We start from the raw sequence: 50,993 nt of genomic DNA, 5'->3' as shown, positions 1-50,993 counted from the left end.
TTGATCAATCTGGAAAATTGATAAACTTTCGTGGGGAAAAAATTTCAATTAGATTACACTTGAAACCATCTAAAGAATGATAATATTTAACAAAAAGGAGGTATTTGCGGATATAACAATCACTCAACCATCAACTTTGAAGGGATACACAACTAAAATATCACATCACCACAACAGGAAACATAAAGGATTAAAAAGGAAAAAGAGAAATATTTTAAGTAAAACTAACCAAGAGTTCCTGGAAAGTTTGGGTTTCACACTAAAATAATAAAGGGTTGAGTTTAAAAATGAGTAACATTATTAATGTTTTACAAAAACCACAATTTGATAATGCTATAATAAGAAAGGAGTATCACAGCTATATATCATATTTACAATCATTTCAAAATAATGATGAAATTAGGATTTCCATTCAAAACCAAGACCTGTATGTCGTTCCTGGTGAGAGTTTTTTATACATTGAAGGTTTTGCAACAAAAGCGGACTCTACAGTATCAGCATCGATAAAGTTATTAAACAATTGCATAGCACACTTATTTGATGAGATAAGATATGAACTTAATGGTATAGAAATTGATCGTACACGTCATTTGGGTATAGCAACAGAAATAAAAAATTATGTATCATTAAATGAAAGCGAAAGTCGAAATCTAGTCAACGCAGGATGGGCTCCATTTAATACAGATGATCTTACTCTTGTGAGTGGATATTTTAATTTTTGTGTTCCACTGAAAATGCTTCTTGGATTTGCTGAAGATTTTGATAAAATTATAGTTAATGCTAAACATGAATTAATTTTATTGCGATCAAAAGATGATACGAATGTATTGAAATCTATCATTTCCAGTGAAACCTGTAAACTATCAATTTTAAATATTACATGGAAAGTTCCACATATTCAACTTGCTGATGTATACAAGCTGCAAATGCTTAAAGTAATTAATAACCGTCAACCACTAAATATATCATTTAGAACATGGGATATGTATTATTATCCTGCAGTTCCATCGAATACAAAAGTTTTATGGAATGTTAAGCTTGCAAATGAAAATGAGCGACCACGTTTTCTTCTTTTAGGATTCAAAAGTAGTGAAAAAAAATTTATTCACTGTGATATAACAAACATTAAGGTTCATTTGAATTCTGATACATATCCATATGATGATCTTAACCTCAAGTTTGATAGGAACCGTTTCGCCCTACTTTATGATATGTATATAAAATTTCAACAAAGCTATTATACACGTGAACCGCAACCTCTATTAACGCGCGAAAAATTCAAGGGTGAAGCACCGATTATTGTTCTTGATGTAACACATCAAAATGAAACAGTAAAAACTGGCCCCATCGATATACGAATTGAATTGGAAACATCTAAAAATATATCACCGAACACATCTCTATACTGTTTAATTATTCATGATAAAATGTTTGAATATATACCTCTAACAAATGAAGTAAGAAAATTATTGTAAATGTAACTATATTTTTTATCTATAGAAATCATAAAATAAATAAAAAGCAAAAACAAACACAAACAAAATGATTTTTTTTATTAATAATGTAAAATTAATATATAGGTGAGTTGTTTAAATGTAAAGAGGGAGAGGTAGAATTATTGTTTAAATATAAAGAGGGAGAGGGAGAGGTAGAATTATTATAAATATAAAGAGGGAGAGGGAGAATTAATGTCGAGAAGAGAAAGAGAATTTTTATTTCGTGTTTGCTTTACATTTATAGAATATATAAGGTTGGGTATTTATACTACATTAATTAGTATCTCTCCAACACACCTCCAATAGTGTAGATATAAGAAAATAATAAATTAACATAATGAAATTATATTGGGTATTACTTTGTTTTGTTATACTTCATGTAACAATTCATAATTCATTATCATTGCCAGTTGTATTTGATTCCACAACTGATTCAGCGTTATCCATTACATCTGATCCTACAATCGACTTAAATTCAAAAACCGTTGAATTTAATTTAACACTACCAAACAAAGATATTCTTAAAGTAAATATTTCATTTGTTATGATGAAAGAAAGTGAAATATTAGAAAACAGAGATGATTTTTATATAAAAAATGAAACAGATGATGCAGACTTATCAACTAGCACCACTACAATAATTCCTATAGAAAGTGAAGAAAAATATTTTACTGTCGATGAAGCTATAGAAGCATTTCGCAAAAGGTTAATTACAAAAGAAGCAGATATTGGTGGTATACTGGATGCTGCAGAACCTTTTTATCGTCATTTTAATTTACAATATGAAGATTTAAATATACCAATCCGTTGTACTTATGATAGTAACTACATGTTACGTCAACTAAAAATAAGTTGTTTTGAATATCGTGAAATTGAACAAGAACGAATTTTAAGTAATGGTGAAATTGAGAAAGTTCGAGTTCAAGATCTCAAAAAACATTTAGAAAATATTGTAATAACTGATATTGAGAACTATACTCAAACATATAAAATGGAAATAAGTTAGAAAACAGCAATTAGTTCTCTTATATACATTGAATTGAATAGTAGTATGTATTTAAATAAATTAATATACGTTGTTGTTTTAATTATCATATATAGAATATATCCTAGTATTCAACAACAACAACAACAATACTATCCAATACCTTACAATAGATGTAATCAAAATCATCAATATGATAGATATAATACCAATCAAAATGCTATTTTTGATGGTGACACTAGTAAACGTATAGAATTTCGAATAAAACTATCAAATAATACAGGAGCAAGAGTATATTTATCAATTCAATTATTAAATAATGCAACAATCGATGAGTCACTAACAACAACAACAACACCGAGAAATAGTCAAACGGATAGACCTAAAATTTTTACTATTGATGAAGCCATTGAAGTATTTAGAAAAGACTTAATAGAAAAGGAAACTAATATTGGTGGGATCATTCAAAGTTCTACAGTATTCTACCGTCATTTCAACTTAAAATATGAAAATGTAGAAATTAGACTCATATGTAGCTATTACAGTAACTACACATACCGCAAACTCAACATTTATTGTTTTGAGTATAATGCTAATAAATTTGAGTATAATTACAAATATAATCAAAGTACGAATGAATTTAACCCATTATTTGAAAGGGAAGAAAATGGTATAAATATCAGGACGCTTGATGTTAATGATTATTTGCAAACGTTACACATGAGTATACAGTAGTTCTCACCGGAATAAGAAAAAAAGCAATATGATTAAAGAAATATATAATTTTTTAAAAACATTTACCAATATCGTTTCCGAAGAAGATAAAAATAAATTAATTAATATAAAATCTCATCTGGAATTTGTGGATAGTTTAAAATGTAAAGAAAGTAAATTTGGTAACCACTATGACTGCTGTGTTTGGTCAAATGATAACGCACAATGTGGTCCAGATACATGTAATTGTATATTCTATGATATGGATAAAAGAAAGGGAGAGGCAGCTGCTGCGAAAATAATTAAAAATTATAAAAATATTTACAATACAGTTAAAAACAATCATTGTAATTTTAACAACCGATGAGTAAAAATGTCTAAAAACAATTTCATAATTATAGATGTTCAAGGTTTTTTCTTAAATAATAAATTTATTGCGAAGGAAATTTGTATTTTTGAACATAATCAGACAATTAAAAAGTTTATTATATACCCCCCTTGCAAATTTTCTTCCTTATCATTAAAGGAAAAGATTACAAATAACTGGCTTACGAAACATTTTCATGGTTTGAGATGGAATGATGGTAACATAATTTTTAAAGAATTTAACGATTATTTAAATAAATTTATAAAAAAACAAGAAAATCTAACAATATTTGTGAAAGGATGTGAAAAACAAAAATGGATAAAGCAATTAATAGAAGAAGATATAAATATAATAAATTTAGATGATGCTAACTGTTCAAACATATGTAATCTTTATAAAAATAATTTGCATATGAAAATTTGTAGTTATCATAAACAACACCCTAATTATAGATGTGCTGAAAAAAATGTTATTTTATTAAGTCAATTTATTAATGTTTTTTTAAAATAAAGCAAATAAAATAAAAACATATCGTTTTTTCTTTATTTAGGATATATAAGGCTATGTAATGTAAGTATACATTAGTTCCTTTTTTCATTTTGTTGGGGTAACTTCTCAAAGAAAATGATATTATCAACGAATATAAAATATCTATTAAAAGAATACAACTCCTACATTGATAAGGAACATAAACAATTTTTTGAAGAGATGATTGAAGAATTAAGGATATATAAAAATGTATATACTTCATTTATACAAACAACACATGGAATTCATACATGGGACTGCAAGCTGAACTCGATAGAAAATATAAATATTTGTAGTTGTATAATTAAATATAATCGTTACATCCTATTACAAAAACTCTACAATTTATACTATCGCATTCTTTGCAATAAAAGTGTAATCAATTCTTAACTTCAACTTGAATTTTTTTAATTTCCTTTACCGCAATTGGGTTTAGTAATATGTGTGGTATAGCAAATATTAATAAATATAAGTTAACCACCCTGTTCGCCCCTCTTCCTTAATGGAATGTTCATGGGCACATTTACATTGTTGCATTGCATTTGCATACGTTAACCACTATACCACCCTAGTACAGAAAACTTTTCAATTTATGTTATAGCAGCACTTTTGAGTTTGAGCTTTGTTATTTTCTTCACCACCATGATTTAAATTTAAAATTATGAGAAAGCATACCAGGCATTTGTGGAATTATATAAACGTGAAACCAATTATTAACTTCAACTTGAATTTTTTTAATTTCCTTTACCGCAATTGCGTTTAGTAATATGTGTGGTATAGCAAATATTTATAAATATAAATGATTGAAATTTTAAATTATGAGTAAGCATAGCAGGTATTATATGTTATCCACTGAAAACATGTTTACATAACACCCTAGTACAAAAACTGTTGCAGGCATATGTGGTACAGTATATTTTATAAATATATATTAACCACCATAACACCCTACCATAAAAACTTGAAACCAATTATTAATTTCAACTTGAATTTTTTTAATTTCCTTTACCGCAATTGCGTTTAGTAATATGTGTGGTATAGCAAATATTTACATATAAATATAAGTCAATCACTAAATCATCCTAGAACAGAAAACTTTTCAATTTTTATTATCGCAACACTTTTGAGTTTGAGCTTTGTTATTTTCTTCACCACAATGATTGAAATTTTAAATTATGAGTAAGCATAGCAGGTATTATATGTTATCCACTGAAAACATGTTTACATAACACCCTAGTACAAAAACTGTTGCAGGCATATGTGGTACAGTATATTTTTATAAATATATATTAACCACTATAACACCCTACCATAAAAACTTTTGAGTTTTGTGGAAATATATATTTTTTATAAATATATGTTAACCACTGAAACATTTTTATGAATTAAATTTAGCTCATGAAAAATAAATATTAACCACTATAAAAATTCTGAGTTTTGTGGAAATATATATTTTTTATAAATATATGTTAACCACTGAAACATTTTTATGAATTAAATTTAGCTCATGAAAAATAAATATTAACCACTATAAAAATTCTATATGAAAATGAATTTGTGTGTTTTAGATTTTTTTAATATAAATACAAAGAATTTTTCCAAGTCTTCATCAGAAAAGTTGTGAAAATCAAAATTAAATCATGTTGTTTGTTAATTTTTGCGAAAAAACCATGACATTCGAACTATTTGAAAATGGTTTGTCACTAAGCGTCGAGGACGCTTGGTCACACCCCAAATTTTTTTCAAAAATTTGGGATGATTTAATCCTTGCGAAGATTAATAAATATTTAATTAATTCAGCGGATTTAACCAGAGAAGGTAAACTTCTCCAAGAGGCGGAGCTATGGTTATCATTTAACGTAAAATTTCATGATCCTACTGCTCGATCCATGTTCATTGTGGGATACTTGTATCATGTTGATAACTTAGACGAAAGAAATCCTGCAGTATATGTTGAAATTCAACTGGATGACTACGACGTGGTGTTATTTAGATGAATTATGCCAGAAAATTAATAAATAAAAAATAAACTAAAATTTCCTGGGGCTTGTCCCTTACAGCTTTTATTTTTAAATAAACTAATATATATGTCCTTTATTTACAATTGGAAATATTAAATATGTTACAATAAAATATAACCATTACAATAAAATATGACAAATAATAAAATAAACTAAATTATATATTAAAAAAATTTTTGGTTGGTGTTAAATTTCCTTGGGCTTTTCTTTTTAAATAAACTAAATTAAAAAATAAATAATAAGAGTTTATAAACAACTAAATAAAAAAATATACATAAATTAAAAAGATTTTTTTTCGGTTTTCAATTAAACTAAATTATATATTAAAAAAAAATTTTTGGTTGGGGTTAAATTTCCTTGGGCTTTTCTTTTTAAATAAACTAAATTAAAAAATAAATAATAAGAGTTTATAAACAACTAAATAAAAAAATATACATAAATTAAAAAGATTTTTTTTCGGTTTTCAATTAAACTAAATTATATATTAAAAAAATTTTTGGTTGGGGTTAAATTTCCTTGGGCTTTTCTTTTTAAATAAACTAAATTAAAAAATAAATAATAAGAGTTTATAAACTACTAAATATACATAAATTAAAAAGATTTTTTTTTCGGTTTTCAATGAACTTTTTTTCTCTTTATTATATATAAAAAATATTAAATTATTGATTCAAATACTAATTTATAATTAGTTTCGCTAATTTTTTCCTTTTTAATTGATAAGACTCCACTATTAAGATCAGCCATGGCCTCATCATTAATATTATTAAACTTCTCCGGCAGGAACATAATATGATCACTTAATTCAATCATCAAGCGCATGCCAAATTTAGTCATCTTCCTTTCAGCTTGATGTATGATGAAGTACTCATCGAAAGGCATGTTGTTAATGGACAAAATAGTCTTCTTGAAAGAAGCCTGCTCCGATATTTCCTTTAAGTTTGATCCCATAATAAATATTTTCTTAAATTTTGAGTTGAAAATCAAATTGCTACTACATGTTTACTAACAATTTGTTCAGCTTTTTATACAAAAATTGCGTTAAAGGTTACCTCTCGGTACCAACCACAATTCTTTTTTTGCAGGATAACTATCGATACCAATCACATTTCTTATCACACTCCACTCTAATTATAAACAACTCAAACCACAATTCTTAACAATCATACACAATCATGCATAATCATTCTAATTTTAAACTACCCTCACCACAACTCTGGGCGATGAGTCATCATCGAAATCTGCCACTGCGCCCTGCGATCTGCGCCCTGCGATCTGCGCCCTGCGCCCTGCGATCTGCACCCTAATGTCCGTCCACACATTTCAACCGGCGGCCCGTATGTGGTCATACCCCCCTGCGGTCGCCACCTGCGCTACGATCGGCTGCGGTTGCGGTCGGGTGGGGTTATGACGTCATCAATGGGGTGGGGTGGGGTGCGGTTATGACGTCATCAATGGGGTGGGGTGGGGTTTGCGGTTTGGGGTGGGGTGGGGTTTGGGGTGGGGTGGGGTTATGACGTCATCGATGACTCATACTCTCGATACTCAAAGTTTCAGAACCCCCTTATATATACTACTGGTATGTTATGGATAAGTTCGTGTATTAGTGCAATTTAAATGTCTGGGATCTATGGCTGAATCATATCAGTAGACTCCCTGTACACTACAACTATGGTGCCTACACTACTGCTTGAGTCGAGTTAGACTGCGTTAGTGTGGCTGACACCAAGGCTGTCGCAAACTTGCAGTGGCTGATCACTCAAAGAGTAGAACGTGCATGAGAATCCGTGATGCGGAGTATGAGTATCTGTGACGTAAGAGTGTACAGCCAACCATTCTTGTTGTGATGCTATGAGCAAGTTTACTAAGCCAAATGCGCGGCCGGCTGGATGACAGGCGGCATCGAGACCAGTGTTGCCGTTTTTGATAGGTTGCTAGCAAAATTGGTAGGTTTTTATCCTGCTGGTAGGTTGGTAGGCTGATCTCAATTTTTGGTAGGTTTTTCCAACATACATATACGTAAGTACCAAGTTAATTGTTGAAAAAAATCACCCGGGTATAACTTAAAAAAACTAATTTACTTCATATCGTTTCTGTGTATTCGTTAGGAGTGCAGAATAAAACCATCGGTGTTACTGTTACAAGGGGTCTCACTGCGTCAAATTTCAGGAAAATTGCGTAAGTTTTGATATCGACTATAACAGGTACGAATGTTAAGGAATCTCTTCTAAATTTCGTAATTCTCGGTAGGGAGGTCACCGTAGCGCAGAGGTTAGTATGTTAGTATGACGCTGAACGCCTGGGTTCGAATCCTGACGAGACCATCAGAAAAAATATTCAGCAGTCGTTTTCCCCTCTTAATGCTGGCAACCTTTGTGAGGTACTATGCCATGTAAAACTTCTCTCCAAAGAGGTGTCGCACTGCGGCACGCCGTGTCTGCTATTAAAAGGAGTCCTCCTATCATTGAACTTTTACTTGAATCGGACTGCACTCATTGATATGTGAGAAGTTTGCCTCTGTTCCTTAGTATAATGTTCATGGGCAAAACTTACAATTTTTGGGTAGGAAATGCGGGTTTTGTGCGTTCAATGCCTTCAGTTGGAATGCAGGCATATGTGGCAGCTGCATAGAAATATGACCAAATCTGGTCCATGCTCATGGTCCATTCAACTCAGTGTAACGACGAAAATGGGTAGTAAAAACATATTTCTGGGTTCAAACACTTAAATTGGGAGGTCGCTTTATCCAAACTCGGCACGGTTGTTCATTGAAGATTTCTCATCGGGAGATCAGTATAAAGAGTTTTACATCAAGATACAGGCCAATTTTAAACTTATGTCTGTAGGGCGATTTCAACAAACAGACGGACGGGTTTGTCTGGATTCTCTATGAATAATGACGATTTAGTACTTTGTAGAGTTGAAAATGTATATAATGTTATTTGATGTGTTCAAAATGGAATGTCACGATGGCTAAAAATACACACTATACCACATTTTTGGCTTGTAGAACATTTGGTAGGTTTTAGTCGTCTGGTTTGGTAGGATTTTTCTTAAATTTTGGTAGGAAATAATTTTCTTGAATGGCAACACTGATCGAGACTACTGGGTCCTTCAAGTCAGAGGGTTATTATTGTAGATAGTGCAGAAGCTTAGGAGGAGCAGTCCTACTTTGTTCCACGTAAGGGGATAATTGAGCTGCGGGTACCCCGATATCCCCGAAACCTTATGTATGTACGGTTGGGACTAAATTAAATAGGGACACCAGGACAGGAGTCTTCATTGAGTTGCTTGGAATCAGGAGATTATATAGTCTTCTGGACTGGTATAACGTCTTTCATGAGGAGGTCTTTGCTGCCACGAAGGCACTTGAGACGATTTCAATACGGGAGCGGCTGCCCAATCGGACCATCCCGTTATATGTGATAATTGTAGACATTGCGGAAATTGATGTTGGAATCAGCCCAACCCAGGGGAGCCCTACCTGGTTCCACGTAAGGGAATAATTGAGCTGCGGATACCCCAATATCACCGACACTTTTTGTATGTACGTTTGGGTCTAAATTGAATAGGGACAGGAGTCTTCATTGAATTGCTTAGAATCAGAAGATTATATAGTCTTCTGGACAGGCACTGGAGACGATTTAAATGCGGGAGCGGCTGCCCAATCGAACCAACGCCTTTATATGTGGACAGTCAGGCGATGCTGAAGGCTCTATCGTCGTGTGGATATCGGGACTGGTTGGAAGATGCAAGGAGCTTCTAAGAACCACAGGGAAGACCGCCCGGCACGGGTTAGCTGTGAGCAGCACACAGGCTGGAACATTGAGGTCCGATCGGTCTGGTGTTCACTGCTATCACGAGAAGCTTAGCTGCGAGCTACCGGGCGCGTCCACAGGTTGCGGATAGTGGATTGCTCCATATGGAGTAGCTGCAACGGCAGTCGCGGACAATCAGCGGTATCGAGCGGAGAGTCTCAGTGAGAGGCCAGGCAGCACTGGCTCTTGCACAAATACTGAGTGCCTATGATGCTCGATATGAGAAGGCGAGTTATTATCGCCTTTAAATAACCAATGGCCACCTTGTTCCCGCGGTGATCGGTCTTTTAGACCGGAACGAGATTGCTCAAATACAGGAGCTTCTTGTATTCACATGAAATTGTGGATACAACAACAGGGAAGGCTGTGTCTCCTCGATTCTCACATCAACAACCTCCATCAGGGGACAAAGATCCCATCTGTGCTATGTCTTCGGACGGATGGGACTACATACTGCTTAGCAACACATTCTGGGCTGTTATCGCAGGGGCCATCCAAATCATCATCTTGTGGATAGGTATCCACCGCTCATAGAGCCTCTAGATTAAGCGGGCCGAAACAACATTCATGTGCTTAAGCATAAATATTTGTATTTCGTCAGGGGCAACAGCTTTTGACGGCTTAGCTCTCCTTAGGCTCTGAATAGATGCGGTTCTGTATCGCCTGGGACCATAGGTTACGTTGAAGGGCAAACGACAAGCAACCACAGTTACCCGGAGAGAAAAAGACGATAAAAGGAGGAAAAAGGTAGTTGATGCATGTTTATGATGGTATAGAATGTTTATCTTCAAGTCAGAATGAGGTCCAAATAGCAGTGACCCAACTAAAGAACAAGGCATTAGGAGCCGACGGGTTACCCGCTGAACTATTTAAGACCGGAGCCGACGCGCTAATAAGGCGTATGCATCAGCTTATCTGCGCAATCTGGCTAGAAGAACGTATACCCAATGATTGAAACCTCAGCATACTATGTCCCGTACACAAGAAAGGAGACAAGACGGAATGTGCCAACTACAGAGAAATAGAAACAGAAAATTGTATTTTTTCAATTAAAATATTTTATTAACATGCGCTGCTCATTTTTTGACCGCAGCTGTAAATGTTCGCCAAGTTACTGATGCAATGGACTGCTCTAATTTAAGCGGCCAGATTCTTGGAGTTAGATCTGGAGACTATTGCAGAGTAAGAATATCATAATAAATCAATGCGTATACTTACAGCGATCTTAGCTACAAAAAACATCATCTTAGATAAAACTTAGATTCTGTGATGTCAAATGGGACATTACACGAATTATTATTATAAGCTTTAATATTTATACATATATACTATAAAATAAATACAAAATATTTCACAACAAAAAAAAAACGAAAGTAAAGTTTCAAACAAATGTGATACAAAAAATAAGAAAAAGACATATTCATGAATGTATAAAAGCGTGAGTTTTAAAATAGCTTAGAAACCAAAAAAAGTTATGTAATTTTTATTATTTGCATATAATCAAAGTTGATAATTAAACAAAACTTTTCATTCTTCAATTTGCTTCATTCGGTAATTGTTAAAAGACATAGATCGAAACTGCCCTCGTATGATGGAAAAGTAACTCTACAACAAAGGCATTTTATTTTTTGGTAATATTCTTGGCTGTATCATTTCACTCAGCTTAATCTGCAAGTATTTTTGTTCGCATTGTGAATTCTCCATATATCTGTCGAAGTATTTTTCAGAAATATAAAACAACTCCGAATGGCCATCTGAAATTGAAGTATTTAGAATATATTTTGAAAAGTTAAATAGAAGACTTGTAGCAATTGATACACAATTTTATGAAATTCTATACAATTGTAATTATAATTTGGTCTTATTATTGGATGCACGATATTACATGGCCAAATAAAAATGGTAATAACGAAAAAATGGACATATTTTTATTGTCATAGGAAAGTGATGGACCAATTGGGTTGCCCAAAAAGTAATTGCGGATTTTTCATATAGTCGGCGTTGACAATTTTTTTCACAGCTTGTGACTCTGTAATTGCATTCTTTCTTCTGTCAGTTATCAGCTTTTACTTTTAGCTTGCTTTAGAAAAAAAGTGTAAAAAAGTATATTTGATTAAAGTTCATTCTAAGTTTTATTAAAAATGCATTTATTTTCTTTTAAAAAATCCGCAATTACTTTTTGGGCAACCCAATATATGACTTTCCCTTGTCTAAAGATTTCCCTGGCTTGAGAACAGGGCCATTCCTGGCCGTCATAATGGCCCGGGACCCAGCAGAGACTGACAACCTTCCTCGCGTTTCCAAGAAACTCCTTGCAACTTCTAACCAAGATCTATCTTACATGGCGCAACGCCAGAGCCTTCAGTGCCGACTTACTACCCTCGTGAAAAGAAAGAAAATTATTCTTTATTTTCTCATAACATTTATGAAAAAATTTTTAATATCATCCAAATGAAACTTTTTATAACATAAACATATGGGATCAATGAAAAATGCCATAGCTTAGGATAGGTTAGGTTGAAAAGAGGGGGCTGATCAGTGTTGCCACTCAAGAAAATTATTTGTTATCAAAATTTAAGAAAAATCCTACCCAACGCGACCAAAATCTACCAAATGTTCTACATGCCAAAAAAGCAACCTGCGACCAAATCGTCTTAATATTCATAGAGGATCTAGCCATGTTCCTCCGTCTGTCTTTTGAAATCACTCTACAGCCTATAAAAATATCGGCCATAGTTAAAGAAGGAGGTGGAAAGACGGAGGCCACCGTAGCGCAGAGGTTAACATGTCCATCTATGATGCTGAACGCCAGGGTTCGAATTCTGACGAGAACATTGGAAAAATTTTCAGCAGTGGTTACCTCCTCCTAATGCTGGCGACATATGTGAGGTACCGTACCATTTGGAATGGCAGCCGTGTAAAAACTTCTGTAACAACCTCTTTGTGCACAGAGACTTTGACTTAGGTTTTTACCTCAAATCATAGCCTTTGTTAAGCGGATCCGGTACTTGGATGTTGGCTGCGGCTTAGCTCGCCGGATGGGGAGGTTCTTTTCCGCTAACGGCTGTACATTTAAATTTGTACCGGGTTTTTAAAAATAAACTTTAAAACAAATGCTCAAATACACTGGAAAAAATATGATTAGTGATAATAGCTTGTGGTCCATTTGTTTGAATCTGATGGTTTACATCTTATCATGGGAGAGTTTAGGTGTTATTTCTCTCCCTGGCATCCCACCCCATTTGACCTATTGTCATCCATGGTATTTTCGGTGCCAAAAAAAAAAATATTTGAAAATACCCCAAAATTAATTCATCCATTCCTCACATGACCGTTACTTTTCAGCCTTTTTGACAAACTAACACATTGTTAATTAATTTTATATAGCAATATTCACATATTTATTTAAAGTTTAATTGATGGACTAAATTATTAAGAAAAATTATAAACAATTAGGGTTTTTTTTGTTTTTTTTAGGAAATATTTAACAATGTTCTATGAATGAATGATTAAAAAAAAATATTAAACAAGGCCTTTATATATAACATTTCATGTTTCTTTGGTGTCCTAAAACTAACATAATCATAAAAAAAAAATAATATATTTTAATTTTAAATGTTTTTATATATTAACAAAAACATTTTTTTAGATTAAATTTCTAGTTATTTCGCTTGATATTTATATTTGTTTCCTTTTTTTTTTATTGTCTAAAATATTGATTTTTAATAACAGTTTCGCCATTAACAATAAAGATTTTATAAGTTTATAGTACAAATTTTTAATTATTTATTCACTTTAGAAAATTAGTAAAATATTAATAATTATTGACAATTTTGTTAATACAAATGAATATTTTGCATGCTTAACAAAAATTGAACTTTATGAGGAAAATTTTAACACTTTTTTTAAATAAGAAAATGGCGGTTTCTTATAAATATGTATTTATTTAATACCTGTTATTAAATGTTAAGCAATCAAGTATATTTTAATATTTAATTATTATGTAAATAGATTAGTTTGCTTGTGTTCCTTTTTTTTAAATAATCGTTATGGTTTTTTTTTTAAAAAAAAAAACTAATAAATCCAGTAGTTTTACAATTTTGTCATACATCTGTATGTATTATTATTTCTGTGATATTTTCTCTTCCAAATCTTGTATGTAGTGCAATTTATAGCTGTGATATTAGTTTTTTTATTCAACTTTTAGTTTAGTAGTAAGTTAGGTTAAGGTTTGCGTATTTTTTTTATATACATAGGTTTTAGTAGTGTATATATGTGTGGCTAGGGGACAATTTGGGGGTTATGTTAGTTGATACATGTGGTTCCGGACTTACACAATCAAACCCATACTTAATATGGTTTTTTTTTTTTTTCCAAATTTCAAAAAGGCCTATATTCGGCCGACCGCCACAGCAATACAAAAGCAGGGATGTTGTGTGGCACCTGCAGTAGTACTTGCAACCCAACCCTGAGGTCTTCTTCTTCCTGTGGTAAATCCACCACGTGTGGCTAACCTCAACTGCTATGTATGTACAACCACAGATGGCTCTGTTGCACGGTGGGTCCCTAGTAAAAATGCCACAAATAAATACGCATCTCACATTACCGAAAACTATTAATTCTCTTTCTATTTACAATAGTGAATATTAAAATAAGTTTAAGCACGTGATATTCTTCTCTTTAGACTAAACGCTTCATGGTGCCTTATGTTCACACTGAACGTTTTACTATTGGTCATATTTCATTGCCACATATTTAATATGCTCCAATTGTAAATGAAGGACATATGTATAAAAACGCTTTATCATTTACTTAATATGTCCATCTAACGTTCCTTTCCCATAAAAACCACGTCTTCCTAAAATTTCGCAATTAATTTGTTCAAAACTTTTTCTTTTTTTTCTTTTCTAATATTCACTTTTATAAATCTACTAACTAATTCTATCTATACAGAAATAGCCAAATAATTAAAACAAACTGATTTTTCTTACCCTTTTCTTGGGGCTGTCTTATAATATAAGGAAACGTCCTCAATAAAAAGCACTGACACAGAAAATAACCACAACTAGAACTCAATGACGCTTAAAACACGATGTTGACAGGTCAGTCTCGAGATTTGGAAAAAGCACTTTTCTACTAAAACTTGTCAAAAGCATGTCCTTAAGTCCTATGCCGGTAACGTTCTTACGTCGTTACGACTATACAACCCTGCATTCGTTGCACAGGTGGCAATTCCTGTTGTACGTCCTACGCTCTTATAAAGGTTGTGCCACATAAAATCATTATTGTGAATGGCAAACAAAATAGAAAATTTAAAAAGAAGAAGACAAAGAACGACACCACAACAGCCGCCAAATAAATAAAAACAAAAGAAGTTTTATTATTTAAAGTGGTCATCACAAAGCCTGCTATTTTTACGTAGCCTGCGAAGTAAAAATTGTTGGGAAAGTCTTGTCTTGTCTTGGCCTTCATTTGTCATTGTTGCAACCAATGCAAATGCCCAAGGAATCAAAAGAAAATGCCAACGCAACATCCTACTGTACACAAACAAATGGTAAGAAACTTTCAAATGAAAACAGCTATTGTGCACATTTCTAAAATGAATTTCTATCCGCCTGTCTTCTACAGAAAAATTTGGCCAATTTAAATCTGGAAATATCTCAAACACATGCATCTGCAAGAAGCTTATCGAATGGTCAAGAAATCAAATGTGAACGGAAATCGTAAAAGCCCATTGCCAAAATGTTAGTGTTCGTTGTCAATGTATCCATGCCTGTACATTGCCTGTTGTCGATTTCGTTGATGTCCTTATGCCGTAAATCCCTTGTCGGCAATAATATATGTGCACAAATAACGACAAAAACAAATGGATGTCCGTATACCGCCTGTTGGTAATGAAGTGTGTATACAACAAAAGTCTGTAGACGTTAAACCTTGTATGCAAACTGGATATAAGAATGAAAATGCGACATGTCCTGCAGTAAATGCCTTATATGATGCCTGTAATCACAAACATCAAATGCAAATGGACATTGGAAAGTCCACAAATAGTCAAATGCCAGCAATCCGTTTGTGCCCTATCGTATGCGACTGATGTCTATTTCCTGTCTATCAGCCTATTTCGTAGTGCCTTATATGAAGATGTGTATGGCAGGTATAAAATATGTTGTATGGGCGATAACCAGCTGCAATGCACAACAAAAAAAAGCAAACCTATGTCTGTCCGTCCGAAGTAACCACACAATCAAATATCAAAAGGAACTCTTTCTACATGCGTGGACCTCTGAATGGCGAAGATAAGTACACATTTCAAATTCAATTATTACAATCTTCTAATTCGTTTCTTCTCTTTACAGGTAATTCTTTTCTCATACATTTTCTAATCTATTTCTTTCCTTTCTAAATTCCAGGTCAATAATGGAAAAACATCAATACAAAAGTCATCAAATAAGCTGCTATGATCTGACATCTATAATATAAATGCAACATAATAGTGGCCAGCGCCATTGGTAAGAGTAACTAATACTCATAGCTATAAGATCTAGTACCGTGTAGATTTAAGTTAGGCGTTGGGTATGTTTGTGTCTATCTATTGTTTCAAATGTTGAGCGTGAATTATTCCGATTAGTTTTCCATTTAGATTCTCAATTTCATACTGGCAGTTTCCAATAGGTCTTCTTATTCGACATTTGAGCCACTGTTTGCATAGCTTTGCATTAATGCCTTTTGAGAAATTGCTTTGGACAAAATTTTTTCTAAAGACTTCTTGTCCAGGTTTGTATTGTACATTTTTCGATCTCTTGTTGTACGTCTTTTCATTTCGCACATAAGCCTCGTGTAATTTTTCTTTTATTTTTTTTGTGAGCAATTGCATTTGTGCTGCTTTAGGTAAAATCTGTGTATCACCATCAGAAAGTGCTCCTAATTTTCTTAAGATTTCATAGGCATCCGCATGTGTGATCATGTTATAGCCTGTGAGTGCAAAATAGGGTGTCACGCCTGTTGATGCGTGAACTGTCGTTCTCAGTGAGCATTCAATACGAGATAGATTTTCATCCCATCGTTTTTGATCAGTTTGTAGATAGCTTCTTATACTGCTAAGTATGGTTTGGTTTACCCTTTCACTAGCATTGGATTGTGGCGAGTGTATTGCTGTCCTCATATGCCGTATTCCAAATATCTTAAGCATTTTTTGAAAGGCATCAGACACAAATTGTTTTCCATTGTCTGAATGGATTATTTCGGGGACACCAAATTTATGAAAAATTTCTTCTATGAGAAATTTATTTACCGATTTAACTGTGGCCTTAGGCATTGCTTTTAATATCACAAATTTTGTCTTGTGGTCCAATACTATAAATATAAAAGCTTTTCCAGAACAGGTACGTGGATAAGGTCCTAGAAAATCTACATAGATTTTCTGGAATGGTCTTGTTGTGGTAGTTTCTTTTCCCATTTGTGGTCTTAAGGTTTGCCTGGGGTGTTTGATTTCCTTGCAAGTATCGCACATGCTTACGAAGGTTTTTATTTGAGTTACCATTGATGGCCAATAAAAAAATTGTCGTATGTCATAAAGGGTTTTTGCTATTCCACCATGCGATGTGTTTTCGTTGTGTGACTTTCGAATCACTTCATCGGTTAGATTCTCAGGTAACCAGATTCGCCAGCAATCCTCTTCTGTTTGGATTTCTTCTTTATTAAATTTTACACGCTTATACACAACACCTTCTGATACTTTCAGATCAGGTAGCCGATTATTGTTTTGCTCAATTGTGTCTATTAGTTTCAAATATTGCTCGCTTTCAAATTCTTTCGAATTGAAATCAATTAGGCCTGTTCGCACAAATTCGATTTCCTCCATATCAAGTCTCGACAGCATGTCAGGTACCACATTTTTAGTGCCTTTTCTATGCTCGATAGTAAATTTAAATCCTTGGAGTTTTAAACTCCAGCGTGCTAAACGGCCATTCAGGTCATGTTGCCTCATGAGCCACTGTAAACTGGAGTGGTCAGTTATGACAGTAAACTCCATGAGCTCAACATATTGCCTGAAACGTTCAATCGCTAACAAAACTGCAAGGCATTCCTTTTCGGTGGTAGAGTAGTTTCGTTGTGCTGAATTCAATTTTTTTGAAAAGTACTCTATTGGGTGTTCTCCATTATCATCGTCTTTTTGAAAAAGTACGGCACCTACGCCTACATTCGATGCATCGCATTGTATGAAAAAGGGTTTATCAAAGTTAGGGCTGGTTAAAACAGGACTGGAGATCAGGCGTAATTTTAATTGCTCGAATGCAGTTAAAGCTTCAGGAGTCATAGTAAATTTGGGCGATTTCTTAAGTGTATCGGTCAGTGGAGCTGTTAGTGTAGAGTACTCATAGATAAATCTACGATACCAACCTACTGTCCCTAAAAATTTTCTGACTTCCTTTGCGCATCTAGGTGGTTTAATATTAGCAATAGCCTCAACCTTACTAGCATCTGTCTTTAGTTTTCCGCCTCCAACAATATACCCTAAATATCGCAATTCCTTATGGCAAAATTTAGATTTTCCCATATTTATTGTGAGTCCTGCTGCCGTTAACTTTTGTCCAACTGTCTTGAGCATCTGCATATGTGTTTCAAAATTGGGTGACACAACAAGTAAATCATCTAGGTATACGAAAACTCGGTCTCTCAACTCTGAAGGAATCACTTTGTCCATCAGGCGGCACATTCGTTGAGCAGCATTACACAATCCAAAAGGCATTACTTTAAACTGGTAATGTGGACGGCCTTGTACTGTGAATGCTGTCAACGGACGGCTCGATTCCTCCAGAGGAATCTGCCAAAACGCATCCTTCAGATCTATTGCCGAAATGAAATGAGTGTCGCCCAACCTCGATAACAATCCGTCGATGTTAGGCAGCGGATACGCGTCCTTGCGAGTAACCTTGTTTAACTCTCTAGCATCCAAGCAAAGACGGTTTTTACCTGGTTTAATTACAAGAGTAACACGATTATTCCACTCTGCATTTTCCGCTATTTCAATTACATCTAACTCTAACATCCTATCAAGTTCGTCGTACATAAGTCTTTGAACAGCAGGGCTCACTGGGAAATATCTCATTTTTCTAGGGGCTGCATCTCCTATATCGATTATATGACGCTCGACGTGCGTCTTGCCTAGCCCAAATTTAGAATAGCATCTAAAAGACTGCTTTACATCCTCTAACACAATCTCCTGCAAATGCGATAGTTCATGTATTGGCTGAGCCTCAATAAGACGTGAATCAATCTCATTAATCATGTGGTCAAAGCAAATTCGTATTCCTAATTCATTCCAAAAGTCAAAACCTAATATAAGTTCCTGTTTCAAACCCGGGACTAAGTAAAACAACATATCGCGTTTCTTATTACCGCATTCAACTGTCAGTCTTACCTTGCCAATAATAGTCTGTTCTTTGCCATCTGCTATCTTCACTCTTGACTTAAAATCGATTAAACTTGAACCTAGCTTTCTTACATTCTCTAAGCATGAACTTCCTAAACAACTAATTGAAGCACCACTGTCCATTAAACCCTTGAATTCGTGCCCATTGAGTTTCACATTCATATATGGACGTATGTCGTCTTCGATGTTTAGGCAGGCAGAAGCAATTCCACGCCGTTCTTTCTTCCTTCGTTCATATGTTTTCCTTGCCTTTAAAATCCTTTTGCTTGTGACAGGTATAAAATCTTTAAATATTTCCGATCGGATTCTTTCATATCGCTCCAAACGTTCATTATAAGGTATTATGGCTTTGAGTTTTCTTTCATGGTTGTGCGACCAGGTAGGTTGTTTCGTTTTGACTCCACCAGGTGTTCTCCAGGCCAATATTGGTGTCAAATTGTCACTATCAGTTTGGTTGTCGATTGTACTACCTGTGGTTGTACAATGACTTTGTATATTTTTGGATTGTTCATCTGGATAATTTAGATTTGAGTCTGCTTCTACTGAGCTGTTTCTCCGCTCGAACATGTGGGCCCAGTTCGCAGCATGTTCTTTGCCTGGTTTCCCGCGCATCGAGGACACTTTGGTGAGGTAACGCCGTCGAACCCACATTTGAAGCAAAATATTGCCCTTTGTTCAATTGGGCAGTCAATAAACGAATGTCCAGGTTGCTTGCAATTCCAACATACTAGTTGTTTGGAATTGTGCGTCATGGCCTCTACTTCATATGTCTCTTCATTAGGTAAAAATTCAGCTTGCATTTCATTTACTCTTCTATAATTTTGGTGTTGTTGTGGTTGACGAAAAGATAAGCGTTTTGCCATTGTCCTTTCGGCTCTTTTACATTCTTCTATCAGCTCATCTAATGACTCAATATTCTTTGGGTATATGAGCTGAATAAGTCCGTCCTTTAGATTGTCCTTTATGATACGAATCATTTCGTATTCCTGTATGGGAAAACGCATTTGGTTTCTCAACTTAATTATCTCCGAAATAAAAATATCAGCTGACTCTGATAGCATTTGTCTTCTCTCCATAATTTTTCTTTGAATTTCGAAGTCACTTTCGAAGTTTCTGAATTTTTTTATGAAATGATATTTAAGTTGTTCCCATTGGCAAAAGGGGTTGTGTTGCCTGAATTCCCATAACCAATCGTGAGCTCTTCCACTCAGCAAATGGTGAAAATCTTTTACAAATATGTCCCATGGACAATTATAATCAATTCTTAGAGATTCTGCCCTAAACACAAAATCTTCCACACTCACAGATTTTGATGAGCCATCAAACCGAAGCCCCCACTTTTGCAGTTGCATTGGTGTGATTGGTTTATAACCCATTGTAAAATGTTGTGTGTGACTGTAGTTGTTGGGATGAGGTACATTTCCATATTGGTCATTTGGCCTGTAGCTGTTGTCGTCCATTGCTCGATTTGGCAAATAATTTGTGTTATTTGGATGGAAATTCTGCTGTCGATAAGAGAAATTCTGCTGTTGTTGCTCATGGCGAGTAGATTCATGATCGTTATTTCGGCTACTCTGTATAGGAATATCCCCTCGTTCATCTAACGAATTTCTAATCGCTCTTGGTATCATAACTGCCAGGTTTTGTTCTATAGAACGCATTATACTAGCCTGCGCAGCTCCAATAGATGCGTCTACATAATCTCGTACGCTTAGACTGTCGGTATTGGTTTCACCAGAGGGATTGGCATTCTCAGGTAGAGTAGGCATCCGATTTTGTTGTGACATTCTGGAGAATTCTCTTCGGATCTCCCGTGCTGTTAGACTACTGTATTCTGGTGTGGTAATAGACTCTAATGAACTCAAAGAAGATGAGGTATGAGGTCCTAACTGTGTATGTGCCTGAAAAGTTGTATTCGAATTTCGATTTGTCTCGATAACTGTCCGATTTGGGTCAAATCTACCTGGGTTCCTGTTTGGGGTATTGTTCATAGGATCTAGACTAACGCTCGTGTCTGGAATTGTATTCAAATTCTGATTCCGTAAATCTCTGTTAGCAATGCGAGCTGAGGATCTAGAACCTGTTCTTTCAGTCATTCTATAATTCAAAAAATATCTAAGAATGTCCTGCTTCCCCTTTCCTTTGTGCCCTATGCAGCAACAAAAAAAAAACGCAAACGTAATGCGAGAAATTCCTAAGAAAAGGGAATAAACAGTATCGTTTCGTATGGCAGTGTAAATTTACCAAAACAAATTTATGGTTTATTGAAATGGTAATAGTATTTGGAAATAGGCTCTTTATATGTAGTAATAAAAATATTTTAATTCAAATATATTAGTTTTTTTTTTTTCTTTTTTTTTTTTTTTTTTTTTTTGGTAAGGGAATGTTTTAGTGTCTTTTAGGCAATATATTTTGTTATAAGGGTTTAGTTGATAAGTGTTATATCTACATGTATACTACAAAAACAACACTAACAAAAACAAAAATTTTAACAATTAAGATTAATTATATTTCTCTTTTCTTTTTCAGATAAGGACAATATACATAGGTATGATGGCTGAAATCTTGTAACGGATCAAGTGATGGTGGAGAATGGTGTATAGCTTTAAGAATTACTTTTAGTTTAACAATTTCAAATTAAATTTAAAAAAAATACTTTAGGCTGAAATTTAAGATGTAAAATAATAAATTTCATTTAATTTTTTTTTCAATAAAAAACAAAGAAATCTATTCAGATTTAAACAAAGATGTTTGTATAGAATTCTTGGACATAAAAGCAAATTGTCAAAAATCAGTACGCTGAAAAAAATTACTTTGTGTGGAATACCTTCTAAATCGCATCATGCCATTAAAAAACAACAACAAATGTAATATCTTGCTATATAGCATCAGAATACATGATTCCTGCCTCTATAATAGATTGATTTGATTCAGTTGGTGACTTAATGATTGGATCTATTCTAACAGTCGTTGCAACACAGGCATGGCAATATTTTGCCTTCCGGGACACCGCTATATAGAAAAAGAATCTTTCTCATAAGTTTGGGCTATTTATCTTAACAAAATTTCAATTAAGTGGATGGTGTTGGGTAGCCAATATGCACTAGTAATAAAGGCAGCCCCACGTTGGGCGCCAAAATGTAACAACCTCTTTGTGCACAGAGACTTTGACTTAGGTTTTTACCTCAAATCATAGCCTTTGTTAAGCGGATCCGGTACTTGGATGTTGGCTGCGGCTTAGCTCGCCGGATGGGGAGGTTCTTTTCCGCTAACGGCTGTACATTTAAATTTGTACCGGGTTTTTAAAAATAAACTTTAAAACAAATGCTCAAATACACTGGAAAAAATATGATTAGTGATAATAGCTTGTGGTCCATTTGTTTGAATCTGATGGTTTACATCTTATCATGGGAGAGTTTAGGTGTTATTTCTCTCCCTGGCATCCCACCCCATTTGACCTATTGTCATCCATGGTATTTTCGGTGCCAAAAAAAAAAATATTTGAAAATACCCCAAAATTAATTCATCCATTCCTCACATGACCGTTACTTTTCAGCCTTTTTGACAAACTAACACATTGTTAATTAATTTTATATAGCAATATTCACATATTTATTTAAAGTTTAATTGATGGACTAAATTATTAAGAAAAATTATAAACAATTAGGGTTTTTTTTGTTTTTTTTAGGAAATATTTAACAATGTTCTATGAATGAATGATTAAAAAAAAATATTAAACAAGGCCTTTATATATAACATTTCATGTTTCTTTGGTGTCCTAAAACTAACATAATCATAAAAAAAAAATAATATATTTTAATTTTAAATGTTTTTATATATTAACAAAAACATTTTTTTAGATTAAATTTCTAGTTATTTCGCTTGATATTTATATTTGTTTCCTTTTTTTTTTATTGTCTAAAATATTGATTTTTAATAACAGTTTCGCCATTAACAATAAAGATTTTATAAGTTTATAGTACAAATTTTTAATTATTTATTCACTTTAGAAAATTAGTAAAATATTAATAATTATTGACAATTTTGTTAATACAAATGAATATTTTGCATGCTTAACAAAAATTGAACTTTATGAGGAAAATTTTAACACTTTTTTTAAATAAGAAAATGGCGGTTTCTTATAAATATGTATTTATTTAATACCTGTTATTAAATGTTAAGCAATCAAGTATATTTTAATATTTAATTATTATGTAAATAGATTAGTTTGCTTGTGTTCCTTTTTTTTAAATAATCGTTATGGTTTTTTTTTTAAAAAAAAAAACTAATAAATCCAGTAGTTTTACAATTTTGTCATACATCTGTATGTATTATTATTTCTGTGATATTTTCTCTTCCAAATCTTGTATGTAGTGCAATTTATAGCTGTGATATTAGTTTTTTTATTCAACTTTTAGTTTAGTAGTAAGTTAGGTTAAGGTTTGCGTATTTTTTTTATATACATAGGTTTTAGTAGTGTATATATGTGTGGCTAGGGGACAATTTGGGGGTTATGTTAGTTGATACATGTGGTTCCGGACTTACACAATCAAACCCATACTTAATATGGTTTTTTTTTTTTTTCCAAATTTCAAAAAGGCCTATATTCGGCCGACCGCCACAGCAATACAAAAGCAGGGATGTTGTGTGGCACCTGCAGTAGTACTTGCAACCCAACCCTGAGGTCTTCTTCTTCCTGTGGTAAATCCACCACGTGTGGCTAACCTCAACTGCTATGTATGTACAACCACAGATGGCTCTGTTGCACGGTGGGTCCCTAGTAAAAATGCCACAAATAAATACGCATCTCACATTACCGAAAACTATTAATTCTCTTTCTATTTACAATAGTGAATATTAAAATAAGTTTAAGCACGTGATATTCTTCTCTTTAGACTAAACGCTTCATGGTGCCTTATGTTCACACTGAACGTTTTACTATTGGTCATATTTCATTGCCACATATTTAATATGCTCCAATTGTAAATGAAGGACATATGTATAAAAACGCTTTATCATTTACTTAATATGTCCATCTAACGTTCCTTTCCCATAAAAACCACGTCTTCCTAAAATTTCGCAATTAATTTGTTCAAAACTTTTTCTTTTTTTTCTTTTCTAATATTCACTTTTATAAATCTACTAACTAATTCTATCTATACAGAAATAGCCAAATAATTAAAACAAACTGATTTTTCTTACCCTTTTCTTGGGGCTGTCTTATAATATAAGGAAACGTCCTCAATAAAAAGCACTGACACAGAAAATAACCACAACTAGAACTCAATGACGCTTAAAACACGATGTTGACAGGTCAGTCTCGAGATTTGGAAAAAGCACTTTTCTACTAAAACTTGTCAAAAGCATGTCCTTAAGTCCTATGCCGGTAACGTTCTTACGTCGTTACGACTATACAACCCTGCATTCGTTGCACAGGTGGCAATTCCTGTTGTACGTCCTACGCTCTTATAAAGGTTGTGCCACATAAAATCATTATTGTGAATGGCAAACAAAATAGAAAATTTAAAAAGAAGAAGACAAAGAACGACACCACAACAGCCGCCAAATAAATAAAAACAAAAGAAGTTTTATTATTTAAAGTGGTCATCACACTTCTCCGCAAAGAGGAGTCGCACTGCTGTACGCCATCCGAACTTGGCTGTGAAAGGGAGGCGCCTTATCATTGAGCTTAAACTTGATTATGAGACGTGTGTCCCTGTTCCTTAATGGAATGTTAATGGGCAAATTTGCATACTTATAGATGACCTTAATATGGATATAGCACCCATTATACCGATTTCCCGATAATAATTCTTGAATTAATAAAAATTGTATTTTGCCCCGATTTCCATGAAGCACAATGTTCGATAAAGCTGTTTCCAGATTTACTACCCGTTTCCGCCCTTTCAGTAAGTTGCATTGTACCTCTCAGCATCCAAATATGAGCAAGATCTGTCCATAATTGCATGTGGCTGCCATACAGCCTGATCTTCCGATTGAAGGCAATCGGACGAAAGCCGAATTTTTACCCGGCGTTTACGAAATTTGGTCCAGATCCCTTGACTCTTGCACCAGTTTTAGTCAATATCAGAATTTATTAATTTTTTTCTGAAATTTGAAACAGTGGGACTCCTTTATAAGTATTAGACCCCGTCGTCCAAGCCGAGTACGTGAGAAATAAAGTCTGCGTCATTAAAGGCTTAAAATAATTATATCAGATGATTTTGTTTGTAACTTCAAGCTCGAGGTCAAAGTGGTACTGATTTAAAAAAATGGTTTCATTCAGCATACACTGAAACGAAAGAAAGTGAAACAATCTTGAGTTATCCTTAAGGATTTTTTCAATAATTTGCTTGGCACTGATAAGTGGGAAAAACCTACCAAAATTTAAGGTCTGCATAACAACCTACCAAAAATAAGAAAATCCTACCAATTTTGGTAGGAACCTACCAAAAACGACATCACTGGTGGTGATATTAATCCGCCCCATGCCACTATTGACAAACATCTATGGCCAGAAATCGGTTTGTTGTGCGGTCTAAATTCTAAAAAGTAAACTCGAAAAAGAAATTAGGAATTCCCTGCTACTTACAAAATCCTTAATTGTTTTCTATATCACGCCCCTAAGTTGGTCTATGTCTGGCATTGTGTCCCCAACTAAGTACCGGAGCCTGCTAGCCGCGAGAGTCAGACAATGACATAGGAAATGCTCCAACGCACAGAGGGAGAGTGCCGAAAAAAAAACTAATAAAAAATATGCTGTGTGGGATCGGGTAGAGATATCTCTTTGGAATGGTAAGAGCTGAATTGTTAGCGAGTTCGTGTCCAAAATTCAAGGCCCTAGGTGGTCCGGGCGCCTATTGGCAGGGCCCTAAAGTTGGTCACCGCGGTACTCCGAAAATTGTTGGGGATGCCAAATCTTCATTTGTGGTCCGATTTTCAAAATCAAAATTTTTCAAAAAATGGGTAGTGCTCAAAAACCCCCTAAAGTGCGCATGAGGTATACAATATCTCCACTGGTTTTGGACATATTCAACTTAAAATTTTTTTTGTTGCACTTTTGCAATGTACGTAGGCATTGTGGTTCGATTTTAATTTTTATATATGATTTGGATTTGTAACAAAATTTACAACATTGCTCAAAAATCCCAAAAAAAGTGCGCTTCAGGTATACAATATCTCTTCACTGGTTTTGGAGATATTCAACATTTAATTTTTTTTTTGCACACGAACTCGCTTACACCTCAGCTCTAACCATTCTAAATTTCAAAGAAATATCTCTACCCGTTCTCACACAGCATATTTTTTATTAGTTTTTTTTTCTCCCACTGTGCAACGTCTCACCATTTTCCCCACATGCCCTACACATGCTGCAACAATTATACATAAGTTAGCTCCTAGTCCTATGTGTCCCGTCATAATACCGAAAGATATACTGACCTCCTTCCTACTTCCTTTCAGTAATAGCCTTGTCATCTCACGATCCAAATTTTGTTTTTCGTTTATAAATTTTTCGTTGTCTTGTTGGAAGTTGAATTTGTTTTTTGTATTGGGATTCGTGGATATTGTTTTGTTGCTGGGGGATGGGAGATTGGGAAAAATGTCAGTTTATTTAGGGTTGGAGTTGATTTTGTTGTGGTGTTTTCTGTAAAAACGTAGCTTTTGCCATGCTGCAGTACTCTTCCGCTTCCAACAGAGGAACTATGTGGGCCAATGCAGTTTGTGCGCAATGTTTTCGTGCATTTTTTCTGACAGAAACTCTTGGTACGTGGAAACATCTTTGCATCTCTTATTTTTGTGTCCCAAACGTTGACTTTTTTGCACTGCATAAGATTTCATTTGGTGTATAGTATTTTACTTGAACCACTACTACTGTCCTTAAAAGTCTATAAAATAGCATGTTGAGGCCAAAGTGCCTATAGGCATACTAGATTTGGTGTTGTTGTTGTTGTAGCAGTGTGTTATTTACTGAGGCGGCAGCCTTTGCCGATGAAGAACTTTATCGGGCCAATCCGGTACGTACAACCGGCTGCAAGATTTAGCGTCTTCGCTAGAAGAGATTATTTATATATTTTGGTCGCACCTTGTTCTTTCATTTCCTTTACAGTGGTGTTAATGCGAGGACGTCGAATCTTTGAACATCTTTGAGGACAGGAAACTGGTCATCAGGTCAATAACAACCAAGACGGTAAGATCGCGAGTGTTAAAAGATAAACGGCTTCTCGGAGGACTGCCGTCAATAAACTTAGTGTTGTTAATTCATTTGTAGTTTATTCCAGACTGACTGGTAAATTTGAATATGAGTACAATGTAATAGCGAATACAATAAAGAATGAAATATCAAAAAGGAATAGTAAAAACTAATATACACAAAAGGGAATAGAGAACACAGTGTTGCAATACAAATAATGGTTGTGACTACTTCGTACTTTCCAACACCTCCCCTCGAAGTAGGACGTCCTCTATAGAATCTCGGCCACGCCCAGTTCTCGAATATGTTGTTGATGCTTACTGGAACCAAGGCCCTTCGTGAGTACGTCAGCTGTCATATCTTCGGTCCTCTTGTACTCCAATTTAATATAACCAGAATTTCGGTACTGTTGCAAAAACTGATGTCGGACGTCGATATGCTTGGTACGAGAGTGGTATCCGACGCTTTGTATCAATTTCTGGGCACTCTGACTGTCGTTGAAGATCGTAATGCAGTTTTTCGGCAGTCTGATTTCCTCAAAGATTCGTCGAAGATACAAGGCCTCCTTTGAAGCCTCTGTAATAGCAAGGAGCTCTGCTTCTGTGCTCGATAAAGCCACGGTCCTCTGTTTTCGAGCTTCCCAACTGATTGCTCCGGAAGACATTATGAAGGCAAATCCTGAGTAGGAGCGTCTATCGGAGAGATTGGAACCCCAATCAGCGTCCACAACCGCATACAATTGAATGTTGCTTTTGGTATACTTTAGTCCATGATCGATCGTCCCTTTAAGATAGCGTAATACCCTCTTGGCGGCCTTCCAATGTTCAGTATTGTAATTCGAATTAAACTGGCTTAAGAAATTTACGGCGTACGCTATATCAGGCCGAGTGCTGACTGCTAAATACATAAGGGCACCGATCAAGCTTTGGTAGGGATGTTTTCGCATTATTGTCGCATCAGGTTCTAAAGGCTTATCCAATTTACATTGTTGTTCTAAAGGTGTCACAACCGGTTTGCAATTTTGCATGTTGAAACGTGCAAGAACGGATTCGGTATATTCCTTCTGCTTTAATGACATTTGACCATTCTCCAAATCCTGGTCAAATTCTATGCCCAAACATCTGCTGACCCTCCCAAGGTCCTTCATCTCAAAGGATTCTGCCAAAGACTTCTTTATGTGGCATAGCTGTTCCTTATCGTCCGTGGCTATTAATAAATCATCAACGTAAACAGTGACTAGCGTGATCTTCTCACCTTTCCTGTTTATGAATAAGCAAGGGTCCTGTTTCGATGGTATTAATCCAAGTTGTTGTAATCTGTGACTCAGTTTCTGGTACCACAGTAGGCCTGATTGTCGTAGACCATATATTGCCTTGACGAGTCTGCATACTGGATTTTTATATTTCTTCAAATTCCTGAGCCACGCTTCCGCAATTTCAACGGCTTTCTGATTCTTCTCCTTGCTTGTTCCAACCGTTTCTCCTCGTGACAATTTGTGCAAGACTTCCTCCAAATAATCAGGTACATGCATGAAGACTCTTTCCTTAAGATCTCCATTCAGGTATGCTGTCACAAAATCCATCTGATGGATTTCCAGGTCATTTTCGACAGCTACAGCAGACATTAGTCGAATGGTCGACGATCGAACGACGGGTGAGTAGGTGTCCGAAAAATCCTCCCCTGGCCGTTGGGAGCACCCTTTTGCGACTAGACGAGCTTTCTTCTTATCGTCCATTTTAGTGCGAAAAACGAATCTATTGGCAATCACCTTCTTGTCATCTGGTTGTTCGGTAATTTCCCAAGTACCATTTAATATCTGTGCTAAAAATTCGTCTTCAATTGCCAGTCGCCATTTGAGACCATCTGGGGAATTCATCGCCTCGCCACAGGTAGTAGGTTCGTCGTTAAAAACGGCATTAATGAATTCGCAATCTTCAAACCCCTCGAAATCATCCATGTCCTCTTCACTATCCTCTATGGCGTCAGCATTTGTGTTCTGGGTCTGAAATGTATCATTCGCGTTTTGAGATGATGTCTGGGACTGTCGTTCTCGCTGTTCCGGGTACTCCTGTTCTCCTATTGGCATTTCATACTCGTATTGTGGCTCCAAGTCTTCTCTGATTATTGGCTCAAACGCTTCTCCATAAAAGTCTTCTGTAAACTTGACGTCACGGCTAATAATTACATGACGTTTCTTTGGCGACCACAAACGATATGCTTTCGCCTCTTCAGAGTAACCCACCAAAATACATTCATCAGAACGCGAATCCAATTTCCCATTCGTCTTATCCTTGATCAAAACGTATGCCCGGGTGCCAAAAGTTCTCAAGTGTTTAATCGATGGAGTCTTACCTGTCCAAATTTTTATTGGTAATTTTCCATTCAATGATCTAGTGGGACATCGATTTCTTAAATAATTAGCGGTGTTTACGGCCTCCGCCCAAAATACCGGAGGTACTCCTGCCTGTTTCATCATGCACCTAGCCATCTCTAGCAACGTCCGGTTTTTCCTCTCCGACACGCCATTTTGTTGCGGCGTATGAGGTGCCGTCAACCTTCGTCTAATGCCGGCCTTTTCCAGGTAATCATCGAATTCTTTATTTAGATATTCGGTGCCGTTATCCGATTGGAGAAATTTAATCTTTTTGCCAGTTAATAGTTCCGATGAACTCTTAAATTTCTTAAAAGCACCCAGCACGTCAGATTTCTGCTTCAAGAAATGGACTTCACAGTATCGAGAATAGTCGTCGATGAAAGTGACAAAGTACCTTGCGTTCGAATGTGAATTAACTCTCATGGGGCCACAGACATCACTATGAACCACTTCCAATAATTCACTGGTACGATTATCACCTCGACTGCTGAAACTATTTCGTGTCTGTTTCTCACTCAAGCACACCGCACATGTTGACAATCGTTGGCCTTTCTTGATTTCAATCCCATGTGCGCCCTTAGTATCGGCAAGCAATTTCAAATCATGTTCATTAAGATGGCCTAATTTCTGGTGCCACAGGTCGATCTCACCTATTTTCTCTTCAGCTGAATTAACAGAGTCAATCGAGTTTATAAAGTAAAGATTACCTTTACGAGTTGCTCTGCAAACTTCATTTTTACCGTCCATTATAAAGGCTTCATCCCTATGGAAGTGCACCTGGTATCCCTTATTCGTCAGTTTTGAGATGGACAGCAAATTGGTGCGTAAATCTTTAACATACATTACGTCTCTTATTATAAAAGGTTGCATTTGCCCTTTGTTAGCAACTTTTATTTTGACGTCACCAATACCAGATATTTCGCTCATCTCACCGTTTGCCAAACATAAGCTTTTCCTTATGCTTTTCATTTTAACAAACCCTTCTTTGTATGCGCTCATATGAGAGGTGCAGCCGCTATCCAAACACCATTCGCTAGAGATGTCAAAACAATTTAATGTCACATCAACACAATTAAACAGCGACTTCTCTTTTCTGCCCTCGCTCTCCTCAGCATGGTTTGCGTTTGATCTGCAGTTTCTGGCATAATGCCCAAATCTTCCACATTTGAAACAACCCTGTTTTTGCCTTTGCTTTTGTGCCTTTGCATTTTCGACTTTATCCTCTCTCGCCACTCTTTCAAATTTTCCGTTGACGTTGTTTTTCTTTGGCCTTACATACATTGCATTTTGCTCATCTCGTTCTGTTTTTGCTTTACGTGATTGGTCCTCTTCGAGTATTTTCACTCTCAACACATCGGGCGTTGGCAGTGCATCCCTTGTCTCCAATGCACATCGAAATGTCTCGAACGAGTCTGGCAAGCTGTACAGAAGCAAAATGGCCAGTAAATCATCTCCGATGGTTACATTGATTTCTTTGAGTTTGGTCACTGCGTCGAAGAATTCGTTCATATGATCGCGAGCACTCTCACCCTCCTTCATACGTGCCAAAGCAACACGCTTTAGTAACGTTGCCTTCCTGGCAGGCCCCTTCGACTGGAATGTGGACTCCAATTTCAGCCATATATCCCTAGATGTTTTACACTCGGATATGAGCCCCAATTCCGATGGTGCCATTGATAACAAAATATCCGCGCTAGCTTTCTGGTCGGCGATCTTCCATTTCTCGATTTCGGCAGCTTCAGCTAACGGGCATTGTGATGCGCCACTGACATATGCCCACAAGTCATTTTTTATAAGAATTGCACGAATTTGCAATTTCCATGTATCGTAATTCTGGGAATTTAAAGGCTCAATCCGTATTACGTTGCCCGACATATTTATTTTTCATAACCGTACTCTTCGCAATTAAAAATCGATTTAATTCTTTACGCGTCTTCTTGAAAACGGAGCCTGGGCCCATAACCTGTTGTTAATTCATTTGTAGTTTATTCCAGACTGACTGGTAAATTTGAATATGAGTACAATGTAATAGCGAATACAATAAAGAATGAAATATCAAAAAGGAATAGTAAAAACTAATATACACAAAAGGGAATAGAGAACACAGTGTTGCAATACAAATAATGGTTGTGACTACTTCGTACTTTCCAACACTTAGTTATCGTGAAAAGACGAGGCTATTACCGAAAGCATGTAAGGAGGGGGTCAGTATAGCTCTCGGTATCATACATAGGACTACTAGCTCACTTAAACAAAATAGGTGCAGCAATTGATAGCATATGTAGGGCATACGGGGAAGATGATGAGACGTTGGAGCATTTCCTATGTCATTGCCCGACTTCCACGGCTAGCAGACACCGACATTTCGGTGGGGGGACACAATACCAGACATAAACCAACTTAGGGGCGTGATATGGAAAACAATTAAGGATTTTATAAGTAGCACCGAATCCATAACTTAAATTTTCTATTTCGAGTTTACTTTTAAGTATTAAGAGCTCTCAATAAGCCGATTACTGGCTTAGGTGTATGTCCATAGTGGCATCGGGCGGATTTATATTCTCACTCTCTTTTCAACCTAACCTAAACTTACCTAGCACTTTCATCTTCCGAAACATGTTTAAGACCGGGTGCGTCTAAAGTTCCTTGAACGAACCTCAACTTATCATGTAATTTGTACGGGACCGAGCATAAGTTTGAGAGAATTTGAAATTTTTTGATCTTTAAACATTTTCCTCGAACATGGGCAGGCTGAGCATGTTCGGCATCGGTAAGTGATTACAACATATCTACTGATGTCGACTTTATTTCTTTGCTCTGGTAGAGAGACACATTGGTGCATAGGTTAGCTACCTTCCGGCGAGAATACCTTAAAACATTTTCACCAAATGCTGACAATATTTATGCCGTTCGGACTCGGCATAAAACAAGAGGTCCCATTATCATTGAGCTAAAATTTGAATCGGCCAGCACTTAATTCACAATGTGAGAGTTTGCCCCTGTTCCTTAGTGGAATGTTCATGGACAATATTTGTATTTGTTTGTATATGTTTTCTTAACTTTATTGAGAGCAGATTTTTTTATTGAAAGAAGAAAAAAACAGCAAAAAAGAAATAAAAATTTGTTCAATCTCACGGTAGCCGGTTGTACGTACTGGATTGATTCGTTGAGATCATTCATTGACAAGGGCTGCCGCCTTAGTGTACAACACACTGCTACGACAACAACAAAATTGTTTTTTAGGTGCTTATTTTATGTGTTGTTACATGATTGTGAGAATTGGGACGTGCCAAACGTCTTTGGCGGTTGAATGCCAGTCGATAATTGTAATACAGCTATGAGTATCATCAAACATCAACGAAATGAAATAGCTTTGAAAAAGAGTCAGTCGGTCGAAGCCACACGAAGTTGTTTACACTGAACGTTTGCGTCTGCCCTCGGGCATAGGAATTTGTGTGCGAAAACACATCCGCTGCCCATCTTATATACCCTTTATTTTGCATCTTATTATTAAAGGCAAAAATCTTGAAGTTCGTTGAAAGTTAGTAAATTGACTTTATGACACCGTTGTCCAAGTTTCTTAGTTAAAGACGAAGATATCCCTTACAAATAGGAGCGTCTTTAAATGTATATATATTTTTAAAGTTGTTGAAATCTAAACTCAAAATCGATTTTCGGTTTTTAAAGACAGAATCGAAAATTTTATTTTATTGCCGTTCAAAACCTGAAAGCTTGATTTTGATTTTAGACCCTTGATTTCTTAGAATTTCTCGTAGAATACGATTTTAGCAATCGACCGGTGTGTGTGTTTTCGGGCCATACAAATGGCCCACCTTAGGCTACAAATTCGCTTGATGGGTTTTTTGAACGTGGGCGCTTTAACTACTTTGATTTTTATAGGATAGATCTAAAACACAAGCTTCATGCGAGTTAAGTCGCATAAACGAATGGCTAAAATTCAGTAAAAAGCCTAACCAACTAAACTTTAGACAATAGTTTTGTATGACCATTCTAATAATTTTCTTATGGTGACTTTAACTAGACTCTTTCTCTTATTTTAAAACAGTTATGTAAAGTTGTATAATGTTGCATATCTTACCCAATATAAGCAGCTTTAATGATTTTGTTCGCTGTTGAATACGCTCTACTTTCGCGGCCATAAATTTGGTACAATCTGGATTACCTTGCCGATTGGTAAAAGGAACCTTGAAATAATAAAAGAATGATGATTGATTACAATCAATCAATATTTATTCAATGGACTTACCTTGAATATCATAATGTCGCCTAAAATAGGCATATCTGTGGTATCTTTGCACATTCCAATGATTTTACTAACTTTGACCGAATTGCTAAGTCTTCTGGAGATATTAGGAGTGGATGTATTGTTGTGATCATCCGTTTCATTTAAATCAATGACTTCCTCGACGTCTGATGTATCCGATATTGAAATATCTTGAATAGAGGTGGTGGTTTGATTTCTATTACTAGTTTCATTGTCTTCATCTATATCAATACTGAGATCCACACAATCTACCGATTGAATACTCGATTCCATATCGTCCTTCATCTCAACACTTGTATTGTTAGATGCATGATTGTTGGAGGCGTCTAGATCTTCGATTTGAGTAGCAGCCAAACTTTTGTCGGCAACAGTAGTGTTATTTGCCGTTTTGCTCTCGTTGGCTTGCAAAGCATTCACAGATTTTTCACTTATGTTGCTGCTGTCTAAAGCATTTTTTTCCGTTTCCTCATCGTCTTGTACAATATTACCGTCAGCCGAGGGAATTTCCACAGTTTCATCGTTGTTACTTGACACTGCTGTCATACTTTCTGCTTCGTTGTCATTGTCTCCGGTAGGGGTTAAAACTAATTCTGCAGATTTCAAAGGCTGAAGTGGATTTATTAAAATATTTTCTTTGATTTCTATTAAGGACTTGATTTGATTCGCATCTCTCTTTTCTTTTACCGCTGTCTGGCTAATTTCGAATATTCTAGGTTTTTTGGGGTCTGTATTTTCTAATTGGCAATGATACTTAACAATTACCGTTGACTTTGGACATTCCTCTTTTGTTGTTATGTCGGCGTTACCATTTGTTATAGTAGTTGAGATTTCGCCCGTTTCATTGAAGTGAATATGTTTTAAATGCGAACAGTTTTTTCTAAAGGGATTATTCGATGCTCTCTTTTCCTTTTGTAAATTCCTTGAATCATTGATAAATGTTGACGACGGCAAACCGCTTAGACGTGGTGGTGGTATAGATAATTCTACTGGATTGAAAAAAGTCACATTTCTAATTAGTTATCGCCCGCAATGAATTAATAAAAAGTAAATAGTTAATGAATTATTCAAATTACAAAATTAGGATATCATGTAATAGTTTCAAGGAGGAGCCTACATAGTTTTACATAAATTAATATCAGTCTTTAAAATTTCCCCAATCAGACTCAATTGGACAATTTTGTACATGTTTATCGCACTTAACTAAATCGGGGACTTATCTACATTTAAAATTTCAGAATCATCAAATGGAAATAGGGATGGAAAGCCTATTGCATAGACTTCAAAACAAACTTACTTGAATTTTCATCTGGCTTTTTGGAATATTTGTGATTACGTTTTGAGTTGTTCATTGTATTACCATTATGAGAATCTAATTTTTGGTGGGCTGTGTTATTATCGCAACTCTCAGTAGTATTATTAGAAGTTTCACGGTTATCTCTTGTCTTACGTTCCGGGTGAGTTTTCTTCTGTTTGATGGTTTTCAAATTACTGCTGTTATTTAAAATATCCTCTGGTTTGATGGTATTAATGTGGTGCTCCGCATTTGACTGCCGATCCTGTTCCTCTTCATGCTGAAGGACTAAATATGGGTATTCACCATTGGGCTTTTTATTTTTTTTGGTTTTTGTTGTTTTATCTACTGACTCTACTGGCAATATTGGTAACATATTCTCGCCGCTGGTACTTGTAATTTCAGATGATTTATTTCCTTGTTTCTTCCCATCGTGCCTGATAGTGGCATTGATTGCTGAAAACGAATTCTTAATACGTTTAGAGCTATTATTTGGCGTGGAGCTTGTTAAGTCACAGCCTAGTGAGTGATATTTGCGTTTTTTCTTTATCATTTCGTTTGGCTCCACTTCCACATGTTTAAAACTCTCTGCCACCTGTGCTTCTCCATCTTCAGGGTAGTGTTCGCGTTTTGCTTTGTTTTTTCTTGCCTTTCTTTGGTTGTTCGATTCCTTGGGGGCAAAAGCTCTGCAAATGCGGGAGGTATAATGTAATCATTTGCCAAGAAATAAGTTCCCTACTCTACTCACTTTAAGTCTTTACAAAACTTCAGTATCTCAATAGTTTCCTAAAAATAGATCATTTTGGATGAACCATTACATTTTTTTTGGAAATTGACATGTATGCTTACTTCTGGTGGAAGAAAACATCCGTCATGAAGAAACTTGGCTTCAATGTCGAATAATGTTTCCACTCTTTTCTGCAAGTCGGAGACAGTCTTCCACATTTCCACATCAACCATGACCAATACCATTTTTCTCTCATCCTCAAAAAATGCCGACAGATCGATTTTAACGCCAAATTTACTCATTATTCTTCCTACAGCTATAATGAATTGTCAATGGCGATCCGGCTTTTTAGTGTTTGCCTTAATCATTATGACGCTAATACTCACGTTTGTATATAAATATAACCAATGGGAATCCGTAAATCACGGTATTCGTTTTGTCGGGGATTTAGGAGCTTCAGATATAAAATACTAGATTAATACCAGTTGGCCCGTAAATTAAAAACAAATGCCGGTCAGCAACAGTGTTGCCAGTAAGTCGATGTTTTGACTTTCTGCGAGAAAATCAATGTCGATTGTTTGTTGAAAAAAAATCGAATAGTCGATTATGAAATCGCTTCATTTTATATTGATACAGGGTGTACTAATGATGAATTTTCATTCCTTCAACAAATGGCAACCACGAACAACGATTGGAAATCAAACGGTTTCTTTCATTCTTAATGCAGAGTTTACATGGCACATCTGTGTATTGTCATTGTAGTTGTATTGGTGAAAATAAACAAAAAATCGATGTACTTGTTGGCAAAAGTTGTAATCAACCCGTACTCACGATGAGTACGATAATGATATGCCTCCTAATTACCCTTTTAGACGGCACATCACAAATTATTAAAGGAAAACGAGTCGTTTTTAGAGCATTATAAAGGGATTTAAAAACGTTATCTCACTTGAACAGCTGTTAACAGCCAGCCAGGTTTGGCGGTATTAAGATGTCATAATTTTGTTTGCATTCTCTTTGTTGTCATCTTCTTTCTCGCATATGATCTGCTTATGTACGAACATGTATACACACACACAAATGTCTTTGTGCGTGTTGGCAAACCGTCGACCAGCTTGTTGGCAAGATGGCGGATTGCACCATATGATTTGTGGTTGTGCAAATGAGCCCACCTTTAATTGTTTCGCCATGATAACACAGCTGTGATTTTTTTCTAAAATCTTAAAAAGATGTTCTCTTTGATCTGATATTCTACACATAAGCAACAAAACAGTGTTATTATGACGAAAATACAAACATAAAAGACATTTGAAGAAGATAAGTTGTAAAATAAAGTTTATTTCTAAGACCACTTTGAAATTTCAATTTACGGCATTTGCCACTAAAGGTCGTTTCATTGGGGCTAGATTTTTGTCTAATAGACAATTTGTGGAGTTAATAAAGTTAAATCTGTCTCCAGACGCCTTGATTGGGTTTGAACTCTTATGCTAATTATTGTATTGAGCGACACTGCACTGTTGTTCAAAAACGGCGGCTTGGGCACGCTTGTATTTGAGGCGGCTCATTTTCTCGCGAATTTTATTTGCACACACACCGTAACGTAAATTAATTTTGCTGTATGTTTTGCCGTCTATTACCATCAAACCAAACGTGGGAAAATTGTGATTTCTTTAAGGAAGCAAGTTAAGAAGTTATTATAATATTGGCTAATTAAAAACGAACGATCCAATAAAACTTTTATGAACCCAAAAGGAAGAAAAAGAGGCTAGACATCAAAAAGAAGAATTTCTTTTCCTACTTTCCTTTTCTTTGAATGCTGATTGCTAAAGAAGGCGTGCGTGTACACACTTGCAAGTCAGTAATCAGCAATAGTAAGCAAATAAACCTACAAAAGAAGAGCAGGAGTGAAACATAACCCACAGGATAAAGAGAAGATAGCGCGTGAATGGAAACCTAGCCTACAAATAATTTGCTTTGAAATTAATTAATTTTCAGGCGGCTATCCACACTTAATAAAACAATTACAACGATTTCCCACACACAGACATTCATTCATTGATTTTTAACCGGCTGCTGTTGCTACGATAGAGAGCAATTGACCACACGAACACCATAGACTAAAAACTTAAAATGGGAGCTTACTTATCACAACCCAAAACGGATAAATTGTCCACAGATGAGTTCAATAATTTCTTGATTGTGGGAGCGAGTTCTATGCAAGGTTGGCGTAACAGTCAAGAGGTAAGTAAATTAAACTAGCTATTGTTATTCCGACTATATATGTTGTAGTAGTAATCGCATGTTTGGATGTGGAGTTAGCGATCCTCGTGGATCTCCTATAGGTAAGAAAGCTCGTTTCGATCTACACGACCATTCGCCACGGGAACGTGAAGGCAATTAATTGGTTAATTAAAGGCGCCAATAACTCGCATTTTCATAAAGAGCATTATAAATATTCGATATTTAAGCAAGGGCCGGTGAGATGAGGCTATCCACAGATTGTCGGCGACTGTAGTTGCAGCTATTTCATGTGTATCAATTCATTATCAGTAACTTGTGGACGAAGCCGGTAGATCTCAGCTGAGCTTTTTTATAACTAAGGTTTTAGGAATAGTACAAGATGGTCAAGCTGATGGTCTTTTTTTTTCTTATAAACACCACAATGTGTGAACCTACACATGTGTGAAACTCCTGGTTTTTTGTTTGCGGTACGATCTTTAAATTCTGCAAATTTTCCATTAAATTAAATATAGTCGTTTAAGCTTGCTATAAACGGTGCCAAAATATAAAGAAAATTTTTATTTGTACATTTTAAAAACTTTTTCAACATAATTGAACCTAATTTCGTAACATTTTGCAAATCAATTTTGTATTTACGAAGGAACTAAAAAGGAATAGATTAAAATTCTGCATTCTGCATGCAAACTTGTATGAATATGAATTGGCCCACTTTTACGATATTTGGAAGACCAAGCAGATCGTACGTCTTGGTCGTATACGGTCTTTGCATGGTAAAGATCAGAGCTAAAAGTTCCAGCTTTCATGGTGCTCATTGTTATCGCCACTATAATGATGAATTACAAATAGGGTTACTTAAATATTTGCCTCGATCTTCTGCGCTTCTTCTTAAAACTCTCCCTCCAAGTTTCAAGAAGTCTTTCACCACTTGATCTTTCGATCAAGCTTTTGGTTGTCCCGGTTTGCGTGTACCACAGTTGTCGGCTTCAACATACTTCTTCGCTGGAGAGTTTTCATTCATTCTGATAAATTTAACTATGATAACGTCGTCATGCAACTCATACAGTTCGTGATTCATACGATGCCGATACTCCTTCAATACAAACCATGGTTCATAAATTTTACGAAGAATTTTTATCTCAAACACTCCAAGCACTACCTCGTCTGCTTTCATACGTACCCATGCCTCGCACCCATGCATCTAAACTGCTTACTTAATCCCATGTAACACCAATATGCCAGTATTATTCTTCGCTATATTTCAGAACTGTTTTCATTCATTTCGGTTACGGCAGTGTCGGGGTAGATTTAGTTGTTGACTATCTCAAATTTGTGTTTCCGAACCGTCTTCATTTTCTTTGTTTTCTCGGATGTACAAGGCGATTTGGGTGTTGATACTATCCATTTTGTGTTATCTCCATTTACTGCCAGACCCACTTTCACTGATTCTATTTCGGTTCTTTCAAAGACTGCAGTTACTACTTCCGGTGACCGACCCATAATATCGATGTCGTCGGCATAGACGAGTAGCAAATTTTCTCTTGTGTAGCATATGTTATGCTTCTTGTATAATCTTCTCCAGGAGGATATTAAAGAGATGATGCGGTAAGCTGTCTCCTGAATGTTTCGGAGAGATTCTTTTCTATTCTTACTGTGGAACGTGTGTCAGCAAGTGTCATACTGCAGCCGTTTTAATTTTGCTTGCATACCAAACTGAGACATGGCTTGAAATACCTATGAATACAATATATAGGGCTGTCTAAAGCGGCTTTGTAGTCAACAAAGAGATGGTAAGAGTTGAGCTGTCCTTGGGTCTCTTCCAGGATTTGGCATTGACTTTAGGTTTTAATCTTTCACGCAATACACTCAAAAATATCTTGTATGCGATGGGGAGGAGACTTATTCCTCTGTAGTTGACACATTCCCTCTTGTCTTCTTTCTTGTGTACAAGTTACTGCATTCGCCTTATCAGCGTTTCACTTCCGGTCTTAAATAGTTCAGCGGGCAACTCATTGCCTACTGCTGCCTTGTTATTCTTCAGTCAGGTCACTGCTACTTGGACCTCATTTTGCATAGGAGGTAAACATTCTATATCATCATCATTTGGTTTGGCGGTATCCTCTTCTCCACTAGCACCTGGGTAAAATGTTCTTTCCAAATCCTCAGCACAATATCTGTATCTGTTACCAGATTTCCTTCTTTGTATCGGCAGGAGGATGTCCCTGCACCAAAGCCATCAGTTTGATGTTTGATTCTTTGGTAGAATTTGCGGACTTCATTCTGACTCCTGTACATCTCAATTTGCTCACACTCACGTCTTTCCATTTCCTTTTTTTTTTTCTGCGTAATAGACATTTCTCCTTTTTCTTCTTCTCCCCTTTAACTGGTGTGTTGCTACTGATTGCAGGTTTTTTTCTGTATGCCGCATTCTTGGCTTCAGAGGCATTTCAACACCAGAGGCATTTCAGTACCATTGGTTTCTTGGGGGAGGCTTCTGGTACCCAAGTACGGATTTAATGGCATTTTCCATGGAGTGGATAATGGATTTGTCCCTACGCCATTATATCACAAGGAGTGCTTTCATAAGCTGGTACAAGGAGTGCTTTCATCAATCAGTTGGGTCAGTCGTGTGGAGTATATCGCTGCCATTTGTTGTTTTTTTTTTCAGCTTTTCATTGTCCATCTTCCGCGCAGGTTCTGATCGTACTTTTCTCGCCATACTCAAACGGGTGCCAACCTTAGGGAGTAGCAGCAACGGCAGTAGCCTAAAATCAGCGGTATAGAGCAGAAAGTCTCAGTGAGAGGCCGGGCGGCACCGGCTCTTGCACACATACTTAGTGCCTACGATGTTCGATATGACAAGGTGGGTTATTGGCGCCTTTAATTAACCAATGGCCAACCTGTTCCGGCGGCGATCGGTCCTGGCTGATCTTCGCATCAAAATCGACCATTCTGCTTATTTATGTACCCCTGGAGCGAAAAATGAGCTTCGTCTGAAAATGGAAGAAGCGCGCGATGAACTTTCTTAACAGACCAAGCATTTTGATAATAAAATTCAATAATTTGCAAGCGTTGTAAGACGATTCATGGTTAAATTATAGACCAAACTGAAGATGTTTGACAGTGAAACAAATCACAAAACGTGTGTGAGCTGTTTGAACTAGTATTGCCAAAATGATAATAGCTAAAAAATCACCCTTTATTTCAAAATTTGTGTCGTTCGTTATGGTGGTGCCGGGGTATATAAATTAGGTTAGGTTGAAAAGAGGGAGCTGATATGAATACGCACATGCCACTTTGGATATACACCTAAGCCAGTAATCGGATGTTGTACGATCTAAATACTAAAAAGGAACCTCATAAAAGAAAATCTATGTTAGGTATTCCCTGCTACTTACAAAATCCTTAATTGTTTTCCATTCCACGCCCCTAAGTCTGTCATGTCTGGTATTAGGTCCCCACCTAAGTAACTTCTTCACACATTCTACCACTTGCCACAACCAATTTTTCTTAAGTGACAGTGAACTCGTAGTTCTATGTGTCCCGTTATGATACCGAAAGCTATACAGACCTGCTTACTTCCTTTCAGTGATAGGTTCGATTTCTCACGAATATCCCCATAGATTTTTGTCATCCTACCGACCATTTCGCTATTCCACAGTGTTACATGCGCTTTCGTCGCATACCCCCTTAACTCAAACGGCGTCGCCCCGAATGGCTTCGGCTTAACCAAGTTTATTGACGGCAGTCCTTTGGCCATCACTGCCAAATCGTCTACTCTCTCATTCTCAGAGAAGGCGTAAACCTCCCTCTTACACTATTCTGGACCTTGCCGTCTTGCTTGTTTTTGCCCTAAAGGCCAGTTTACTGTCCGTTAAGATGTCCACATCCATATGTCCGTCCTCGCGTTAACACCACACCATCTCACTCATTTCGTGATCGCCCCAAACAGATGTCAGACCCTTAGATCCACTCTGCCCTCTAGCTTTGGTCATGAACTTCCACATAGAAATACCAGAGTTCCGTCAAACCAAGACTGTGTAGCTGGCAGTAGTGCCTTGCACTCGATCTCAAGTGTCGTCTCGGTATTCGATCGAAAACCTCTTCCATTCCTTTCAGGGTTCCGATCGTCGCATCGACTATACCGCGAGGTTCTGACCTGTTACTATCCTCTATCCTTTCTCCCATCGCCGTAAGAATCATAGCCACAGTAACTGCATCATACTTATTGTGGATGACTTTGGGTCGAGTATCTAGAATAGTTTCCAGTGTCCTAGTGGACGTGGTCCTCATCGCCCCGTCTAAGTCAAGACAACATTGTTAGCTAAAGTTTGCAAATTTAGTTTTGTGTCCAATTTTTTTTGTACCCAAATCAAACTAATTTCTCCATATTGCTTCTATTCCAGGATGCTCACAATGCGATTCTAGATTTCGATGAAGCCACTGCATTCTTTGCTGTGTATGATGGTCATGGTGGTGCTGAAGTATCCACATATTGTGCTGATAAATTACCTAATTTTCTAAAGGCATTAGAAGCCTATAAGAGCGGTAATATTGAACAGGCTCTAAAAGATGCCTTTTTAGGATTTGACAAGACACTTTTGGATCCTGCTGTTATTGAAAACCTAAAAGTCTTGGCTGGAGAAAAGAATTTTGTGGATGGTGAGGACAGCGATGTCATGGAGGATGATGATGAAAATTTAGCAGAATTACATGAAGAAGGTAGTTTACCCTTGGACGAGGTAATGGAAAAGTACAAAGGACATCCGTCCATGCCGTCGTTGAAAAAACTAAAAGAAAGCGGAAATGGTGGTTCTAAGCCACAGTCACCGTATCTAAGAGGAAGACGAGCTGCAGCTGTCATTGCAGATGCGGCAAATAGAGCCGAATTGGACCCGGACTCGAAACCAGAAGGTTCATCAACATCTAAGGCAGCCTTAGCTGTTCTTCAAGGTGAGCACATGTGCACAATATTTAAAAAATAGCATTTTTACCAAAGTACCAACTCTTTTTAGATGATGGACCAAGCTCTTCAAAATCATCGTCATCTTTGTCAGCGAATAAAGTTGAAGCTGAGGAGGATTCTACGGTCAGCAGCAGCAGCAGTAGCGCCAGCAAAACTAATAACACAAGCAACTCTGCAAATAATGCTGCTGAGGCTGAGCCTTCATCTTCGAAAACATCGAATGGAAAAGCAACCGAGTCGCCAGATTCATCAGTTGTTAAAGAAAATGAACAAAACGGAAGTGTTTCCTCTTCTGAGACAAAAACAGATTTAAAAACTAATGAAGTATCGGGATCAGAACCTACTTCCAGCGACAAAGAGGAACAAAAGCAGAATGGAAATGTAGCATCTTCAACTAAATCACCTGCTAAAATTGATGCAGCCAATGTTTCAGCAATAAGTTCCACTAGCAAGGACCAAAAAGATAAAAAAGAAATTAACTTTGTGGCGGATGATTCCAACGACGAAGATGAATTCGATGGTAAATAAGTTCACTTGTTAGATAGTTTTTTCTATCATTGTAGAACTACCAAGTTATTATTAATTATCAATTCCCAATTTGATTGGTTGTTGTTTTTTATTTACTTTAAACCAAAACTAACTACCAAAGAAATGTTTTTTTTTTTTTAGATGAAGAAGAAGATTTGGGCGAAGATGATAGCACAGAAGAAGATGAAGATGCCGATTATGATGATGACGACGAAGTAGAAGATGAAGATGAGGATGGAGAAGAAGATGAAGAGGACGAAGAATCGTATTTGGCTAATGAGCAGTTTTGTGCGAATATGATTGAGGAACCGGGTAAAGATAGTGGTTGCACTGCAGTAGTTGGTCTTCTGCAAGGTCGTGACTTGTATGTAGCCAACGCTGGTGACTCACGTTGCGTTGTTTGCCGTAATGGTAAAGCTATAGAAATGAGTTTGGATCATAAGCCGGAAGATGACGAGGAGTCGGCACGCATTGTTAAAGCTGGCGGACGCGTTACATTGGATGGTCGTGTCAATGGTGGTTTAAATCTTTCAAGGGCTTTGGGAGATCATGCTTATAAAATGGTAAGAACATGAAAATAACGTTCATTAAACATTTGCAAATTCAAATTTGCCCATGAACATGGGCAAACTTCTTACATATGAATGCAGTTCAATTCAAGTTTAAGCTCAATGGTAAGGGGCCTCCTTTTTATAACCTCGCCGAGTCCGAAAGGCGTGCCGCAGTGCGACACCTCTTTGTGAAGAAGTTATTACATGGCTGCCATACCAGATGGTACAGTATCTCAAATGTCGCCAGCATAGTACCTCACAAATGTCGCGAGCATTGCAAATTACAAATTTTGCACATGAACATTCCACTAAGGAACAGGGGCAAACTTCTCACATATCAGTGACTGCAGTCCGATTCAAGTTTAAGCTCAATGATAAGGGGCCTCCGAGCTTATAGCCGAGTCCGAACGGCGTGCCGCAGTGCGTCACCTCTTTGGAGAGAAGTTTTACATGGCATAGTACCTTACAAATGTTGCCAGCATTAGGAGGGAAAAACCACTACCGAAAATTTTTTCTGATGGTCTCACCAGGATTCGAACCCAGGCGTTCAGCGTCATTGGCTTTGACCTTCATGTATTGTTCCTGGGCGTGGTGCATTTTCAAGATCGAAATTACGTCTGTTCGCATACTTTTCCAGTAAAAATAAGTAATAATGGCCTTCACTCTTTTTTTATTTAACTTACAAATTTCTGCCGGAAAAAAAACCCCAACCTCAATTTTCTCAACATTGTGCTCGCTCTTACGCACTCTCCCGCTGCCCTCTACTGCTGGCAAATAAAGTAAGCGAATGACGAATTTGCACAAATTTTTGAGTACGCGAACACTCTTATTGTCGAAACGAAATTTTGGAACCAATTTTGATATTGGCGTTCGTTCAAAATACATCAACCTTACAAATGTTCGCCTTGTCTGAAATGATGTTTTCGAATCTTTTATCTTTGAAAAGGGCACCAAGCAAACATTGTTCTAAACTATTTTATTTATCAAAATCAGCTAAGATCAGCTCTTGTCAGCTGAGATCAGCTCTTGTCAGCTGAGATTAGCTCTTTTCAGCTGAGATCAGCTCTTGTGAGCTGAGATCAGCTCTTGTCGACTCAGATCAGCACTTGTCAGCTCAGATCAGCTCTTGTCAGCTGAGATCGGTGGTCAAGATGGTCAAACTGCTTGGTCTTCTTATTTAGTAAGTTTCATAGATAAAGTTCATACGTGCATGAAACTGCTGTTTTTTGCTTGCTGAATGGTTGCATTTTGCAACTTTTTCATTAAAAAAAATTGGCGTTAATTTTGCTTTTTAAAGAATTTTTTTTGTATGTTATAATTATAATTTCGTAATAATTTGCAAATTAATTTTGTATTTACAAAGGAATTAAAAGTGAAATTGGTTGAAATGCTGCATTCGAAATGGCAACTTGCATGAATCTAAACTGGGGTACTTTAACGATATTAGGAAGACCAAGCAGACCGTATGTCTTGGTCGTATTTGGTCTTTGGTGACAAGCCATTCATACTTAGATCTTAAATCAGGCAAATTGTGGAATTTGTTAAAAAATTTTAATGAAAAATTTTAATTTTTTTTTTAATAATTATAATAAACAAATTATTTCCAGACTGCCGATTTGCCTGCTGAGGAACAAATGATTTCAGCATTGCCAGACATTAAAAAATTGGTTATATCACCGGAAGATGAATTCATGGTTTTAGCATGTGATGGCATTTGGAATTTTATGACAAGTGATGAGGTTGTCGAGTTTGTCCGCTTACGTCTTAAGGATGAAAATAAAAAAATGTCCGAAATTTGCGAGGAACTCTTTGATGCTTGTTTAGCTCCAAACACTTTGGGAGATGGCACCGGCTGCGATAACATGACGGCTGTTATTGTGCGTTTTAAGCCATCAATTCAGGAATTACCTACAAAAATTGATCCTAATACAACAGAAGATGTGCTACTGCTCGCAAAACAAAGCGAAGTTGACACTTCTTCTTCGCCCCAGAAAGCGCAAAAACGATCTGCTTCACCCACCTCCGATGAATCCAATGAAGCCGAAAATCAAACGAAGCGCTTAAAGACTGACAATAACAAAAGAGAGGGCGAAAGCAGTACCACCAACAACACATCCTCTAGCATAGCAACAACCACCACCTCCACCACAAGTAAAACGGCATCTGGTGATAGTGGCTGCACAACTTCCTCAACCGGTGAGGTTGATGATGGTGATGCTAAAATGAAGGAAGACGATTCGTCGTCTGCCGTTGAGTCGTCAACGTAAACCTATTGTTTTAACCGCCTGTCCCCCCACTAAAACATATGTAAACTTAACCAATCCTCATATTTTTACTACTTCACTTCATGCGTAACACTACCTTACATACAAATAGCTCTTGATTTTGACAAGTTTTTATTTATAAGTTGGTGTGTAATATTCTACCTACTCCCGCCCTCACTTTACCCGTTAGATTTTAAGTTTATAAGATACAATTACAACTCCCTCTTAAGATAATAAAATTAAAAAAAGACTCATTCAAATTCATCTTCTGGACACACGAATGTGAGTAATAGCATAAGACCAAAAATGAAATATCAGTTACTTGTTGTAATTCATAATGCGTTAATGCCTCCTGGTCGAGTTTCCTTGTTTACCCATCGTAAAGTTGTATGCATTGCAAGAGTCATTTCTAAGAAAGTGCTTCCTGTAAAAGCAGCAGCGGCACAAGTCTACATTGAATTCCCCAATCTGTTTTTCTCCATACACTAATAGCTCAAAGAGCAACATTACTTTAACAACAAACAGCAAACCATCTTTTTAGTATTTAGCGAGATTTAATTGCCAGCAAGAATAATGCTGTTTTATTTTAAGTTGTCATCCTCTAGTTTTACCATATCTACGGGCATTTAAGTTATACATATTTTAAAAAGAAGCGATGGCCTGTCTGATTGTTTTCCCTTATTTTATAAAAAACAAATTTGTTTTTGGACTGTAAACCCTTATTTGAGTAAACGTTTTTCTTTTGAAATAATCACATGATTTAAAGGAATTTGTAGTAAACATTCAAATTAGTTGATGTGAAGAAAACCTACACCTAAACATCTTTATTGGTTTTCAACGAACAACTGCAATAGACGAGTTTTGGAAATTGTGGATGCTAAATAGTATTAAAATTTCAATATCAATTTCATACCTTCACACACATACACCCTTTATATACAATCCATATAAAAAGTATATAATAATAGTAAACCAGCAGTTCTAATAAAATAAAATTATAAAAAAATTCTAAACAATCGTAAAGAATTATTCACATTATTTGAGAAGGGTTCTTATTTTACTCAAAGGTAAGTGGGCTGGCCGATTTCCATGAAATTTTCGCAGATGGTAGAGGATGGCCCCTGATGGAATTAGGTACCCCAATTTTATGATATCCGCGAGGGGGGTGAGTCCAATTTCAAAAAAGCCAGATCACGGTAGTCGATGCATTGATATAAGCGAAATTTTGTATGGCCCATTATGGTAACCCAAAAACGCAAAATTGGTATAAAACTTTGGGGTCAAACAACCGTGGGGACTTTTTGTTTGCGTGATAATAAAAAATTGATTTGAGGGGAAAAATGAAAGTGAATCGCAGAACACACCAGTATATGTTTACCGATTGGGTATGGAATGAAAGGCAAAAGGAAGTAGAATACGAAACTTACATAAACATTTGGGGTACAGTCCCACCTCAAAAACCACCCAAACCAGGCATATTAGCCGATTGAGACAGTATGGGATTCAAACGAAAAGTTCTTGAGAGTAGAATACGAAACTTATATAAAAATTTGGGGTCTATTCCCACATAGAAAAAAAATAGGTTTCAATCAAGAAATTAATTGATCCAATTAATTTTTTAATTAAAACTGCTTCAATCACAGAAATGATAATATCAATCACATTTTTTGAAAAAGGTGATTGAGAAAATTTTCAATTGCAAAAATTGCATATTCAATTAAAAAAATAATTGAACATTTTTGAAATTTTCAAAAAAATTTTTAATTGATACAAATAGACAAAATTATTGAAATTTCTTAAATTTTCAATTAATTTTTTATTTGATTTAATTAATAAAACCAGTAAGGAAAGGTAAAAGTCGGGAAATCGGACTCGGCATAAAAATTGAGACCCTTTTTCATTAAGCTTAAACTTTAATCGGGCTGCACTCATTAATAGAGAGAGAGAGAGAGAAGTATCCCCTGTTCCTTAATGGAATGTTAATGGGAAATTTATATAAAAATTTGGGTTTTATTCACAGGGGGTCGGCCCACCACAAAATTATGCTCCAACTGTACATATGGGGTTCTAATGTAAGTTATTTGAGAGATAGATACAAATATTAATTATTTTCAAATTTATATCATGCCAAAAGGGGACCGCAATCAATTTAGGGTGAAGCAAAGCACATCGGGCCAGTTAGGATGGGGGTATACTAATTAGTCATTCCGTTTGTAACACCTCGAAATATTGATCTAGGACCCCATAAAGTATATACATTCTTGATCGTCTCAAAATTCTGATTCGAACTAGCAATGTCCTTCCGTCCATCTGTTGAAATCACGATAGCGGGCGAACGCGTGAAGCCAGCCGCTTGAAATTTTGCACAGATACTTTATATTGCTGTAGGTTGTTGGGGTTTGTAAATGGGTCATATCGGTTCAGATTTGGATATAGCTCCCATATTAACCGATCTGCCGATTTGACTACTTGAGCCCATGGAAGCCACATTTTTTGTCCGATTTGGCTGAAATTTTGCACAGTGTTCTGTTGTGACTTTCAACAATTCACTAAGTACGGTTCAAATCGGTTAAGAACCTGATATAGCTCCCATATAAACCGATCTCCCAATTTGACTTCTTGAGCCCATGGAAGCCACAATTTTTGTCCGATTTGGCTGAAATTTTGCATCCAACAACTGTGCCAAGTACGGTCCAAATCGGTCAAGAACCTGATATAGCTCCCATATAAACCGATCTCCCGATTTGACTTCTTGAGCCCTTCGATTTTCTTTCTTTTTTCTTGAGCCTTAATTTTAATCCCATTTGGCTGAAATTTTGCACAAAGTATTCTGTTATGACTTCCAACAACGAAGCCAAGTACGGTCCAAATTGCTTAACGACAAAAAACAGTCAAGAATAGAAATTTCTCAAAAATCTTAGGAGTGAGATTTCTGGAATCCGTTTCAATGTCTTGTTGCATTTTATGGTTACTATAAAAAAACAAATTTATGGCAATAATCCTACTTCTTTTGACAGCAGGTTCTATTTTATGGCAATATCATTAAATCCAGCTTTCTTCGCTAAATGGTCATAAAATATTAAGAAAATGATTTTTTGCTGTTTTGTTTTTCATTAGTTCCAAATATTTGAACAAAATTGCTAGGTCAATATAAATTCTCTAAATTATGAATATACTAGCATATGCCCGGTTGCTTCGCTGCCACCGATGGTAAACCCAATATCAAGGTGTAACTGTTTCGCAATTTTAATAGCTTTAGTCTTATCCGTAAAGAAAGTACATTTTGAAAGTCTTAGTGCCTAAATGTACGAATAAAAAAAAAACTAGTCGGCCGATAAGTACTGTCAAGGTGTAACAGTATCGCAATTTCGAGATCTTTAGCTCAATCCGTAAATAAAGTACCATTAGGTACGTTTAAGTACCTAAATATACAAATTTCAAAACAATCTTCTAGCCATCCGTTACATATTGCCCAGATGTACCTGTATCTCTAATGTTACAGATGTAGATTAGTCTTTGTACGTTTAAGTACCTTAATGAACGAATATCAAAAAAATCTTCTAGTCGCTCGGTACATAGTGCCTAGATGTAAATGTATTTCAAATTTCAGAGCTGTAGCTGAATCTATAAAGAAAGTACTTAATAGTACCAATTACAGCACTTATGTACTTCTTATTCTAATCCTGGTAATATATCATATTTAGAACAACTTATCATATATTTGTGAAGTCATCGATCATTTTCAGCAATTTTTTTCAATATTACCTTTCTCCGTTCACTGTAAAAGTAAATAAGCTATTTCGTACTTTTTGGTACCAAAATGTATGATTTGTTAAAAAATCACTTAGTCAGCCAACAAATATTTCTAAGTAGAATCTACATGTTATGTTTCAGAGCTCTAGTTCAATCCGTAAAGAAAGTATGAAATGGTACCAAATACGGTACTAAACGTACGTTTCTTCCGTTTCCATTACCATTTTTCATATTTGTTGTTACGTACCCCCTTAACGGCGCTAAGTTGGTATCCGGCAGCTAGCGGCAAGACCTCAGACGGTTCCAACCCACCACACTTAGCCCGAGGGACGAACACTAAAATTTGTCAGAAAATGCACACAAAGAAAATGACAAACAAAAAAAAACGATCATACACACATAACACACCATTTTTGAACGAAGGAGCTTGGTCTTATGCCCCTACACTTGCCCGCCCTTCCATGGT

At 36.1% G+C, this 50,993-nt stretch overlaps 3 protein-coding genes and 1 long non-coding RNA gene across 6 annotated transcripts; 3 read left to right on the top strand and 1 right to left on the bottom strand.

Annotated features, from left to right (window-relative positions):
• Positions 1–287: 287 nt before the first annotated feature.
• LOC131997955 (uncharacterized) lies at positions 288–1,475 on the top strand. Its single transcript, XM_059369855.1, has one exon. The coding sequence runs from the start codon at positions 288–290 to the stop codon at positions 1,473–1,475; it is 1,188 nt and encodes a 395-aa protein (XP_059225838.1).
• Positions 1,476–11,333: 9,858 nt separating this feature from the next.
• Positions 11,334–36,764, bottom strand: LOC106085311 (coilin). 3 transcript variants are annotated; one of them, XM_013249512.2, is made up of 7 exons: positions 36,614–36,764; positions 36,350–36,543; positions 36,249–36,286; positions 35,504–36,186; positions 34,192–35,195; positions 34,024–34,129; positions 11,334–11,680 (listed from the first exon to the last, which is right to left on the bottom strand). In XM_013249512.2, the coding sequence occupies exons 2-7, from the start codon at positions 36,527–36,529 to the stop codon at positions 11,532–11,534; spliced, it is 2,160 nt and encodes a 719-aa protein (XP_013104966.2). In that variant the 5' UTR covers positions 36,530–36,543; positions 36,614–36,764; the 3' UTR covers positions 11,334–11,531. The 3 variants fall into 3 exon arrangements, 2 of the variants coding, with proteins under 2 accessions (XP_013104966.2, XP_013104967.2); XM_013249513.2 differs by having other exon boundaries at positions 34,192–35,192; XR_009398290.1 differs by lacking the exons at positions 34,024–34,129; positions 34,192–35,195; positions 35,504–36,186; ... (1 more) ...; positions 36,350–36,543; positions 36,614–36,764 and adding an exon at positions 26,800–32,072 and having other exon boundaries at positions 11,595–11,680.
• Positions 15,392–22,089, top strand: LOC131997588 (uncharacterized). The gene is made up of 3 exons (XR_009398291.1): positions 15,392–15,480; positions 15,555–16,435; positions 21,889–22,089. It is a non-coding gene; the product is annotated as an uncharacterized LOC131997588 (long non-coding RNA).
• Positions 36,765–37,795: 1,031 nt separating the features above from the next.
• Positions 37,796–47,038, top strand: LOC106085323 (probable protein phosphatase CG10417). Its single transcript, XM_013249545.2, has 6 exons — positions 37,796–38,081; positions 38,223–38,468; positions 42,872–43,418; positions 43,481–43,951; positions 44,101–44,522; positions 46,118–47,038. The coding sequence occupies exons 2-6, from the start codon at positions 38,358–38,360 to the stop codon at positions 46,775–46,777; spliced, it is 2,211 nt and encodes a 736-aa protein (XP_013104999.2). The 5' UTR covers positions 37,796–38,081; positions 38,223–38,357; the 3' UTR covers positions 46,778–47,038.
• Positions 47,039–50,993: the final 3,955 nt, after the last annotated feature.

Source organism: Stomoxys calcitrans, chromosome 5, assembly GCF_963082655.1.
Source record: "Stomoxys calcitrans chromosome 5, idStoCalc2.1, whole genome shotgun sequence".
NCBI lineage: Eukaryota > Metazoa > Arthropoda > Insecta > Diptera > Muscidae > Stomoxys > Stomoxys calcitrans.
The sequence above is the reverse complement of the archived record's forward strand: the minus strand, read 5'-3'. Positions and strand labels throughout refer to the sequence as shown.

Coding starts and splice junctions, on each gene's coding strand:
- LOC131997955 (XM_059369855.1), top strand. CDS start 288: ATGAGTAACATTATTAATGTTTTACAAAAACCACAATTTGATAATGCT.
- LOC106085311 (XM_013249512.2), bottom strand. CDS start 36,529: ATGAGTAAATTTGGCGTTAAAATCGATCTGTCGGCATTTTTTGAGGAT. Junction 35,196..35,503: donor AAAGCCAGATGAAAATTCAA/GTAAGTTTGTTT, acceptor TTTTCAATCCAG/TAGAATTATCTATACCACCA. Junction 11,681..34,023: donor ATTAAAGCTGCTTATATTGG/GTAAGATATGCA, acceptor CTTCAATTTCAG/ATGGCCATTCGGAGTTGTTT.
- LOC106085323 (XM_013249545.2), top strand. CDS start 38,358: ATGGGAGCTTACTTATCACAACCCAAAACGGATAAATTGTCCACAGAT. Junction 38,469..42,871: donor GTTGGCGTAACAGTCAAGAG/GTAAGTAAATTA, acceptor CTTCTATTCCAG/GATGCTCACAATGCGATTCT. Junction 43,419..43,480: donor AGCCTTAGCTGTTCTTCAAG/GTGAGCACATGT, acceptor AACTCTTTTTAG/ATGATGGACCAAGCTCTTCA.